Raw genomic sequence first — 72089 nt, 5'->3', positions numbered from 1 at the left:
ATTTCTCTCTCATGGATCTTCGGGTTTTTATCCCAAATCGTGAGTACCCCTCTCTAGTAGTGTTGTATAGCTTTAAATGTGTTCATAACATAGATTACATAGCTAAATCACTAGATTTAGGAGTTTACTCCCCAAGGTGTTCTTGGGCGGTAAACTCCTGAAACGAAGCCTAGACTGTCCCCCGTGATATACAATTGCCTTAGACTCATATGTATGTGTGTTAGGGACAAGAAAACAACCAAGAATCACCCAAGTTTGGGAGTTTACGGCCCAAGAATATCTTAGGCCGTGAACTCCAAATTCAAGCTTAAAATGGTGCTTTTAAGGCACCTAAAGCATTGGACATTTACTAGGAATTGTTCCCACTTAAATCAAGGACCAAAACACATCAAAACCACCCTCCAAAGTGAGTTTACGGCCAAGACATGGTTCTTTGGCCGTGAACATGAAAGAAGGGCACCAAAGTGTGCCTAATGCCTTCATATGCTTTAGGTAAAAGTATAGAACCTATCCTACATATGCAAGAGACTTGAAAGCAACAAAAACACCATTCCAAGGGAGTTTACGGCCGTAAACTCCAAAGGAAATGGCCTTGGGGCCGTAAACTGCTCTAGGGAGTGTTTATAGACCTTAAACCCTTCCAAGGACTTAACCACCAAGTTGGAATAATTCTAGGAATCATTTGGGACTTCAAAACACACAATACCCCCATGGTTGGGAGTTTATGGCCGTAAACTCAAGAGTTTACAACCGTAAACTCCATGTGTGATGCTATATGGAGAGTAAACTCATATATAGGGTCCTTTGGAACCCTAAACCCAGGTACCATGTCCCAAAATAGCTTAGATGCAACCCTTAGGGATTATAACACTTATATAAAGTGTTTAATATGTTCTAGGATGTCTTAGCTTTATCAATTAGTAACTTAAGACTAATTGAGTGCATATGTGTGTGATTATATGTACATTAGGATCGTAGTGTGTGTACAAGTCCTCACTTGACACCTAACAATCCTACACCGTCCGGTTCATCCAAATCACCATCTACAGGTGAGTTCATACCCCTTAATCAATGTTTTAAATGATTTTAAATGCTTTAATGGCGGGGAATACAAGTAGAAAACAATATGTTATTTAATCAATCATATGTATTTTATAACTATGTTTTCACTCAGTAGATTTCACATATTTCGAAAGGTGACACATGAAGTGGTTTTCTATCTTAAAATACCTTGATAATAAAAGTATTAGTTTTGAAATGTTTATTAAAATGACATCAAGTCATTCTTAATTATTGTTCAAAACTCCTAGATATCTTGCAAAAACATTATTTTACCTTCTTGAATCAAACTATACTTATGCGCATATGTTCATTTATATGATAGAGATAATATTTTTCATCCTTCGTTCAGTTTTCCCACACCCTGGTGTATCGAGGGTGCATAAATCTACTTGAACAACCACTTACTTTCCAGTTAATTATCATAGGGATAGTTAGAAGATATCAAACATTATTACTACTACAAGGAATCACACAAGAGTCAGTTCATTCATGAGTCTCTACCAATACCTTACATGATACATGAGTACACATACTTAGGATTACATGATACATGAATATGTTTACATATACTTACCTGTTACATGAACACACTTACATGAATACCATACAGGAACACTTCTACATAGTTGCATTATCCTGTATTTACTTACCTTGGATACTTGTACTTAGAACAACGAGGATGATTTACTAGTACTTACTGTGTAAATTATCTTTCCTATCCCGGTTCAATGGGATATTTCGGCGGGACTTACCATTCCGAACCCCACTGATTAGCACCAGTGGTCCATGAACGTCTACGGATGTCTAAGGTTGTCACTTATTTAGTAGTCAGTGACGGGACTAACCATCCCTCTGTCCACTGTTGCAACAGCGGATGAGATGTGAATCTTCGGAGGATCATTAGGTTAACGATCTGTATTGAGAGATCGACATCGGGACTAACCCTCCCTCCACCCTGCTGCCGCTACAGAGGATGAGGGGATACTCTTCGGATGTCCATAGGGTCTATCTTTTGCTTCGGCAATGTCGTGTCAATCCTGGTCACCCAGGGATAACACTTACATGATTATATTTTCCTACTTTACTTTTTTTTGTGATATATTCACATAAACGATGAGTTAGACTAAGCACTTTTAGTACTAGTCAATATAAAGGAAAAACTATCATTTCACTTACAAAACATTCGGGTCTTGGTAGAAGACTACATAGTCATAACAAAACATTTGGGTCTTGGTAGAAGACTACATAGTCATAACAAAACATTCGGGTCTTGGTAGAAGACTACATAGTCATAACAAAACATTCGGGTCTTGGTAGAAGACTACATAGTCATAACAAAACATTCGGGTCTTAGTAGAAGACTACATAGTCATAACAGAACATTAAGGTCTTGGTAGAAGACTATCTTATCATTTTCCTATTTTACTTTATTTCGTGATATATTCACATAAACGATGAGTTAGACTAAGTACTTTTAGTATTAGTCAATAGAAAGGAAAAACAATCTTTTTACTTACAGAACATTAGGGTCTCGGTAGAAGACTATCATATCATTTTCCGATTTTACTTTATTTTGTGATATATTCACATAAACGATGAGTTAGACTATGTACTCTCAGTACTAGTCAATAGAAAGGAAAACCTATCATTTTACTTTGTCATAACAAAACATTCGGGTGTTGGTAGAAGACCACATTTCATACTTACATCAACTGTTCTATTTAAGGATTTATACGACATTCTTAACAGCATTCCAAAACAGTACAATAACACCTAAATACTTATGAATTCACCAGCTTTATAGCTGATACTGGCTTTCAAAATAACTTGTATTCTCAGGTCATCAGTTAGACAGGTACGATGTCCAGGCCTTGAGAAGACGGAGCACAGTCAAGACTCGCCTTATTTTGATTATTCATTTTATTGTTGTACCTTATGAAAGAACACACATGTATTAAAACTCTACTTATAATGCAATGGATGATGTTGTTGCTTGTTTATTATATTACACTGTTGTGATACTTCACATGACGTCCTCCACCCCGGAACGTTTCCGCCGTTCTTGGTTTTGGGGTGTGACAGATTGGTATCAGAGCATTGTTTATAGTGAATTAAGTATATCAACCCATAAAAGATATACTAGCTATAAATACATTGGGATTAAAACACTCTGTTTAAGAGTTTATACCTTTAAATAATAAAATATTTAACAAATTATACATGCCTGCATTCATACTAAAATCAGTGTCACAATGACAAGAACAAAAGTATTACGATTGTTGAATACCACAGGTAAGCTCGGGGATGTATGGTTAGTCTTGGGAGTGGCATAGCCTGATCATCTATGCTGTTCCAAAGAGTGATTTGCACATGCCCAAGAATGGTTGTGATATGGCAACAAGTCTAAAAACTTACCAACATCACCATAATGAGAACATTATAACAGAACCTAAGTCTGAAATACCATATGGGTGTTTTGTGTTACTATAAGTACTTTATACTTGAGAACTAAAATGGAATCTTCATTCCTAAGTTGATAATTGCTAAGTGGATACACTAAAGTTATATGTAACTAGGATGTTATAGACTTAGAATCGGTGAAATTTTTGCTTTACCCCTATTCCTTGTGAATTTGGAGTTGAGGTCACTTATTCGAAGGCCTATCTTGTGTTGATTACATATAACTGGTAAGCTCTTTACAAATAGCGATGGAACTAATGAAGATTTCCTATTTAATTATCTAGATAGTTCGCCTAATAATTATTTTCTTACCCCAAATTCTAGCGTAGATAACATGGCTGGATTCCATCCCCACGACAACCTGTTCCTTCCGAACGCGGTAATTGCTGGATGGTTTGGAGAAGAACTAGTTAATGATCATCCAATCCCTATGAATGATCACCATGCTAAAGACCTTTCATACGATGCCATCTCTGAACCCGAGGTTGAGGACCTACCCTAGGCAGCTCCCTTTCCAATTCCTAACCCTCGTCTGGCTTTTCATGGCCCGACGCCTGAGTGGGTGGGATGTTTGGAAACATGGAGCCAAGGACAAGATCAGCCCATGCCATTTAATGGTGACCGAAGCTTCTATGACCTGAGCAATGGGAGCTCAGCAGACAGAAGCATGCCAATTCTGATCCGAAGAGTTGGCCGAAACGAAATTCAGGGCAGGACAGCTCTACAACGTATCGCAGAAGTTGATACAAATGGAGGAATGCATATGCTTCGCACCAGTCGCCTTGAACATGCTCGTGAGAGGTCTGAGAGAGACCATGAAACCCTGCTGCAAGCACTGGCTGAATCACAAGCCGAAGTCATGGAACTTCGGGTACGCCAGAGAGTGTACGAAAGACACCAACTTGATGTGGAACGCCAACTGGCTGAACTGAGAGTTCACCAGAGGGATGACCGTCGCCAGTACTAGATGCTTTACTTTGTATTCCATGTTAGAAAGGAATCGTGTTCCTGTCTATGCCCGATGTGGCATTTCCTATGAAACTATCTTGTACTGTAAGTACTTTAATTAGGCCCTTTACACTGTCAAGAACTATTTTCTCTGGATGATGTAAGACCTTTTACAAGGTCATTTTCCCGAACCTATACGTCATGAATATCAAAGATATTGACAGTCGGCTAACTTCTGAGTCATTCTTTATTCAAGTACTCTGATCATACTTTCATTAGAGTCTATTTGAAACATGCTCTAGTCAAGTCATTGGACTATAGCAATTTAACTCCGGAGACATCTCCAAGTCTCTTTCAATGGTTGGATCACATTATTCGCCAACCAACGATACCTCGGCTAGAACGAAAAACATTTTGAGACCATTGCATGAACTTACTCCTGATCTTTGCTAGGATTGCATCATAGGGATGTAGGTCAAACCTTCGTGAACATACTTCCATTCCATACTAGGACTGGATCATAGGGATGTAGGTCGAACCTTAGAGAACATACTTCTAGTCTTTACATGAGCGATCGAACTACGTTTAGATTCAACCATTTTCGCTCACAAATTCATTTTTCTTTCGGTGTAACAGAATCATGAATTCCAAGGAAAACGATCAGCCCATTAACCCAACACCAACTCTTCAGATTCATGCAGCTACCTTTCAAGCTGCAGTCTTGGCTGCCGTGTCAGCTATTCTGATCTATCTTAACGCTAACAACGCAATTGTTAACGGGATTGTTAACAACTATTCCCATCCAAGTAACAATTCAGTACCCCAGCAAGCAACAAAATACCACGATACCCCGAATCCTAAGACCAAGAGTAACAAACGAAAGTCTTGGACTAACTCTAAGGACAAGTCGCTGCTTCGAAGGGCGAATAGGAAGCAACCACCAGTAACAACCTTCACAGCCACGACATCATCACCTCCAACTACAATCCCTTCGGGCATCCCAATGGTCCCCAAACCAGCCAAACTTTATGCTGGAATTCTCCCAAAATGCATTAAATGCAGTTTTCACCACTATGGACCTTGTAAGGAGATGCAATGCTCACACTGCAACAGGAAGAGGCATACAACCCGTTTCTGCAGGACGCCAACAACTCAGGCCGCTCAAGTGCCAAACACCAGTGTGAACCAGGTTTGCTACGGTTGTGGCAAAATAGGTCGCTACAAAAGGAACTGCCCTGGGGCAGAAATTGTTGGCACAGACGAAAGTCTACTACCAACCACTGCCGCAGGAGAGTCTACTCCGGACCCACGTTAATATAATTTAGGTGTTTCATTGTAACAAACTTATGAACCATCCCAAAACTAGTGCAACCAGAGTCTTATCTTTTGCGAGATCCCATCCGTTTCAGGATGCTCGTGCTGCGTATACTTGTCTTTTGTAGTATACCTTGTTCGCAGCAATAGTCTTGTAGTAAATCCTAAGTTCAGTAACTCTGTTAATGGTTGCACTGTTGTGTTTTGTCTATAACGCCTTATGTTCAAATCTAATGTCTTTAGTGTTCATATGTTTCCGACTTTAACATACAACGTGAGTAAATTTGATCCTCGCAATACCAGCTCCATACGTGCGTCTCTTTCTCAGTAAACGTCTTTTAGCGAAGCCGTCATATCAGAACTCCGAAGTACTCATGCACGAAGTACCTATTAGTTCTTTTCCTTTCCGAAGGAATCCCCACAGTATTGCTCGTGCAGTACGTCAAGTTCAATTCCAGGCTTCATACGGTTGATCTATCACTGAAGAACGTATACCTGGGAGTGATATATGATCAATGTTCTACAGGTTTTGAGTTGATGATTCCACTTTAACTTCTTTTCCCTCGATGGGATGTGAGGTTAAGGAAGAATCAGTTATTCGACTAACTTTTCAGTCTTAATTATATAGGACTCGTATACACGAAATTGTGATCATTGAACCAGGTATGAATTCTAGTATGAACTTCAGGAGGAGAGTGCCCAAGACTACGAGTAATTGCATTTGGCATGTGAACAAACTTAGAAACCAGTACGACTCTTATAACCAGATCGCCTTACAGTCTAAACATCTACGGAAGATACAAGGACAACCCGGACAACACAGCGAACTACTCAAAAACAGAATTAGAAGACCATGCTTCTCACCCTTGAGAGTTCCAGTCTTATTATTACCAGAAGTCGATGAAGTATATCTTATGTACCTCGACGACCGGAGACTTCCTTAAGATTTCCTTTAGAAATCGTTGTCTCTACCTCTCATAAACGAACTGATTGAACAACCACAGGGAAAGTATTACCTTCAGAAATGGACCTGAGATCCGAATATCACCAGTTCGAGTGTTAGGGAAGGATGTCCTAAAGACTACCCTCCGAACTCGATACAGACACTTCAAGTCCGTAGTGATACCCCTCGGATAGGACCAATGCGTCCATAGTATTCATGAGCTAAATGAGTGGAGTACGCCTTTCTTACTGGGATCAGTTCGTCATTTCTCCAAGTAATGACTTACTTATCTACCCTCATAGTAAGAAAGAACCCATAGAAACATTACCCTCGAAGATACTTTTCGTAAAGTTCTCTAATCAAGAGTTTTGGAATTTAGAGCCAAATTTCCTGTGACACACTATTAGTGTTGTGGAAATTCTTGAGTACTCTAACAAATTATCCAAAACCGTTGGGAATTTGTCGGCACCGTAGTCACCGACGGAAAATTCGCCAAATCCTAGGTGTTACAGACCTACTATCATAGTCCATTCGGAACTCCCCACAAATTTCAGAAACCCTTTCGACTTTGACCCAGCAAGGGATGGCCCTTGACTGGGAAGTAAGTGAGAGAAAGAACCTTTAGAATTCCAAGTGAGAGACCAAATTCTTTAGGAAACCTCACTCTGGGAACGGCTTAATACGCTTCTTAAAGCGTGGAAAGCTAAAATACAATATAGTTAGGACCTCCAAGATTCTTACCAGAATCGGTCCTGCATTTCACAAACTACACCTACTCCACGAACTCAGTAACGTACATTTTCCCCTTCGCGTCTCGAACTTGAAACAGTATCCTTCCATTAGGACTTTCGTAATCCCTCTCGACGAGATCGAGATTTACGATATCCTTGCCTTCGTATTAGAACCGTAGTAACCCTCTACCGAGAGGTCAAGTGGACGAAGCAACACCGTCACCCGTTAGTGAAGGTTCGTTGGGATACCAACCGAGAACCCGATTTCACTTAGGAGTGCGAGAACTAATCGATTAGGAAGTTCACATAACGACTCGATCATTCGTACATACTTACTTGCTTAATTTCTAATTTCGGGACAAAATTCGTTCTAACGGGGGGATGATGTGACAACCCGAAATTTCCATTATGTACAAACTATATCACTTCAATAGAAGTTATAGCAGTCACAATTAATTTTCAGACTTTTCGTGTAAGTTTGAGTAACTCAGGCTTTACACTTTAGGAAATATCAGGAGAGTGGGTGCACTAGGGTTTTGTGCAACACTGTTATTCCAACACTCTGTTATATGAGAAATTATTTTAGGAATAAAAATATTTTCTGCTAAAAATATCTCAGGACTATAAATAGAATTTTGAACCAAATTCATTCATTATTCGCATTTCCAAAAAGAGAAAAGCCATTTTCTCTCTCACGGATCTTCGGATTTTTATCCCAAATCGTGAGTACCCCTCTCTAGTAGTGTTGTATAGCTTTAAATGTGTTCATAACATAGACTACATAGCTAAATCACTAGATTTAGGAGTTTACTCCCCAAGGTGTTCTTAGGTGGTAAACTCCCGAAACGAAGCCTAGACTGTCCGCCGTGATATACAACTGCCTTAGACTCATATGTATGTGTGTTAGGGACAAGAAAACTACCAAGAATCACCCAAGTTTGGGAGTTTACGACCCAAGAATATCATAGGCCGTAAACTCCAAATTCAAGCTTAAAATGGTGCTTTTAAGGCACCTAAAGCATTGGACATTTACTAGGAATTGTTACCACTTAAATCAAGGACAAAAACACATCAAAACTACCCTCCAAAGTGAGTTTACGGCCAAGACATGGTTCTTGGGCCGTAAACATGAAAGAAGGGCACCAAAGTGTGCCGAATGCCTTCATATGCTTTAGGTAAAAGTCTAGAACCTATCCTACATATGCAAGAGACTTGAAAGCAACAAAAACACCATTCCAAGGGAGTTTACGGCCATAAAATCCAAAGGAAATGGCCTTGGGGCCGTAAACTCGTCTAGGGAGTGTTTCTAGACCTTAAACCCTTCTAAGGACTTAACCACCAAGTTGGAATAATTCTAGGAATCATTTGGGACTTCAAAACACACAATACCCCCATGGTTGGGAGTTTATGGCAGTAAACTCAAGAGTTTACAACCGTAAACTCCATGTGTGATGCTATATGGAGAGTAAACTCATATATAGGGTCCTTTGGAACCCTAAACCCAGGTACCATGTCCCAAAATAGCTTAGATGCAACCCTTAGGGATTATAACACTTATATAAAGTGTTTAATATGTTCTAGGATGTCTTAGCTTTATCAATTAGTAACTTAAGACTAATTGAGTGCATATGTGTGTGATTATATGTACATTAGGATCGTAGTGTGTGTACAAGTCCTCACTTGACACCTAACAATCCTACACCGTCCGGTTCATCCAAATCACCATCTACAGGTGAGTTCATACCCCTTAATCAATGTTTTAAATGATTTTAAATGCTTTAATGGCGGGGAATACAAGTACAAAACAATATGTTATTTAATCAATCATATGTATTTTATAACTATGTTTTCACTCAGTAGATTTCACATATTTCAAAAGGTGACACATGAAGTGGTTTTCTATCTTAAAATACCTTGATAACAAAAGTATTAGTTTTGAAATGTTTATTAAAGTGACATCAAGTCATTCTTAATTATTGTTCAAAACTCCTAGATATCTTGCAAAACCATTATTTTACCTTCTTGAATCAAACTATAGTTATGCGCATATGTTCATTTATATGATAGAGATTATAGTTTTCATCCTTCGTTCAGTTTTCCCACACCCTGGTGTATCGAGGGTGCATAAATCTACTTGAACAACCACTTACTTTCCTGTTAATTATCATAGGGATAGTTAGAAGATATCAAACATTATTACTACTACAAGGAATCACACAAGAGTCAGTTCATTCATGAGTCTATACCAATACCTTACATGATACATGAGTACACGTACTTAGGATTACATGAGACATGAATATGTTTACATATACTTACCTGTTACATGAACACACTTACATGAATACCATACAGGAACACTTCTACATAGGCGCATTATCCTGTATTTACTTACCTTGGATACTTGTATTTAGAACTATGAGGATGATTTATTAGTACTTACTATGTAAATTATCTTTCCTATCCCGGTTCAATGGGATATTTCGGTGGGACTTACCATTCCGAACCCCACTGATTAGCACCAGTGGTAGATGAACGTCTACTGATGTCTAAGGTTGTCACTTATTTAGTAGTCAGTGATGGGACTAACCATCCATCTGTCCACTATTGCAATAGTGGATGAGATGTGAATCTTCGGAGGATCATTAGGTTAACGATCTGTATTAGGAGATCGATATCGGGACTAACCCTCCCTCCACCCTGTTGCCGCTACAGAGGATGAGGGGACACTCTTCAGATGTCCATAGGGTCTATCTTTCGCTTCGGCGATGTCGTGTCAATCCTGGTCACCCAGGGATAACACTTACATGATTATATTTTCCTACTTTATTTTATTTGTGATATATTCACATAAACGATGAGTTAGACTAAGCACTTTTAGTACTAGTCAATAGAAAGGAAAAACTATCATTTCACTTACAGAACATTCGGATCTTGGTAGAAGACTACATAGTCATAACAAAACATTCGGGTCTTGGTAGAAGACTACATAGTCATAACAGAACATTAGGGTCTTGGTAGAAGACTATCTTATCATTTTCCTATTTTACTTTATTTTGTGATATATTCACATAAACGATGAGTTAGACTAAGTACTTTTAGTACTAGTGAATAGAAAGGAAAAACTATCATTTTACTTACAGAACATTAGGGTCTCGGTAGAAGACTATCATATCATTTTCCTATTTTACTTTATTTTGTGATATATTCACATAAACGATGAGTTAGACTAAGTACTATCAGTACTAGTCAATAGAAAGGAAAACCTATCATTTTACTTTGTCATAACAAAACATTCGGGTGTTGGTAGAAGACCACATTTCATACTTATATCAACTATTCTATTTAAGGATTTATACGACATTCTTAACAGCATTCCAAAACAGGACAATAACACCTAAATACTTATGAATTCACCAGCTTTATAGCTGATACTGGCTTTCAAAATAACTTGTATTCTCTGGTCATCAGTTAGACAGGTACGATGTCCAGGCCTTGAGAAGATGGAGCATAGTCAAGACTCGCCTTATTTTGATTATTCATTTTATTGTTGTACCTTATGAAAGAACACACATGTATTAAAACTCTACTTATAATGCAATGGATGATGTTGTTGCTTGTTTATTATATTACACTGTTGTGATACTTCACATGACGTCCTCCACCCCGGAACGTTTCCGGCGTTCTTGGTTTTGGGGTGTGTCACTGATACCAACTGTGACATCCCCATTTTCATGGCCAGAAAAGACAAATTTTGTTTATACTTTATAAAAATCAGAGTACCTCTTTTAATAAAAATGTTGCGGAATTTGTTCCCAGTAAAACATGATAAATACGTTATCAATGCACTTCCGAAGAAAAGTATTTTTATTCATGTTAAAACATTTGGGATGTCATCGTCAATATAGAAACATAAGCATAAACAGAACTTACATTCATTATCACCAGTGATTTATATCTCCTTAATCTCTCAGTGTAATGTGACTTCATATCAACACCTGTGATATAAATAAACTGAGTGGGTCAGGTTGGGAAACCTGGTGAGTACATAGGGATTTCAATCCCACAATGTTATACCATAGATATAGTTTAAAACTCACAAAATATACAATTTCACCATATATATATATATATAAACAACTCTTATCCCACCCCGTCGATCCTCACAACGAGAATATCCATACTCTCGGACCTAAGACTAGCCGTTTTACCTAATCCATACTCCCAGATCAGAAATGAACGAATTTACCTAATCCATACTCTCGGACTAGGGACGAATGACTAATCCATACTCTCGGATTAATGATGAATGATTCTGCATAATCCATACTCTTGGACTAGGGACAATGACTATGTCTAGTCCATGCTCCCGGATTAATGACATATACTAAGGTTTTATTCTTTCAGTATAATTCACTCGTTCTCATAAGAAAACACTACCCAATATTCCTCATAATTAATTTAGGTTTACTCTTTATCCTAAATCAGCATATATAATCAGGTATGTTCTTTAACAAGCATCTCAGGCAACATCAAATAATTCGCACATAAACATATATTTAATACTTCAATCGATACTTGTATTAAAATCATGTTCATGAAAGGGACTATGCACTCACATATAAACTCTTCAACAAATATTTAACTCTTTAACGTATATTTAATACTTTAATTATTACTTGTATTAAAATCATGTTCATTAAAGGGACTATGCACTCACACATAAACTCTTCCACAAATATTTAAATCTTTAAGATATATTTAATACTTTAATTAATACTTGTATTAAAATCATGGTCATGAAAGGGACTATGCACTTACTTTAAAAGATGGTGATTCCGAACTCAGACAGCGCTTCGCTTCTTAAAAATAATTTCCTTCGACGAAACCTACTATTATTACCACTAGAGTTTAGTCTATTATTTGTCGAGACTAATTAATAGTCTAGCTATTATTACTATTATATACGCGTTAAACAATACTTATATAACCCATAATAATAGCCCAAGTACTTATCATAAGTTCCTAATTACGTTACTATAATTAAATAAAAACTGTATTAAAAATAGCATAGGTGTATTAAAAATAGCAATGGCCAAGATTGTGCCACGTCACCCATTTTCGCACAGCACACTTCTGAATTCTAAAATCCGTAACATTCACATACGACCTCCGTTTTTGAAGTTATTTATATCCACGCGTAGGTAAAAATAAGATATACAACTTTCATTTTAACTCCGTCGGCTAATTCTCAACCGATCTTAAATTTAACAATACGAGGAGATTATACTGTTAAATGTCCACGTAAAATTCATAACTTCTACATACAAACTCTGTTTTTGTCTGTCTTTTTACCGTTGAGTTCCTATTAGTGAGGTCTTTAATTCATATTTAGGTTGCGTAGGCCAAAAGCTGCTCGAACTAAAATTCGAGTTTCGGGTCGTGCACTGCTATGCCAAATCTTAGAAAATTCATAACCTCCTCATACGAAGTTAGATTTGGGCGTTCTTTTTTTTGTACGTTCTCGGTTTAACATATACTACAACTTTTATTTGGATCGATAAGGCTAAAAAGTCCTTTATCAAAAAATCACTATTTACGTCTCCCGATGTCATGCCGGTTTTGCCGTAAAACTTCGACGGGCCATAACTTGTTCGTTATAACTCGGATTTCGGCGTTCTTTATATGTACGGAACCCTTGAGACATATTATAAAACTTGGTTAAGATTATTTTTTTCTTAGTAATATTTTGTCAAAAAGTCGTTTTCGACCCCTATTATCTCTAAATTGACTAGGCTGGATCTACGGGCGTTACAATTATCTCCCCCTTAGGATGATTACGTCCCTGAATCATCAACGAAATAGGCTCACATGATGACTGCATACGTTTTCTCTTCATCCTCAGTAATAACCGTAACTTTGATGTTTCTTCGAACAAATATCTAACTCTAAGACTTCCTGATTGCAGGCGGTGCTCGATCTTGCACTTGCTCCCTATCTCACGTTAGACTCCAAATTATGACCTTCAAGTCACAATCTCGATCCTTACTAGAGACTACTTCTTCTTCTTAACAAACTTAAGATAAGTTATTTTATTACTAAAATAGACCGATGTGTCATATTCTAAACACTTATCTTAGTATGTTCCCACACTTAGACACAGATCTCTTAGAGTCTTCCAAAACAGACTATACTTTCGTTCATGTTCCAATCTCATCTTAAAAGGTAGCATTTCTAGCTACAAGCAACTATTGTGATACCTCTACTGATCACTTTGATTGTTTTTCTTTTCAAGCTATTAGCTTAAGTCAGTTGATACATCAGACTTGATTCTCTGAACTATTTATCATACTTATCGTAGTCGGACTCAATTTTATATGAGTGCTACGGTTGGTATAACAATCACCTTCTTAGTCATTACCGAAATGATGGTAATGATATTCTTGAATAAAACGGTACCAATTACTAGTTTCTTGGTAACCTTGTGCCTTCCCTGATCCAAGTGCGAGTCCTGTGCTTCCGGTAGTATAGGCCTCTACTACCATTCACACCTACTCATACTCGTCCCAAGTATTGTCTCGCAGTTTTCCCAAGTCACCATAAAATAAAATCACACGACAAGTTAACACATTGGATAGCAAAACGAAGGTTTTTATATTATTCCTTAAAACGATTACATAGGTGTTCAAGTTCACCCTAGACTATGCCTCTAATAGGCTACCTCATATGATATTATGGCTACTGCATAACTCGATCTTTGGATATGAAGTCCTCATCCTTGATTCCTCGCGTTGTCATCTGCATCGTCAAGGATCATCTTAAATGCTCTTGCCTTTGGTTTTGGCGGCATATTCGTCTTTGTAACTTCTTCTTTCCTTGAACAGTCTTGCTTGAAGTGTCCCTCTTCACCACACTTAAAGCAGACTTCTCTCTTGGTTGTGCATTCACTGGCGTAATGACCAGTCTTCCCGCATTTACAGCCTGTCATCTCTTTAGAGCATTTCCCAATGTACTTCTTTCTGCACTTCTCACACTATTGGGTAGCGTAGCATTTTTTATGTATTGCGTCTATTGGGCTCGCTTAATAGTCCAAGTTTTGTTACTCCGGTTTGGGCCTGTCCAACCGTGAGCTGATAGGGTTTAGTATATATTAATGTGCTTGCATGCATATTAGGTTAACGATCTAGAAAACAATAGAAAAGTTTATTACGATAGATCAGAGATTAATTTCTTCATCGTTCTTGTAAACCCTAAATCCTCTACAGTAGAAGTTCTTTATCGAGCTCTGCTGAGGATTGTTGATTAATCATTCGACACACTTTGATCCATTCTTGTGTTCTTGTCGTTTACTCGTTTATTATTTTACCTGTTTTAAAGATCTAATCGATCTTCAAGTTAGTTTTTAACTTATCAATTGGTATCAGAGCAGGAGGTTGTGTAACTCATACACTTCTTTTCTGTGAAAAAGGTTTCGATTAGGGTTATTCTGCATTTACTGATATTTATTGAGCCGTCATCTCATAATTGACGTAACTCGATATTTATTGTTTTGCCCTAATTTAATACATTACAAGTCTGATCTTTTAACAGGTTATTCAATCAAGTATGGACGAGTCACAATCCAATCCTATTAATATTTCGAACAGCATTGGATCAACAACGAAGATTCCCATCCTGTACACCCATGATTATGAAGTCTGGGCGCATCACTTTGAAGATTATGTTATAGGATCTGAGGACAATGGATACCTCATCTGGGAAGCAATCGTTTCTGGACCCTTTTCTCATTCAGCACTTTGAAAGACGGCCTCAGATCTGAGTGGAGAGCAGTTGTGTCCACAGTTAAAGCACATGAGCAATTCAAATCCTACTCTTTGGCGAAACTGGTGGGCATCCTAAAATCTCTAGAAAAGATCGTATTACAGGAGAAAAATGTGGTTTCAAGCCTGGGTTCGTTGGCCCTCCTGTCCAAAAGCAAAGCGGTGATGGAAGAAGAAGACCTCAACTTGGAGGACTATGACCTCACTTCTGAGGACTATGCTATGATGGTATCTAACCCTAAGAGGTTCATCAAGAAGAGATTTCCCACCAACAAGAACCGAAATTGGCAGGGGAGTTATAGTTCTGAAAAGGTCAAAGATGAACCGAAGGCAGAAGAATCAAAGAAGGAACCGAAAGCTGAAGGAGATTCGGGAGTGAGCTGCTATTACTGTGGAGGAAAGAACCACTATGCAAAAGATTACGTCCTCAAGAAAATGGCAGAAAAAGATGACGAAAACGATGAAGAAGCTTTATTGTAGAAAAAGCTGGATGAGATCAGAAAGAAGAAATCTACTGCTAACCCTTCTATGAATGCTTTAATTGTGCAGGGTTCGGTAGCAGATGATGAGTTCGGTGGCATGGAGGTCTAGTCAACCGACTCTGAAGATGATGAAGTGAGGAAGCCTTCTCATGGAAAGGCTTATGTGGCGAAAGATGAGAATAACGGGGGAAAATGCTTGATGGTATCTGATGTATCTCAGATGAGGGGATACAATACTGATGGTGGGAATGAAGACACGAAGGAGCAACAGAATTTGTGCTTTACAGCTAAACCGCTCAGCGTGCAGTTCAATGAGCTTGATGAACTGATCAAGAAGGTACAATCCGTTTTTGTTTCATTCAAAGTCCCACAATGCTCTTACGAAAAAGAATTAAAAAGTGTTAATTCAAGAATCTCTCATCTAGACAGTAGTTTAACTCAAACTCGAGTCACCAATTCTAACCTAACTGACCAATTAAGCAGGGTGTCTTCGAAGAGTGAGGAACGGAGGATGTGGATCGAACTGAAGGAGTCGGAGTTAATCAAAAGAAAAGATGAAAACATTTATTTGCAAAGAGACAATTTAAAGCTTTTAAAATAGCGAAATGTTTTATGTTTGATTGCTAAACGTCTTTACACTAATATTACTCAGCTTCATTTGGATTGTGAAATAGGACAAAAAATTCATCGCATGATTTTACCCTTCCTTGAGTTTAAGGAGGATGAGATTGATGCTGAAACGTATAATTGTGAAAGTGTTATTTCATCTGAGGATGTTAATCCGACGTATACGTATGGACTAGACAAAATCGAATCTTTCATAAAGTCCAAGGACCATAAGGACATGCTTAAAAACCTTTTGGATGAAAATGATAAACTGAAACTGAGGACCGAAACCATACAAAAATTTGACTCATTGAACGCCAACTTGAGCTCAGAAAATAAAATTGATGTTGAAAATGCATCTGAGCTTAATGAGGACGATAATATGAGTGAAATTTCTGTAGAGGACACAGTTGACTGTTCAGAATTTGTCAAGAGCGAACCTGAAAACCACAACAATCTCATTTCAGAAAATTCAGTGGAGTTTGCTCATATGTCCCAACAAAAGTCCCCGATTCTTGTAGAGAAGGGAGTAGTATATCAAAAGGTCAGAACCACTCCAAATCAGGTGTATAAGGTCACAGGGGTAACCGAACATCAGACCGCTGAACTCACTGCCATTGTAAACGAAGACAATGCTGATGGGTGTGACGAGTTCTTCTGGTCAGCTCCCATTGATAATGCTGATGAAACAATAGGTCTATCTGAAAGGACCTCATGGAAAAGCAAAGGCAGATATGTGCCAGAACCCTTAAATAAGCCTGATAGCTTCGATGTGCCAAGTACTAGTGGTACAAAAGATTTTCCTCAAGAAAAAGGAATTCCTACAAAAGAAGTCACTCCTCCAAGCGAAACATCATCAGTTCAGAGTGAACCAGCTAAAGGAAAACAGAAACCAAAAGCCAATATTCATCATCAACCGAAGCAGATGAGAAATCAAAAACAACAAAGGAGTCAGAGATACAAGAAGAATCTCTCTAAGAGAAAACAGTTTTGGCAATCTCAGAATGCCTATTTCTCACATCAAGACAGGAGCTTAAAGTCAGAGAAAAATCCTGTTGAATCACAAGAGAGCAATAACAACCGAAAGCAAAGGTTCGGTTCAGAGAATGACTTCAACCGAAAGCAGAGGTTCGGTTTAGAGAACAACATCAACCGAAAGCAGAGGTTCCGTTCAGAGAACAACATCAACCGAAAGCAAAGGTTCGGTTTGGAGAACAAAAGAGATCAAAATTATAGGGTCGGACCCACTAATGATCAAAAGCAAAAGGGTCACCTAGAATCTCTAGTCAAGAAGTCATCTCAATCTAAGTCCTCTAATTCTTGAAATGCTTCCAATTCCTCTCCACCTCGTTCTAAATTCCATTCTGTTCACTCTCAAAAACCTCAATCATCAACTGAACCGAAAGGAAAATCAAAGATTTCATCAATTAAACCAGAGTCCAAACCAAAAGCAACGAATCCCAATAAAATTAAAGTTTTCACCATCAAAAAGAAAGATGAAACAACACTAATAAAAAGAACATATCTTGTTGACATCTCTCTAACTATTCCTGTTCCTGTGAAAGGCTCACGAGGACCCAAGAAACTTTGGATTCCTAAATCTGCTTAATTTTTGCAGGTTATCAGTGACGAGCAGTTTGACGAAGAATGGTACATAGACAGTGGCTGCTCGCGTCACATGACAGGAAGGAAGGAAGAGCTAAGGGAATACAGGTCTCTTTCAAATGGTGGAAACGTCAAGTTCGGGAACAACTCCTTCGGCACCATAAAAGGCTATGGAATGATTACAAACGGTGATTTCACGATACGAAAGGTTGCGTACGTGGAAGGACTACAACATAACCTCATCAGTGTATCTTAGCTTGTTGGAGGTACCGGTCTCATAGTTTCGTTCGACGATGAGGGTTTTGAAATAATTGAGAAGAAGACGAAAAGAGTTATTCTCAAATCCGAGCGTAAAGGTGAAATGTTTCCCCTAAACCTCAAACCCATCAAAGGAAACCCAGCTATCTGCCTGTTATCCAAAGCACAATCTGACGAAAGTTGGTTGTGGCACCAAAGGCTCTCTCATCTCAACTTTAAAGATATCAACAACTTGTCACTGGAGGTCATGTTCGAGGTCTTCCATTGCTCAAGCACGATAGAGAACATTTGTGTGTTGCATGTGAAATGGGGAAGCAGAGTCGTCAAAGTCATCCATCTATAATAAACGCTAAAGTTGTTGAACCACTAGAATTACTTCATATTGATTTGTGTGGTCCATCATCTATCGAAAGTATCGGTGGTAGCAAGTATATTCTTGTTATTTTTGATGACTTTTCGCATTTTACATGGGTGTTCTTTCTGAAGCTTAAATCTGAAGCGACTCACAAGCTGAAGGTGTTCATCAAGCAGATTGAAGTACAGCTGAAGAAAGTCGTTCGCAACATCAGGAGTGACAATGGACTGGAATTCAAAAATAAAGAATTTGAAGAATTCTTGGCAGAAAAAAGAATTAGTCACAACTTCTCAGCTCCCTACACACCTCAACAGAACGGGATTGTCGAAAGACGAAACCGATCTTTGAGTGAAGCAGCCCGAACCATGCTAAGTTTCGCTTCCTTACCCTTATATTTTTGGGGTGATGCTATTTCTGCTGCTTGTTTTACACAGAACAGGTCATATCTCAACAAGCGCTTCACTCTCACTCCTTATGAGATCCTCAACAACAGGAAGCCAAATGTCAAGTTTTTCCATGTGTTCAGTTCACGGTGTTTCATTTTCAATTCCAAAGAACACCGTAACAAGTTTGATGTCAAAGCCGACGAAGGAATATTTCTGGGTTATTCTCTCACTTCTAAAGCGTACAGGGTACTAAACAAGCGCTCGAGGAAAATAGAAGAAACTTATTACGTGACTTTTGATGATAGCTATGTCAAAAAGCTAAAGGCCAACGAAGACACAGAAGGAGAAATCTTTCCTCAAACTGGCCAAGTCACAGCCTCGATCGCTAATCTATTTGAGAAGTTTGTCGAGCTATTTGATGAACCAGAGAAGGCCACTCTCTCAGAAGCCAGCGCAGCTGACAACAGGGTAGATCACTTAAAGCAACTGGTCGAAGATGCTGCAAAGAGAATGAATGAAGGAGGATCATGTTCTGACGACCATCCACAACACAATGCTTCAGTCGAGGGGGAGGATCCACCATCATCATCACAGCCGAGCTCACATATTGAGGGGGAGAACAGTTCTCAAACTGCTCCCGAATGCACTTCACCAACCGAAAATACTACACCAACCGAAAGTGCCACACCACCCGAAGGTGCATCAACGCCCGAAAGCTCAGCACCACAAGAAACCTCTGTAGCTCAAAACACTCAAGACATTCCTGAAAGCTTATCTGTTGAGGGGGAGCATGCCGATATGTCCTATGACTATGAAAGTCAATCCGAACCAGAAGAGATGATAAACGCTGAATTGGATCCAACCTTTGATCCTAACTACCCTCCTCTCGTCAAATGGACCAAAGATCATCCTATCTCTCAAGTTGTTGGTGATGTATCTGCAAAGGTTCTGACTCGATCACAACTCAAAGCAAAACAGACTTCCTTGTTTTCAAAAGTAGAATTTTGCATGTATAATTACTTCGTATCAAAAGTTGAACCAAAGACAGTTAACATTGCTCTTGATCACTCCGATTGGGTTCAAGCTATGCAAGATGAACTGAATGAATTCGAAAGGAACAAAGTTTGGCGACTTATTCCAACTCCTCCAGATGCCTCGGTTGTTGGTCTCAAATGGGTCTTCAGGAACAAAATGGACAAGGAAGGGAACGTGATTCGAAACAAAGCACGTCTGGTAGTGAAAGGATACTGTCTGGAGGAAGGAATTCACTATGAAGAGACTTTCGCTCCTGTTGCTAGGCTGAAATCCATTAGAATCTTTCTCGCCTATGCTGCACACAAAAACTTTGAAGTTTACCAAATGGACGTCAAGTGTGCATTTCTTAATGGTGAACTTGAAGAAACAGTGTACGTGGAGCAACCTCCTGGATTCGTAAATGAAAGGTATCCTAATCATTGTTATATTTTGGACAAAGCCGTGTATGGACTGAAACAAGCTCCGAGAGCCTGATATGAAACGCTGACAAAATTTTTAAAGATGTCTAAATTCAAACAAGGTTCGGTTGACCCAACCTTCTTTCGCAAGAAGGAAGGTAACCACCTTATGATTGTTCAAATTTATGTCGATGATATCATCTTTGGCTCTACGAATCCCAGCTTAACGGCAGATTTCAGAAAGCTGATGGAGACTAAATTTGAAATGAGCTCAATGGGTCCAATTAATTTTTTTCTTGGTTTAAATATTAGAGAGGGACCCGAAGGCATCTTTATTAATCAGGAAGCTTACACGAAGACTCTTCTTGCAAAATTTGGCATGATGGGAGATTCCAAGGTCAAAGTTCCAATGGCGTTTGGAACCAAGCTCACTGCATCCTTGGATAAACCGGCAGTTGATATTACGCTTTATCGCCAGATGATCGGTTCTCTGATGTATCTTACTGCTAGCAGGCCTAACATAATGTTCTCTGTGTGTTACTGTGCTCGATTTCAGGCGAACCCACGCGAACCTCACATGCTTGCAGTGAAGAACATTCTACGATATCTCAAGCGAACTACCTCTTTAGGTCTGTGGTATCCTTCCAACTCAGGCTTCTTTGTTCAAGCCTACTCAGATGCAGACCTTGGAGGTTGTGGACTCGACAGGAAAAGCACCACTGGTGGCTGCCAATTCCTTGACGGGAAGTTGGTTAGCTAGCAATCAAACAAAACAAACCTGTGTGTCCTTATCTACAGCTGAAGCAGAATACATTGCAGCTGCATCCTGCACCTCTGAAGTGATTTGGATCCAGAGTCAACTCCGAGACTATGGACTCAATATGAAAAAGATCCCACTATATTATGACTCTGAAAATGCAATTAGGATCTGTCATAACCTAGTGCAACACTCTAAAACTAAGCACATAGCACTGAGGTATCACTTGATCAAAGATCATGTGGAAGATGGAAACGTTGAAATTCACTTTGTTAGAACCACTGATCAACTGGCTGGTGTCTTCACCAAAGCCCTTCCTGAAGCGTCGTTCAACAAAATTCTACAAGGGCTAGGTATGATGGAATCAGAGTCAGTACCACAAACTACCGCTCAAACTCAAACGTAAGAAGCGAAATAGACCGAACGTTCGGGTTCGGTTTTTGTACTCATGTACTGAAATGAACCGAACGCTCGGGTTCGGTTGGATAATCTGCACTTCGCTCATCTATCAAAGGTAGTTTTCTTGGTTGTAAATTTCATGTATAATTGTTCTTATTACATTTCTTTCATTATCAAAAGTATTTCCTTTTTGAAAATCTAATTTCTTCGGTAACCGAAATAGACCGAAGGTTCGGGTTCGGTTTTCCAAAATTTTTCAAAACCGAATTCAACCGAACGCTCGGGTTCCGTTTCCCAAAATTTTTCAAAACCGAAACCAACCGAAGGTTCGGGTTCGATTTTCCAAAATTTTTCAAAACCGAAATCAACCGAAGGTTCGGGTTTGGTTTTCCAAAATTTTTCAAAACCGAAACCAACCGAACGCTCGGGTTCGGTTTTTTCAAAATTTTCCAAAACCAAAATCAACCGAACGCTCGGGTTTGGTTTTTCAATATTTTCCAAAACCGAAACCAACCGAACGCTCGGGTTTAGTTTTTCAAAATTTTTCACAACCGAATTCAACCGAACGCTCGGGTTCGGTTCCAAAGTTTTTTTTATTTATATTTTTAATATATATCAAAATTCCAAAAGTACTTCTTCTCTTCTAATATCAAAAACTTCAAAAATATTTTGTTCTTTATTTGCTTTTTGTCTTTAATTTTATTTGTGTGTTCGTTCATCTATGGGGAAATTGTTGACATAGTTAAGTGTCCCTAGAAGCATGCTGCTGTATGTGCCCAAAGCCTCATCGGATTCTGAATAATAGCCTTAATGACTTGGTATACACAAACATTGTCTTCCCAATTAGGCTATCATATTTATTCTAATCGTGAGCTACCTAACTCTCTTCTCACATGAGATAAGAGTTTTCTGCTTGGTCCTACTTTTCACAGCAGAGGTACTTTGATTTCTTAAACCATCTCTATTGCATTTCTCCATTAAATTCGTTTCACAAACGTAACCCTTGAGACTCTCAGAAATTACCATTGAGGTTTATGGTTACTCAAAAACTGTGTTTATGATCTTAGTTTCGTGCCACTACAAGCTGAGTGAAACCCAAAATTCAATACCCAATCTGAATTGACGGTGAACAATTAATTTGCTCAAGTTTTCACTAATGAATTGACGGATGTATCTTCATGAAATCTCAATTTTTATTTTGTGTGATTCCTATGAAATTGTTAAAAACCATAACATTTCTTCCCTTGGGATCCAGTTTTTAATTTTTTGTTGAGATTTTATATTTCCCAGCCACTTTAAAATTATTTCAAACCTACTTGTTCAACAGACTACACCGGTCTCACAAGTATTTTGTTCACTTTCTATCTTATTTCAAGATTATGACTGTTGAATCAAAGCAAAAGCCACCCTAAGAAGCCTAATTAAAAGAAGCCTTTCATCACTTCTTAATAAGTGTTTGATCGTTATTCAACGGGAAACCACACTAACACTTTAAGGTCTCTCTTGACTTTGAAGGAAGAGATTCGTGCCCGGGATCCTTTGTTTCGTGTCTTTATTGACATCACAATTTTTCCTAAAAAGAATTGCTTTGTTTCTTATCTTTTACACCCTTAGCACGAAAATCTTTGATTTTCCAAAATTCTGGTTATAATAATTACAGGCTTTTTCATTGGATTGGTGGTCGATTAAAAGCTAAGGTCAATTTTAATCCACGTGGGCGTATTATTCAAAAGATGCCGTTACACTTTAAAGGGATAAGATGAAGAGTTGCTGACTCAGGCGGGAGTTTAATTGATTTGATTTCAACCGGCGGAAAAGGGAACGCGTGCGAATTTGAAACATCTAATCTCTAACTGACGTCGCAGACGCGTGTGCGAATTTGAAACGGTTCTTCTCTGGCACAGAAAGGGCGCGTGTGAATTTGAAATGGTTTATCAGAAACGGCGCTTGATGGGAGGCGTGTTCTTCGGAATCTGACACTCTCTCTCATGTGTGATCATCGGTTCCCTAACTGTCACGCATCAGTCACACTCCGAAAAACTCTTGGTATTTTGATAGAAGATTTGGGAAGATCTTTATCTCTCCTTAAACCCCAGTATAAAAAGGCGACATCATCTACCATTTACCTCTTTACTGCAATCAAATTTCCCAGAGCGCAAGAATTCCCTAAACCCTAACTGTTCATCATCTTCTTCCCTCTCTTCAACAATGGCAGATTCATCCTCTGTTCACGCCACTTCTCACATCCTGCCCATTCGCCCTCAATAATGCCTCATTATAGATTTAACCCCTCACGCTTATGACTCCTACATGTTCCCAATCATCGAGTGTTTGAAGTATTCGCCAATTGCACCTGCACTTTCAAGGGCGGAATCGGTACCAATGGAGTTCCTGTCGCCGATCTATGCGACTGCTCATTACGATAAAGTGGTCGATAGGATCTTCTTCGAAGTTTCTCATCACAAAGCGTCTATCTCCAAGCAACGACTTTGCTCTCTGCTAGGGTTTGAAGCTGATCCTACAAAGGTTAATCCAGAGACAATTCTGATGGGGCACCTTTTCAACATGTTCTACAATATGGGGTATACGGAGGCGCTTACATCCGTCGCTAAGTTCAAGAAGTCGTGCTTGCCGCCACAGTGGAACGGAATGTTCACTGTGTTATTCAAAGGTCTCTCTGAAAGGAGCTCTGGTTCAGATGGCTCCAGTCGACTGTTCCTGTCCATCTTGTACGGTGTCTACAATGGCATTAATGTCGATTATGGGTTTGTTCTCTGGCAACAACTCATCCAAAGTTTATCTTCTTCTTCACGGCATTCAGAGGTGTCGTATGCCAGGTTTTGGACCTTGATCACGAAGTGGGTGATGGACAAGTACAATGTCCCCACTGTCGCCGGCGCACCGATGTCTTCGATTGGTACATTCCACACCACGAAGATCATCGTCTCTGATGCATTCAAATTCCCATTCAATGGTTCCATTCTGGAAACCATGTATGCTGACGTTCCAGCTGACAGCAGGATCATCCGGACCTACAAAGAGTTCAAGTGGTCTGGTCCGAGGGATCTCACGCTGGAGATGCTAAAATTGATTCACGATGCCGATAAGGCTGCTCCAAGAGGCAAGAAGGCAGACAAGGGAAAACAGGTGGCGAAAGGGGCTAAAAGGCCCTTCTCCTAAAAAGAGGAAAGCTACCAAAGCTGCTCAGTCACCGCAGCAGAAGAGGCGGAAAACACCACCAAATAGAAAGCTGATTATTGCATCCTCTTCCAGTGAGTCAGAGGGTGAGAGTTCGGATTCTGACGACTCTCCAAGAGGCAACACACCTCCAAGAGGCACAACACCACCCAGATCACCTACCCTGAAATGCAAATCCATACTTCTCTCATTCCCTCTCCTACTCAAACCATTCCTACTTCCATTCCCACCATAAACCCCTTTACCCATATTCCCAAAACTTCATTCCCAATTCCACCACCTATCTTCACCGATGCTACAACAACATCCACTGCAAAGGTTACAACCAACGTATCTGATACGGGGGTTCATACCGATGCAACCGAACCACCACCAGCAACCGAACCCATACTCACAACCGAAACCCAAAAATCACCCGAACCTACCCCTACCCAAACTCAACCTGAACCTACACCTACACCCGACACAACCCAACCTGAACCTACTCATACAACTGCACCCCCAGCTTCACCACCACCACCATCTCCCGGTCATGCCTCTGACGGAGATAACCCTTTTCTTGGCGGGGAAAACATGACATTTGATTCGGTCTATTACAGTCCGTTTCAAGTGCAGAGTGACGATGACGATGACGCTCCGGTCACAAAGAAGCATCTTAAGGAGCTACATGAAAAGGTCGACTTGCTCATTGCTTCTTCTTCCACCTCTTAATCAACCCTCTCTAAAGCCGCTATTTAGAAGATTGTTGATGTCTTCTCAAGGGCTCAGCAAGATTCTGTCGCTTCTGCAACCGCCGCCATCGATGCCTCAACGAAAGCCTGTGAGGCTGCGACCGAAAAAGTCGATAAACTATTTTCTGATGCCTCTACCCTGTTAAAATCTTTACAGGAGAGTGCAGATGCCACCAAGACTACGTTGGAACCAATTGTTCAGCAGTTGGCCACGTTTGTCTCTACAGAGTTGAAGTCCTTTGCCACACTTCGTCAATCTCTGACAGACGACAACTCTGCCTTTCGTGCTTCTATTGACGAGCGCCTCTCTAAACTTCAAGAAGATTTGGCTGCTGAGAACTCGTTGATGGATGTTCTGGCAAGGAAGACCACTTCCCTAAAGGTCAAGAGTGCTCAACTCTCCAATTCTCAACAACAACTTGACACTCTTCGATCCGAACGGGAGGTCATCAAGACGTGTGATTCGGATGTCCACTCAGCCATCTCCAACATCCTCGAAGCATATGATCCCATACTCAATCATTCTGTGAGGCGTACCCTTGCAGAGAACCTCGCTCCTGCCCTAGACATGTTGAGCAAAATTGAAGGGCTACCCGATTTCGTGTCCATTCCGAAACAAGGGGGAGAAAAGGAGTCTGCATCTCAACCACCTCCTTCCTCAAAGGCAACTCACACAACCGAACCTCCTCCTGTAGGCCAAGCCTCTGGTTCGGGTGTGAAGGATAAACGCAAGAAAATTGTTGAGGAAGAAGAGGAAGAAGACAATGAAACCATTGCCGACTTGCTGAAACACAAAAGTCGACGCAATGATGAAGATGATAATGTTCGTGTGGCAAGAGAAGCTGAAGAAGCTGAACGCAAAAAGAAAGAAGCCCACGACCTTCTCGAGAGTAGGAAAACTCTTTTTCCTGCTTGGACACTCGAGAGGATGATAAAGGAGGCAATCGACACTCCGAGCATCTTATGGCTTGAACCAGTTATCTCGTTTGACTGTTTCAACTCTGTCGACTCTCAGTTCGACATGCCATTGACCCGAAAGGCGTTCATTTTTCACGCCTTCGCCAACGTTGCCGAGTTTCCTCATCCTCATCCGGAGGTTGATCGGGAATTGATTGAATTCTATCTGAAGGCTGCTCAACCTCAATATCAAACCTGGAGCGCTCAGAAGATCATCAACGTTCGGGTCTTGAAACCGTACACTGAAGGAAGGTTTATCAACGTTCGGTTCAAGGTGCTCAGAGGATCTGCAAAAACCAAACATGCCATCTCTTTAGCAGATCTACCGAACCTCAATCCCCATGATTGGATCGTCTTGCACAACATCCTTCTGACCAACGAAGCTGAATATGGTCCGATCATTGACCATCTCAAAAAGATGCTGGTGTGCTATATCATGGAGGTCGCACTGATGGATCAGGAGATTGCAAATGTCTTCAAGAAGAAACCGAAGATATCTCCTGTTGGCTCGGCCAGTGGTCTGAACCAGATGAAGATGGGAAAAATTGACCCGAGGCGAAACTCAGTCATGTTCACTAGGAGTGAAGGACAAAAATGTCTCTTTGCCTTAGCTGATAAACATCTTTATACCACTGCTTGTCTAGAGCATGTGTTGGGGATCATCCATAGATGCAAGGAAAATACAGCGGATGATATCAAGTATTTTGACAACATGATACAATGGTACATTCGGTTCAAACAGACATCCTCGTGCTTATCTCTCGTCTGTTTGATACTGTCAAGAAGAAGGTTACTGCTGCTGGCCCAAGCAAGAAGACGAAGTGATCTCGCTCCAATTTGACGCAAAGGGGGAGATTGTTGGGTAGCGTAGCATTTTTGATGTATTGCGTCTATTGGGCTTGGTTAATAGTCCAAGTTTTGTTACTCTGGTTTGGGCCTGTCCAACCGTGAGCTGATAGGGTTTAGTATATATTAATGTGCTTGCATGCATATTAGGTTAACGATCTAGAAAACGATAGAAAAGTTTATTACGATAGATTAGAGATTAATTTCTTCATCGTTCTTATCCTCTATAGTAGAAGTTCTTTATCGAGCTCTGCTGAGGATTGTTGATTAATCATTCGACACACTTTGATCCATTCTTGTGTTCTTTCCGTTTACTCGTTTATTATTTTACCTGTTTTAAAGATCTAATCGATCTTCAAGTTAGTTTTTAACTTATCACACACCATTGCGTTCCTTCTTCGAACTTCTTTCAACCAGTATTCGAGAATTTTCTCTTCTCGTCGGACCTTGAGGATCCTTCAAAATTTCTCTTCTCGCCAACCTCCATCTTGATGGTGGCTCATCCCTTGATCTATCTTCAACAGACTTGGCAGCCCAGATAGCTACCTTAAGAGTAGGTGCCTGACGTACTGGCACCGCATACTCCCATGGAAGTCCCTTTGCGTACTTATCAATTTTTGTCAGCTCGTCCGGGACAAGGCGCAAAGCAAACTCCATCATGTCCGTAAAGTTGTTGGTGTATTCGTCGATGGTCGTGCTTCCTTTCTTCAAGGTTAGGAATTGGTTCTCCAGCTCGAGCAGGTTTTGGGCTGAACAGTACTTACGTTTGAATTGCACCAAAAACTTTGCCCAAGTCAATTGTAGGGGCTCATCGGGGCTTAGGGTCTTCCCTAGGGTATTCCACTAGCGCACAGTGCCTCCTCGGAACTGACGCACTGCAAAGGTGGTTTGCAGCTTGCCTCTGCAACCACATGTCATAAAAGCTAACCTCCATTTTTGAGATCCAATCCATGACTCCGATCGGGTCTTCCTTTCCAGTGAAAGTCGATGGCTTGCAAGTCAGAAAATCCTTGTACTTGCATCCGTTTCTCTCGACTACATCATCTTGGCCGTTTCTCCTATTAACTGGCGGATCAGCTTGGCCCACTGACCTACTGTAGTCTCCTTCCTCCGATTGTTCGGGAATCGGCTCATGTTGCACAATGGTCACGGTGGCTTCGTCCCTATTCTCTTGCATCATCCGCCTCATTTCTTCCCTTTGTTCCGCTAACATAGCCCGCATCATGGCTTGTACTCCCGCCATGGTGATTGGCTCAGGTGCGACTTCTACTACGAATGGTATTTGCTGTATCACTGAGGGTTGATCTCGGTTCCCATTTGCATTCACGTTTCCGCAACGGGTCCTTGCCATCTTGATCTATACACCGAGTAAGGTGAATATAGATCTTTATTTAGGACTGATGTTTAAATCATCCTTATCTCTCCGAAACGTTTATATGCTAGTTCTAATATTGTAGTCGTACGTTTAGAATCCTAAACACATAAGGTTTCCAGATCCGGTCAGCAACAAACCATAGATCCAAACAAATAACAGCATACCAAGCACAAAGCATTTAGCACATAAAAGCATTTTAGGCTTAATTCCTAAAATAAGCTAGTGTTCACATCTCACAATCATCGTTTAGCATTCTAAGTTTAAGTCTAGAAATCCTACAAATTCCTAGTGTTGGGTCAATATTTTGGTTTATACTTTGTTTTTCTAGGAAATTGATTTGTTATGTAATATCTTATGTGTTTACGGTCAAGTTTATGGCCAAGGGAGTGTTTACGGCCGTAAACAGGTTTACGGCCCATGTTTCTCGTGTGTATATATAACGGTGTGAGGGAGTGAGGAAAGGGTGATGAGCACCAAGGAACTTAAGTGTGTGCATTTGAAGGTGTTCTAAAGAGAGAAAGAACAAGTGTGTGTTAGTGTGTGTGAGTCTTTGTATCCAGATCTTCATTCGTATCAGTACTTACAAGATTCATCATCATCTTCTTCTCCTTCTCTTCTATTTTGATCTGACATCATCTGTTTGATTGGGATTCCGCACCATCAAACGGATCTGATTGATACACAGGCAAATTAGGGACAAACAATTGGTATCAGAGCTTGGTTGTATCAATCATTTTTTTCAGATCTGGAGCTTATTTGCTCTTATTATGATGATGTTTTTGCGTTTTTGGACGGATCTCGGAAAAATAAGGGGGGTTTGTTCTTCGCGTTTTTCGTAAAAACGAGTTTTTGATCGAGTTTTGGAGCAAAAAGGGTGAAAAAACACTGTTTTCGTCAAGAACAACGATTTCTAAAGAGTTTACGGTCATTGAAGGGTTTACGGTCCGAAGTTTACGGCCGTAAACCTGTTCACGGTCGCCGTAGTTTGCGGCCTCGTCCTCGCATCAGCTCTTTAGTATAAAAAGATAGGGGATTTAGAGGTGCCGAGGTTCGAACTTGAGACCTCCAACTGTTCAAACCAAGCACCTTATCCAGTTGAGCTACAAGGGATTTTGTTAAACCATTTGATTGTTTAAGCTTTATACACTTCTCCGCAGCAGCAAGCCTCGCATCGCATCAGTAGCTTCGCACGCCTTCTCGATCAGCAGCCTCGCACGCCCTCGCACCTCGCATCGCATCGCAGCAACCTCGCCTCGCATCACTGAAGCCTCACCTCGTATCAAAAAAAATAAGACGCGCTATGAGGGAGCCGAGGATCAAACCAGAAACCTCCGGATTAGCAACCCAAGCGCCTAACCATCTCGGTTGGCCAACCCCTTGTGCATTCACTTTGAAATTTTAAACTTAACCATTCCCTACTGCTTCCAACTTTCGCATTTTTGTCATTTTCAGCCCAAAATTAATTTCCTTTAATTTTAAATTCTTTTGTCAACCAAAAATTTTAGTTTTTAAATTTTTTATTTTTATTTTTCACTTTTTACTTAAAATTTTGATTTTAACTTTTAAAGTTTGACCTTTGACTTTAAACTTTGACTTTTTCGTTTAACTTTTAAATTTTCAAATTTAGCTTTTCGGTTTGACTTTTCAAGTTTGACATTTGAGTTTGATTTTTTAAATTTGACTTTTAAGGTTGACTTTTGAGGTTTATAGTCAAAGGGCATTTTTAAATTTGAGTTTGACTTCTAGTTGTGCTTTTAATAGTTTTTTGAAGTTTTACGAGGGAATTGAAAAGCATGAAAGAGAGTCGTCAGGAGATGTTAAGACAAAATTTCAGCATGTTCGATTATATCCCTTGAGAAACCCTGGAAACTCAGTTGCAGCGATTTACTACTCTCACTACTGAGATGAATATAGTTGGGATCATCTTGTCCAAATCTGAGATAAACAAAAAACTGCTGAATGCACTTCTGAAATCGTGGGATATGGACGTGGCTGGCATCAAGAAGACAAAAGATCTCAATCGTCTTAGTCTGGCTGATATAAAACAAGAACTTGATGCTTTGAATTGTCGAAAAAAAATGAGTTCCGTAAACCTTCCGATCAATGAAGTTTCATGTTCTCAATCATGTGAAGATTCATGTACGCTATCTAGTGAAGATACGATTAAATTTCTTCGGGAACAAATTGATTTATTAAAAAGGGAAGTTGAGGACCTGAGATATTAAGGATATCAACTCAGGAAAGGACAGAAACACCTGAAGGCTGAATTAGAAGCAAAAACCAAGGACTTTAGGAAGCTTCTGGAAGAGTATAGCTACAGTGTGAAAATTATAACTATATTAAGAGACAACTTGCTGCTGTAACTGAAGATCTTGACGCTTTCAAAATTAAGCGTGGAAAAACAGACGTTAGTTTTAAAAATTATACTGCGTCAAGTCAGGCAGTCGAGTCCTTATATGAAACCCAATTAAAATTCAAACAAAATCAAAACAAGGATCTAGGGTATGATAGTGTACCTCCTCCTTATAATCATAACTACACAGCCATCCTTATGACACAGGATGCAACTGACAGGGAGCCACATCTTCGATATGGCAAACGAGCTGAATTTGTGTCAGGAGGAGTTATTAATGTTGAAAATACTAATGTTTCTGCTTCATGTGCAGGTAAAGTAGCAGAAGATGAGAACAAGGAGAAAACCATTGAACAAACCAACATCTCCTTGAACTCTGAATCTGTTGCTTCGAACTCAGCTGTTTCTGATCAACCTACCGTTGAGAAATACAGGCCACCAATTCCAACGCAACAGAGTTCATGTGGCAAGTGTGCATGTGGGAACAACAAAAGACAAGGCAAGGATATGCCACCAGGGGTAGGAAGAAACAACTTCACAGTGAAGAAAAAGACATGTTTTCACTGTGGAACACCTGGACACATTGCCAGAAATTGTCCAAATCGCGCATACGTTCCCTAGTATGCACAAGGGTGGCAGAACACGCCAAGAGGGAGATACTTCAAAAGAAACCCCTCGAGATCACGATCAGACATTGACGACTGGAATGCCAAGAAGGCCAAGAATCAAACTCCAAAGGCCAAGAATCCGAATCCCAAGGGCAAGAAGGGAATGTCGGCCAAGAAGTCCAATCCAAGAGATGCTCCCGTGAAGCCAAAATCATAGTTATCTCAACGGCCGACAGCAAGTTCAAAAGCAAGTACTGAGCCACTCATCAGATCAAAAAAGAAATGGGTTAAACCCAACTACAAATGGGTTCTGAAGGCTCAATCTCCCAAATCAACTAACGATTCTAATATTTCTATGTCTTCTGTTTGTGATAGACAGGACATGTCATGAGAGAGAGTGACGTGCAAGGATGACAAAGGTCGACCCAATTTTAAAATGGACTGGGTTCCAAAGACCAACTGATCCCGCTCTGTGTCAGAGCAGTTATGGAGGCATATCATCAGACTTCGGTTTGTTGGTAGTAGATATTCCTGGCACATGATAGAAGACATCTCTCAACTGTACAACACTCAAAACATTGTTTAAGAGAATGTGTCCTTTGCGGGAAGGGAAGAAAAGAAGTGATCACTCACGGGGTTTGTGCTTAATGACATGAAGAATTTTCGGATTTGTTATGAGATTATGTGTGTTGTTCTCAGACCTTCTGGATGCAAATTCAATCGGTGACTTACGATTTGCGTTTTCTTCTCTATACTCCTGAGTTTTTCTTAAGCTGTTTCACTTTAAACACTAATTTTTGTATTAGGATAGTTTAAATTTGCACATTTACTTTCGTTTCTCTCCTATGCACAAATTTTGGGGGAGAAATAAAAACAAAACGAAAAATTAGAAAATTTTAAAAAAATCAAAAACATTAGAAAATAAAAAAAATAAAAAAAAATATGCTGGTTATAAAATGTGCTTGAGGGAGATGTTCTGGGAAGTGATATTAAAAAGTGATAACAGGCAATCTGAGTCTGTGTAACGTACCCAAAGTTGAAGGCTCTTTGCTCTGGTTTGATGCGTCGATAGGCACGAAAAATTTTAAATGGACATGACTAGGCAGAATTGAACTTAGGAAATTTATAGACTTGACAAATCTTGACCTAGTTAGATCCGTTCAGCCTGACAATACGACGCTCGGATAGGTTGAGCAGGGAGATAGATATGGGAATCTACTCGTCACATTAAATGAACCCGTACTTGGAACCATGGTTTAACTTTTCCTCGATGTGCGGATTCTGTCCTTAATTCCGGTTGGATGGGGCGACTGGTAAATTCCGATAAATTAGGTCTGTAGAATATCATTTTCTTTCTTTCCGTCTATTAGTCATATGTTGTCTCCTTTGCGTGACTTCCAATCCGACCTGGTACACAACATATGCAACTCTATTGCTCTGCATGTTATATATATGAAATTACTCTTATATGTTAGCCATATGATGTCTCCTTTGCGTGACTTCTAATCCGACCTGGTACACAACATATGCAACCTTCTACTTCCCAACCCCTCTGAAGAAATAAGTAATAGAATTGTGAATCTATCCTCTCTCTGAATGGTTGTCTGCTCACCCGGTGTAAGGAGTACTCTGGAAGTTCTTGATGGCTGGGGCATATTAGGAAGCAGGAAACACGTTCTAATACACTTAAAATTGAACACAAACAGATTGTCTATAGATCTCGCTGCTCAATTTAGGTGGACAACAATATCCCTGGTTGTCGTCAGCTGAATGGTCCTTAAGATATAGTATCGAGGAAATTAGGATTAGATATAATTTCTAGGAACTTAGGATCATTATGTCTTGTAACAAATAGTATGTACTAAATTTGTCACAATTTTTCGTGATTAAGTGGACAACAATACCGACGATCGACCAGACAAAGATGTGAATATGAAAGGTACCGATAAGTGGATAAAGATTGTCTAAAAACTTTGATCCCAAATCACTCTTAAAGTTAGATATCATTTTTATTTTTGTTAAATTTGTCATAGTTTCTTCTAATTTAAAAATTAGGGGAGAATTAAAAATTAAAAATAATGAAAATAAAAAAATATCAAAGAAAAATAAGAAAAATTAAAAATCCAAAAATAGTGTTATTTCTGTTTTATTTCTTGTTCAAAAAAATCAAAAAAATCCAAAAATATTTTTGTTTCTGTTTTAATTTGTATACTAAGTTTTCTTTTAGTTTTGTTTTGTCTTGAAAAGTGATTTCAGGTATAGATAAGACTCATGGAGTTTGTGTTGAAGATTTCTGAGCCAAAGCCTCGTCCGTGAGCATCGAAGAATTCACATTCGAAGGAGTAAGAAATGAAGATTATTCTTTCGACATTCAATCTTTTAACCCCAGAAGCAAGGTGAAGCTGAAATTGAAGACTATGTGACAGATTGCATTGAAGCCTCCTCAATCAGTCTGCTCTATCTTTGTACCTGCTGAAGTGATCTAGAAGTTCAGTTCTCTCTGATGTTCTCTCTAAAGATTCTCAAGCTGAAAGCGTTATCTTTCAAGAATCAGTACGTCAAGTCTCCTCACCCGACATGCGTTCAAAGCCAAACTCTGAAGAAATTCCCAACTACTCAAGATGAAGTCATTCATAGAAGATTCATATATTCATCCTGATGCTGTGAAGAATTTGAAGATAATAGCTGAAGCCAAGCTCCTAATGAAGATTAACAAGAAAAGCCAACTACTTTTTAAGGGGAGCTTGTTGGGTCATTTAAGAAAAGAAAAAAAAGCTATAAACCAAGGGGGAGATTGTTGGTTCAATATTTTGGTTTATACTTTGCTTTCCTAGGAAATTGATTTGTTATGTAATATCTTATGTGTTTACGGTCAAGTTTATGGCCAAGGGGGTTGTTTACGGCCGTAAACCCTGTTTACGGCCCAAGTTTCCCGTGTGTATATATATATAGGGGTGAGGGAGTGAGGAAAGGGTGGTGAACACCAAGGAACTTAAGTGTGTGCATTTGAAGGTGTTCTAGAGAGAGAACGAGTGTGTGTTAGTGTGTGTGTGTGAGTCTTTGTATCCGGATCTTCATTCGTATCAATACATACAAGATTCATCGTCATCTTCTTCTCCTTCTCTTCTATTTTGATCTGACATCATCTGTTTGATTGGGATTCCGCACCATCAAACGGATCTGATTGATACACAGGCAAATTAGGGACAAACACCTAGTTCGCTTAAACTAATGCTCTGATACCAACAGTGACATCCCCATTTTCATGGCCAGAAAAACAATTTTTGTTGATGCTTTATAAAAATCAGAGTACCTCTTTTAATAAAAATGTTGCAGAATTTGTTCCCAGTAAAACATGATAAATACGTTATCAATGCACTTCCGAAGAAAAGTATTTTTATTCATTTTAAAACATTTGGGATGTCATCGTCAATATAGAAACATAAGCATAAACAGAACTTACATTCATTATCACCAGTGATTTATATCTCATTAATCTCTCAGTGTAATGTGACTTCATATCAACAACTGTGATATAAATAAACTGAGTGGGTCAGGTTGGGAAACCTGGTGAGTACATAGGGATTTCAATCCCACAATGTTATACCATATATATAGTTTAAAACTCACAAAATATACAATTTCACCATATATATAAAAAACTCTTATCCCACCCCGTCGATCCTCACAACGAGACTATCCATACTCTCGGACCTAAGATTAGCCGTTTTACCTAATCCATACTCCCGGATCAGAAATGAACGACTTTACCTAATCCATACTCTCGGACTAGGGACGAATGACTAATCCATACTCTTGGATTAATGATGAATGATTCTGTCTAATCCATACTCTCGGACTAGGGACAATGACTATGTCTAGTTTATGCTCCCGGATTAATGACATATACTAAGGTTTTATTCTTTCAGTATAATTCACTCGTTCTCGTAAGAAAACACTACCCAATATTCCTCATAATTAATTTAGGTTTACTCTTTATCCTAAATCAGCATATATAATCAGGTATGTTCTTTAACAAGTATCTCAGGCAACATCAAATAATTCGCACATAAACATATATTTAATACTTCAATCGATACTTGTATTAAAATCATGTTTATGAAAGGGACTATGCACTCACATATAAACTCTTCAACAAATATTTAACTCTTTAACGTATATTTAATACTTTAATTAATACTTGTATTAAAATAATGTTCATTAAAGGGACTATGCACTCACACATAAACTCTTCAACAAATATTTAAATCTTTAACATATATTTAATACTTTAATTAATACTTGTATTAAAATCATGTTCATGAAAGGGACTATGCACTTACTTGAAAAGACGGTGATTCCGAACTCAGACAGCGCTTCACTTCTTAAAAATAATTTCCTTCGACGAAACCTAGTATTATTACCACTAGAGTTTAGTCTATTATTTGTCGAGACTAATTAATAGTCTAGCTATTATTACTATTATATAGGCGTTAAACAATACTTATATAACCCATAATAATAGCCAAAGTACTTATTATAAGTTCCTAATAAGCTTACTATAATTAAATAAAAACTATATTAAAAATAACGTAGGCGTAGCTCACTTACAATAGATTTTATAGAAACCGGGCTTTGCTTGGATCAGCGTTCCCGAGCCGAATATCACTTCTTCTCGGAGCCGTCGAGCACTCCGCGGCTTCCGCCTCGTGCTAGGGAGGTTCCCTAGGCTTTTCGGGAGGTTTCGGGGCTAGAGAGAGGTTTTAGAGAGAGAGTAAAGAGAAGAAAGAATGGGAAAAGTGTGAAGAAAATGAGGGTGGGAGAGGTTCTATTTATAGGGTGAAAATGGCTGAACTTGGTGGCACATGTCACCATCTAGTGGAAAGACTTTGGGAGAAAGCAATGGCCAAGATTGTGCCACGTCACCCATTTTCGCACAGCACACTTCTGAATTCTAAAATCCGTAACTTTCACATACGACCTCCGTTTTTGAAGTTATTTATATCCACGCGTAGGTAAAAATAAGATCTACAACTTTCATTTTGACTCTGTCAGCTAATTCTTGACCGATCTTAAATTTAACAGTACGAGGAGATTATACATTTAAATGTCCACGTAAAATTCATAACTTCTACATACAGACTATGTTTTCTTCTGTCTTTTTACCATTGAGTTCCTATTAATGAGATCTTTTATTATTATTTAGGTCGCGTAGGCCAAAAACTGTTCGAACTAAAATTCGAGTTTCGGGCCGTGCACTGCTATGCCAAATCTTAGAAAATTCATAACTTCCTCGTACAAAGTCAGATTTGGGCGTTCTTTTTTGTATGTTCTCAGTTTAACATATACTAAAAAATTTATTTGGATCGATGAGGCTAAAAAGTCCTTTATCAAAAATTCACAATTTACGTCTCCCGGTGCCGTGCCGGTTTTGCCGTAAAACTTCGACGGGCTATAACTTCTTCGTTATAACTCGGATTTCGGCGTTCTTTATATGTACAGAACCCTTGAGACATATTATAAAACTTGGTTAAGATTGTTTATTCTAAGTATTATTTTTTCAAAAAGTCGTATTCGACCCCTATTATTTGTAAATTGACTAGCCTGGATCTACGGGTGTTACAAAATGCCACATCAGGGAGAGTACAAGTCATAGCATACATGATCGAACCAACTGTGGAATCATATGGTATATGACTCATTTTTGCTATCTCAGAGTCTATACTCGGACTCTGAGTCTTACTCAGGTATTGCCTTGGATAGGTAAGTCACCTTTCTTGGAGTTCTCCAAGCTGAAACGTTTCAACACCTTGCCCAAGTAGGTACTTTGACTAAGTCCAATTACTCTTTTACTTCTATTTCTCAATATCCTTATCCCTAGGATGTAGGCAGCTTCTTCGAGGTCCTTCATAGTGAAACACTTCCCAAGACAGGAAATGACCTCCTGCAAGGTTGGGATGTCATTTCCTATGAGTAGTATGTCATCCACATACAACACCAGAAAGCTAACTATAGTCCCACTAGCTTTGACATACACGCCAGATAAATCCTCGCTTCTCAAAAATCCGAAAGCTTTGACTTTCTCATCAAAACAAAGATTCCATCTATGAGATGCTTGTTTTAATCCATATATGGATTTCTCAAGCTTACACACTCTATTAGGGTACTCTGCAATGACAAACCCCTTTGGCTGACTCATGTAAACATCCTCATTCAACATTCCATTAAGGAAAGCGGTTTTGACATCTATTTGCCATATTTCATAGTCAAGAAATGCATCTATGGCTATCATAACCCTTATAGATTTAATCTCTGCTACTAGTGAGAAGGTCTCATCATAGCCAACTCCTGGAGTTTGAGTAAAGCCCTTTGCAACCAGTCGCGCCGTATACATGTGTACATTCCCATCCATGTCGGTCTTCTTCTTGATGATCCATTTGCATCTGACTGTCTTACGACCCGGTATATTATTAACCAAATTCCAAACTTGATTGTCATACATGGACTGAATCTCGATATCCATAGCCTATTTCCACTTAGCAGACCTGGGGCCTGCCAATGCTTCCTTTTAGTTGTTAGGTTCATCCAAATTTATCAGTGTGATATCACTGATAAATGTATCACCTTCAGCTGTTATATGAAAAACATATAACACAGGTGGAACACTAACTCTACTGGAACGCCTCGGAGCTACAAACTTGTCAATTGGTTCAACCGGAGTTTCCTCCTTGGGTCGAGTGCTAGTTTTTGAGGTTCCTTCAATGCTTAACTCTTGAAGCTCTTCAAGGTCAATTTGCCTCCCACTGTCCTCTTGGTATATGATTTCTCTCGCTCTCGAAAGACTCCTCTCCTCGCAACAAAGAAAACATTGTCACTGGGTCTATAGAAGAGATATCCAAAGGAATTTTACGGGTAGTCGATGAAAATACATTGCTCACTCCGAGGTTCGAGCTTGTTGTGAGTTTCTCTTCTCACAAAAGCTTCGCAACCCCAAACTTTGATGTGGTCTAATGTGGGAACCTTCCCAGTCCACATCTCGTCAGGTGTTTTGGAAACCTTTTTTGTAAGGACTAGATTAAGGATATGGGCGCAGTCTCTAACGCATACCCCACTTTATTCTTAAACTCTTTGAACCTTTCAAAAGTTTCTACCTTATGCTTGATTAAGTAGACATAGCCATACCTACTGCTATCATAAGTAAAAGTCACATAGAAGTAGTTAGCATCCCTTGTAGCAGTTCTGAATGGTCCACACACATCGGTATGTATCAGATCTAACAAACCTTCACCCCTTTCACAAGTACGAGTGAAGGGTGACTTGGTCATCTTTCCAAGTAAACAAGATTCGCAAGTGTCATCTGACTTTAGGTCGAATGACTCCAAAACTCCATCATTTTGGAGTTGGGCTATGCACTTCTTGTTTACATGTCCAAGACGACAACGCCACAAGCATGTCTTGTCCAAAGCATTGGACGAATTCCACATAGTATTTCCTAAGTTATCTACAACATTCACAGTTTCATATACACCATTGCAAGGTAATGCTTCAAAATAAAATACCCCATTATAATAATCATAAATAACACCAACTTCATTATTAAACGAAAAGGTAAAACCTTGTTTGTACAAAATATGAAAGTAAATAATATTTCTTGCCATACGGCCGAGTAACAACAATTATTCAACTCTAAATTTGAAGCGTTTCTAAGCAATAAAAAATAAACTCCAATCTTGGTCACATACGACAATTTCTTATTTCCCATGATTAAGTTTATCTTCCTATGCTCCACATCCTTACTTCTTTTTAGTCCCTGCAAATCAAAACAAACGTGAAATCCACGTCAAGGACCCAAGAATTAGCATGTGATGAGTTATTAGATTGAATACTATAAATACCTGCAAAGGAAGGTTTGATATTCCCATCCTTTATGTCTTGCAAGTACTTGGAGCAGCTTCATTTCCAGTGCCATTTTTCATGACAATGGAAGCAGTCAGCATCCTTTGGATTGGAAGAGAGATTAAAAGAACCAACTTTGGTCCCACTAGAAGAGGATCCATCATGAGACTTTCCCTTGCGGCTCTTGGAGGGAACCTTCCTCTTCTTACCCTTTCCATGTCCTATTGCCAGAACAGGGGCAAAAGTAGTAGTAGGAGTAGACACAACCGACTTGCCTTTAAGGATGCTTTCTGCAGTCCTTAAAAGCCCTTGAAGCTTGCTAAGAGTGACCTTCTCCTTGTTCATATGATATGTCATACGAAACTGATCATAACAAGAAGGTAAAGAGTGTAGAATTATAGATATGGCCAACTCTTCATCAAAATAGACATGTAATTTTAGCAAGCAGTCCACATATCTCTGCATCTCCTGCAAGTGGGTCGTGATGGGTTCACCATCCTTAATTTTGGTTGTTATCATGGAGGCAATGATCTCATACCTTTCCTGCCGAACACTTTGATGGTATCTTTCCATCAAATCATGATACATTTTTTTTAAAATAGTAGTCCTCATAGGACTTCTGTAGCTCTATAGTCATAGTTGCAATCATAAGACACGACACCTTTGTCGCATCTCTCTCATGAGTAGTGTGTTCAACGATTTGTTCAGGAGTAGTAGTGGTGACATCAATCTCCTTTAGCTCTTTATCAAGGACATATTCTTTGTCCTCATAATGAATAGCCATTCTGATGTTTCAAATCCAGTCATTGAAATTTGCGCCATCAAAAATGACCCTCCCACATAGGTTCATTAGGGAGAAAGAGCCTGAAGGAATTGGTGTGGAAGCATTGTTTGGAATAGACATCAAAAAAAGAAGAAGAAGAAGAAAGTTTAGATTAGATGAGAATCCTTAATATTACACCCAATATGAAATATTAAGCCTAGGATCCAACACAATAATCTATAAATGCAAAAAGGGATGCCGTAATCCAATTGCAGAATATTTGAAGGTAGGTAAATAACGATTTACCAATTTCCACCATGAAAAAATGAAATAGATTATTAGGTTTTAATTGGTTTGAAATTCCTAGATCTTTGAGATTCATTGAACTTTTCAAACGCATGTTTAAATCTCGATTGTGCCCTTCAAGTTTATGATTGGAATGTTGAGGATCACAAACAAGGTGTGAATAACCATGGAAATTAACATGGTACACCTAATGTTACATATCACCTAATCAATATGCCGGTTAACCACACGTGCTCCATTGATTTATGATTAACATCAATCTACCCTTTGCCACACATTGTCAGTCCCAAATTAGTGTGTCGGTTAACCACACACACTCCACTAATGACTTAACAAGGTGCAAAGTGTAATTTCATGGATTAGCACCATTTTCACATTTTTTCTAAAGTAACTAAGATTGGGAATTTAATGGAAGTTTATTTACTTTATATTTATCATTATACTTTTAATGAGGGAGAATTAGTGTCCTATCCTACCTATTCGGCTAACGATCCTCCACCAATCATGGAAGCGGTGGCTGAGAGTGGACACCCATTAAACCACCATTTTTAGGCAATAACCTTATAACCTCTTATAGACCTGATTCGTGAATGAGGCCTACTAACGGTAAGAGCGACTTGTCTTATACAAACATATATATATATATATATATATATATATATATATATATATATATATATATATATATATATATATATATATATATTATAAAGTATAAGGTTTGAATTTTAAGTTTTAAAATTGTAGGTTTGGTATTAAAGTTTCATTTATTGAGACTTTGCAAATTTCAAAACTTGAGGGCAAATTTTGAAACTTGTCAAAACTCCTCACTTTCATAATCTATGAGTTTAATTTGATTTTAATGATGAGACCTTTCATTTTTTATAACTTGAGGACAAGTTAAGGAGGTCATTAAACATCAATTAGATCCTTTTACTAACTACTAAATTATCACATAATTCATGATCTAAATAAACTCATAAACAAGACAATTCCATATCAACAATTTTAAAACAATTTGGTTTATCATATAAAACAAAACCTAATTTAAAATTTTGATAATTATCTTTCAATTGGATGAGTATGATCACTACCATATCTTAAAAAACATAATTATATGATTCAAAACAGTTTGGGGTAATGATCATATCCAATTTTGGCCAAAAACACGAATTTCTACACTCAGTCAGCCAACTCGGCGAGTCCATGAACTGAACTCGTCAAGTAGCTTCATTTCTATGTGGACTCGTCGAGTTCCCTAGTGGACTCGGTAAGTTCATCAATCTGAATTCAGAAAACTCAATTTTTTCAACTTTGAAAACAAGCAAGCATCAAATATAATAGAAAACAATCCTAGGTTCTGATACCAGTGTAGGGTTTTGAGCACTATAACACTTCCTAAGTGCACACGTAATCCAAAATGCTTTGGATCTATGCTTTCTCTAATTATACATGCGTTTTCTATTTCCAAAGCATTCACCCTAACTAGCATACAACTGAAGCTATATAACAAAACTTTGGTTAGGGTGCTTACCTCTTGAGTAGGATAGACTTCTTGATCTTTGAAAGCTTGAGCACCTCAAGTGTGATACCTCATTTAGTTCTTAAACACCAATATGCAAAAGGAGGTTCTAAGAGAATAAGTACTTGTCTCTATTGAAGGTGCAACCAATTTTGGTGCATGGAGGGGGCTATTTGTAGTTGTAGCAAGTGCTAGGGTTACACTTTGAAAACCTTAATGATCCATGACTTTCAACATTCCTATAATCCATGGGTTTAACCTCCATGGACTATCCATGGGTTATACGATTGGTTTATCCCACTTACATAATCATCGATCACTTAGCCCAAACTATAAGTATCATTGATTTACATAATCAATCCCTCTATATTTAATTAGTCTCATTTGACCACAAAATTAATTCAAAATTAATTTTTGGACAATACTATCTAAAATACCCATATTAATATATTATACTTATAATATATTAAAATGTCATAAATAAACTTATTCTGATAAAACCACCATATCAAATTGCACTGGTGAAGGCAACCCAAAGGGACTATACTACTATTGGGTCAAGTACATATCAATTATAGTTATGGGCTTAGACACCAAATCCAACATATTCTACTTTGGAGAATAAAGTAGTTTGTTTCACCTTTTGTTGTGCTCTTGTAAGAACTCATGAACACGGTTCGCCTATAACCTGTGTTTGTGGATGATCTCTAGTCCATTTAGTCAGAGGACGATAATTAGGATCATAAGAGGGATACAATTCAAAATTTGTTTCCTCATATTCTGACTATATATCAGAACCATCAATCTGTACATCTGAATCATCATTCGTATTATCTTTATCCCCTTTGAATGATGTGAATGTTTCTTCTTCAGTTCTCAGATTCTCCCCATGGAGTGAACTTTCGTAGGTATCTTGTGGAGTTGAGTGTTCCCCTTGAAAAGTTAAATTGGAAGTTGATTTAGATCTCTCCCCCTAGAATGTAGTGTTCGTGTCATTTGGGTCATTCTCACTTGGTTGCTCTTTGTGCATATCATCTGCAGCGTCGTCAATTATCTTCTTCAGTTCATCGACCTTGTTGTCGACTGCTTTGGATTCGGAAGAGATAGCCTTCTATGGCTCATCAAATAGTAGCATGAACTCTTCGTAGAAATTGGATAGAGGAATCATAGTCGGGCTTGGTTTAGGAAAGATCCCTTTTGATTGATTGTCATTTACTTGAGTCCTCTTTAAGTAGTTGTCGTCGAACGTGACGTAATAGGTTTCTTCTATTCGTTTTGATCGTCTGTTAAGAACCCTATATGCCTTAGAGGTTAGCGAATACTCAAAGAAGATACCTTTGTCAGCTTTCACATCAAATTTATTTCTTTCTTCTTTAGAATTGAAAATGAAGCACCTCCAACCAAAAACATGGAAAAGCTTTATATTAGGTTTTCGTTTGTTTATGATTTCATAGGGTGTGACATAAAATCGTTTATTAAGAGTTGAATGGTTTCGGGTGAAACAAGTTGTCCCAATAGCATCAGCCTAGAAATATAGTGGCAGATTCGCAAATTAGGGCATGGTTCTTGCAGCATCACACAATGATCGGTTTCACCGTTCAACGACTCCGTTCTGTTGCGGGGTGTTTGGAGCTGAAAATTGATGTGAAACTCCTTTCACAGTCAGAAATTCTTCAAACTCCTAGTTTTTGAATTCCAACCCATTGCCACTGCGAATATTGCGAACCAGCGTTTGCAATTGTAATTCAATCTGCTTTATGGAGTCTTTGAGCTTGGGAGTGGCTTCAAATTTCTGCTTAAGAAAGTAAACCCAAGTGAAACGAGAAAATTCATCTACAATAACGAGAGTATACTGATTACCACCAATACTTTCAATCACAGATGGACCACAAAGATCAATGTGCAAAAGTTTGAGTAGCTCAATGACTTTTGTATTCACTATCGTTGGATGACTTTTCCTGCTTTGCTTTCCCATTTTGCATGCAGCACAAAGATGATCCTTGTCCTACTTTAGGAGTGGAAGCCCTCGCACATGATCATGAAGAACAACCTTGTTGATATCTTTGAAGTTAAGGTGAAAAAGTCTTCTATGCCATAGCCAACTATCGTCTGGAGGAGCTTTCTTTAGAAGGCAAATTGTTGGCTTCCCTCATATTGGATTTAAGTTCAATGGATACATATCGCCTTCGCGTTTATACTTTAGAAGGACTACTTTGGTTTTCTTTTCTAAGATCTTAGAACCCTCGTCGTCAAATGAGATCTTTAATCCTATACCAACGACTAAGTACGAAACACTTATAAGATTGTGTTGCAGACCCTTGACATAACCAACTTTACGAATTAAGAATTCTCCATTTGTTATCATCCCATAACCTTCAATCTCTCCAAGTGAGTTATTCCTAAACTTCATCCTTCCACCATTTTTTAGTTCTCTATACTCTCGTAGTTCCTCCTTTCTTCCTGTCATATGACGCGAACAACCATTGCCGATATACCATTCAGTTTCAAACTATTCGTCACAAATTACCTGCAAAAGTTAAGCAGATTTAGGAACCCAAAGTTTTTTGGGTCCTTGTGAGCCTTTTACAGAATTAGCGAAAGTAATTGCAAGATCAACCATGTAGGTTCGTTTTATTAGAGTGGTGTTGTCTTTCTTTGTAATTTTAAAAACCTTGATCCAGTTATCTTTTAGGTTAGTCTCTTTTGTATTAGTTTCGGGCTTCTTGATTGGAGCATGATGATCCGAAACATGCTTTCCTTTTCCGTAAACATCTTTCGATGTCTTGTTAGGATGTGAAACGTATTCGGTTTGTGAGTTGTGAGGTTGTGGATTCTCCATAGGGCTTTTTGGCTTTGAAAGAATAGTGTTTTGAAAAACTTTTTGTTTACTATCCTGTGGACTGCGAAACTGACTTTGCAAAGCAGCACTTTAGGTTCGCATTTGATGCTAGTTTTGCATTTTGATTAAGAGGTTTTTCAATGCGAACGAAGTTGGGATTTTTGGATTTCAGAATTGTTTTTTTCCTTGAGATTTTTGTTGTATGTCGCGTTCCTTTGACGTTTCTGTGCTGTGAATTTTTTTGAGGATTTGTGAATCTTAGCTTTCGCTCTTGGCTTTCTTGCTAGATATTCGTTTTGTAGTGAAGATGTGTCGCTAGGAACATTATTAGTTCCATTAGGACTTCGTTTCTCGTAGCTAGAATTGACCTTGTTTAAAGGTTCTGCTACTTATCTTCCTTTTACTCTCAGTGTGGTCCTTTCTAAGAGACCAACTGTATTGTCAGCATTATCAATAGGAGGTTACAATAGTACTCATCACATCCATCTATGTTGTCTTCATCGACTAAGGATGTTAATTTTACTATTTTATTCTTACATACCCCATTGATTTTGAAAACTTGATTAGTGACAGTTTGGACTTTTGGAAAAACAGTCATAATTTATTTTAAGACATTTGGATTGTTTTCAGAAAGACGTGAGAATTCAACAAAATTCTCAAAAATTGGGACATTCGCAACATCAGGTTTGTTTTTAACAAACACTAAGAAATCAACCTCATCCTCTTTAGATATTTCACACTAATCATTGTCATCGTCAAATTCAGATGTGTTATCAACATTAAGTTTGTTATCTGAACTCAACTTTATACTCAATGAGTCAAACTTCTGGATAGTGTCAAATATAATTTACTTTTTTTCATTTTCGTCCAAGCTATTTTAGCATGTTCTTGTGGTCTTTGGACTTAATAAATGATTCAATTTTGTCCAGACCAATCCTGTAAGCTTTCGAAGTTTCTTCAGATGAGACGATGGATTCGCACTTGTAACAGTCAGCATCGATTTCATCCTCCTTTAATTCAATGAATGGCGATATCATCTTATGGAGTTTTTGACCAATCTCACAATCAAGATGCAATTGAGTAATATTAAAGTAAAGCCTTTGCGCAATAAAAAAAATATTACCTTGTTTCAAAAGCATTAAATTGTCTCGTTGTAGGTAAATTAACATATCCCTAGACTTCGCTAAATAAAACTCAATCTTCTCTATCAATATGCGTCTCTCCTCACTCTTTGAAAAAACCATGCTGAATTGATTGGTTAAGTTTGAATTTGTCAAGCGAGTTTGTTTCAAACTATTACTGATACTAAAAAATGTGAATTTTAAGTCATTTAGTTCAGTTTCATATTTTGACACAGGTATATTGATAGATTCAAGAGTAGAGTTTACCTTGTTAATCATCTGATCACATTCCCTGATTTGCTCAAAGATTGATTTTGCAGCGAAACAGCTATCACTTCCACGTCCACTATCATTGGTGTATCCTCGCATCTATGACACATCACTTGTCAACATGAAACATCTTCCTCCAGAATGTGAATCCTCTTCTTTCTTAACAAAACTTCTCCCATGTGTAGGGATGCGAACTTCCTCATCTTCAAAATCCGTTGACCAGACTTCAACCCTGCCAAGTTCATCATTAGCTTCTTTTTCCCGCACAATTAATGTAGACATTGAATTATCAGATTTCTTTTTCTTCTTTATCTCCTCAATCTTTCGGAATGATAAGTCTCATCATCTTCTCCTTCATTCTTTTAATTCAACCTTCACAGCATGCATTCTTTAGCCAAGTGATTTTTATAATGATAGTAGTTACAATCATAGCCAGAGTCACCAGTTAGCTTCTTTTCCTTCTTTTCCTCTTCCTTTTGTGAGCTATTCGCACTCTTCTCTTTTACCTTCTCAGAGATTTAGCCTCCCTACCAGTTACGGTTCTTCTTAGAAGGAAACTTCTTCTTTTCGAATTGCTTCGGATTGGATACCATCAATGCAAACTCTTCATTTGTAAACTCACAATCAGAAAGATCAGATTATGAACCATCCTCTACTATTTTCTTGCCATTCGCAACGAGAGACAAAGATCCCATCCTAGATACAACTTTCTCTTCTTTTGCCACCTCATTTTCATGTGACTTCAGGATTCCAACAGGCTTTGCAAAAATATAATTCTTGAACTGGTCATGTACCTTGACTGTTGACCCACCGCCATCCACTCAGATCTAACCTCATTCATGAACGTGATCTTTTGTTCAATAACCTCACGTCCAATGCCATGTTTCATCATCCTACTTAAAAGATGATTGAAATGATTGAAAGTTTGACTCAAACTCTCTTCAGACTTCTATGTAAAGGCACTCAACTCTGAAAGCAAGAGTGTTTGTGTATAGTGCTCAAGATCTACATCTGTAGAGTAGAGTTCCTTAAGACTATCCTAAATGGATTTGGCTGTGTCACACGAACTAACTAGATGAAAAGTGTCAGCCCGCAAAGAAAATAGAATGATTCTCATTCCCTTACCATTGCAAATCAGTTTGTCTTTCTCATCTTGAGGGACATATTTAACTTAGAGAAGAAGTCTGTTGTAGTCAGATTGAGTTTTAATGAGTCTTATGGTTCCAGTGTGAACAAATGCTCCAATAGTGATGGCCTTTCATATCAGATACTCGTTGTCTTCTAGACAAATAACGTAATCTTCGAAGTGAAGCAGCCATACTTCATATTTATTATGGAAAAGGAATTGGGGTCCCAATGGTCAATCCAATGCTGATAGCAAGGTTGATGGAGTTGATGTTGGATTAATGTCTAAGTCCATAACTATAATTGGTGAGACGTGACCCGACCCGGCATGGTCCATTTGGGTTGCATGGCATCATGCATTTTGGTAGACTATAATAAAAGAAATAACACTTAAGGTTTGTAAATATATTAATAAGGTTATTTAATTAGTATTGATCAAGAATTAATTTGGAATTAAATAAGTGATCAAAAGGAGACTAATTAAATATATGGGTTGATTGTGTAAATCATTCATTCTTATATATGTGGGCTTGTGATCCAATATTGCTTATGTTGGACTAAGTCCATGGGGTCACCCATGGATACTCCATGGAGGTTGAAATCCATGGAGCATAAGGAATGGGTAAAGTTATGAGTTACATGGTGTAACCCTAATAGCCACCATATAAAAGAATCCCATGGCTCAAGAAATCAGTTACTATGTGTGAGAATGAAGGGCTAGCCGATTTTCATGAAGTATTTCATTTTTCTCTCAAGTCATTCCATGTTTATTTGGTGTTGTGTGAACCATTTCAGGTGTCACACTTGGGGCACTAAGCACTCAAGCTTCATGAAGACAATCTACATCAAAGAGGTATGTAATTCTAACTTGATATATTCATTTGAATCAATGTTATTATGGTAGTTAGGATGACTACCTTGGAAAGTTCATATTTTCATGTATTATAGAGAAAACATAGATCCAATGTATTTAGGGTTGCATGTACACATAGGAGTGTTAGAATGCTCAAAATCTAACAGTGGTATCAGAGCCTAGGGTTGTTTTCTTTTTATACTTTCAAAATTGGCTGAAAAATCGAAGTTTGGAGCTGTCTGCATAACAGACTCGCCGAGTCCATGAAGGGACTCGACGGGTCCAAGGCAAAAAGCATCCAACTCGCCGATTTGGTTCATGCACTCGACGAGTTGGACCCCCTGACAACATATATTCAATTATTTTGGCAAGAAATGGACTAGGAACATTACCATAAGATCTTTTTGGACTTATAAACTCGTTTTTGATGTGGTAATGTTCATGCTAATCCAGTTTCAAAGATAATTGTCAATAGATTCATGTTTTGTATTATTTTAAAAGTTATACTAATTTCATGAAAAAGTTTGATGTGAATTATCTTTGTTCTTATGAGTTGCTTATATTAATAGAAAAGTTAATTGATTATGTGTTTTCAATCCATTTTAATCTAAGAGTTGATTCTAGAAAGTGTTTTTTGTAACTTGTCCTCAAGTTATATGAAAAGTCACATTTAAGTTTCATAAAACTCATAAAACTTGGCAATGGTTACAAAAAAGTGAAGAGTCTTGTCCTCAAGTTATGGAGGTTCAAGAGTCACTTCATTAAGTAATAAAATATGTAACCTTAATTAATTCCATAAGTTACAAAATAAAGAAAAAGTTACATTCTTTTATTAGTTTAAAGTCTTCCATAACTTGTCCACAAGTTATGGAACTTGAAGAGCCTTTTAATTAAAACTACTTTAAACACATAAGTTATGGAATTAATTAGTTTTGAATAGTTTGAAAACTTGCCCTCAAGTTTTGGAATTTGAAAAGTTTTCACTTATGAATACTTTAATTCCAAGTTAGCCCTTAGATTTTTAAAAGTTAAAATTCAACCCTTATACTTTATAATATTATAAGTTAATAATATTTATATATATATATATATATATATATATATATATATATATATATATATATATATATATGTATAAGAGCAAGTCAGTCTTACCGTTAGTAGGTCTCATTCACGAAGCCAATCTATAAGGGGTTATAAGGTTACTGCCTATAAAATGGCAGTTTAATGGGTGTCCACTCATACCCAATGCTTCCTTGACTGGTGGAGGGTCGTTAGCCGAACGGGTAAGACAAGGACTAGAATTCTCCCTTCATTAAAAGTATTAATGATAAATACTAAGTAACTAAACTCTTACTAATACCCAATCTTAGTTACTTAGGAAAAAGTGAATAAGGTGCTAATCCATGAAATTAGACTTTGCACTTTGTTTAAGTCAATTAGTGGAGTGTGTGTGGTTAACTGGCACACTAACTCGTATTTAACAAGGTAGGAAAAGGGTAACATAATATTTATCATAGTATCGATGGAGCGTGTGTGGTTAACCGGCACATCGATTGAGGGGTAAACACTTAAGGGTACCAAGTAATTTGCATGGTTACTTCACACCTTGTTTTGTGATCCTCGACATCCCAGTCACAAAACCTGAAGGGCAAACTCGAGATTGAAACATGCCATTGAAAAGTTAAATGAATCTCAAAAAATCTAGGAGTTTCAAATCCAATTAAAACCTAATAATACATTTCGTTTATCTTGGTGGAAATTGGTCAATCGTCATTCACCTACCTTCAAATATTTTATAGCTTGGATTACGACATCCCTCTTCCAAGTTATAAAAGTATTGTGTTGGGTCCTAGCCTTAATATTTCATATTGGGTGTTATATTAAGGACTTTAAATCAACTATCTTGAATATCTCCCAAAAGCAGTCTGATGTAGACATTTATGATCTTCCCAAATCTCTTGAAAGAAGCTTTCCTAAATGAAGATGACATCCCATGGAAATCATACTTCTTTCACCTCCTCCAACTATTCTCCCTAATCCACAAGTTCAAGGTCACTCGTGCCCTATTAGCAAGGCAAGGTCTAGGTGTGATCACATCTTGGAGAAGAAGTGTGACAACCCTAAATTTCCATTTTAAACAAAACATATCAAGCCAATAGAAGTAGAACAGTTACAGTGAAAACTCGGATTTCGAGTGTAAGTTTGGCAGTTTTCAAGATTTCACACTTCAGAAGATATTAGGAGAGTGGTTGCACTAGGGTTTTGTGCAACACTGTTATTCCATTACTCTAAGACATTAGAGTTCATTCCAGGAATAAAAATATTTTCTGCCAAAAATATTTCAGGACTATAAATAGAATTCTGAACCAAATTGATCCATTAGTTGAATTCCAATTAGAGAAAAGCCAAATTCCCTCTCTCGGATCTTCGGGTTTTCATCCCAGATTGTGAGTAAACTTCTCTAGTTGTTTTATACTACTTGTTATAAGCTTAATAACATAGATTTCTTGCCAAATAAGTGAGATCTGGATGTTTACCGCCCAAGAACGTTCTTGGGGAGTAAACTCCATTTTAAGGTCCTTAAGGGTTCCAATGACCCTCAAAGCTTAAGAAATCGAACTAGAAGCCTTAAATTCATGCTTTATACCAACAAAACCATTAGGAATCATGGCTAGAAGGGAGTTTACGGCCAAGAAACTTCTTAGGCCGTAAACTCCATGTTTTAGGTGCCAAAATGCCTTAAAACTTTCCCTAAGGCTTAGACTTTATTTTTGGCATGTACTCCTAAGTGTTTAGGACCTAGATAACATAAGGAAAATACAAGTGTTGAAGAGTTTATGGCCAAGATTAATTCTTGGGCCGTAAACTCCTATTAAGGGGTCAAAGGACACCCTAAATCCTTCCTTAGGCCATGAGACAATTTGGGCATGTACCTAGATGAGTTTTGGGTCTAGTTAAAATACTTAGAACACTAATAGTGAGGGAGTTTACGGCCCAAAAGGTTCTATGGCCGTAAACTCCAGGTGCCATAAACCCTCCTAAAGCCATGTACTAAAGTCTAGATTTGTTCCTAGAAATGTTTGAGACTTGAAAGCACCATAAGAACCCTCCCAAGGGAGTTTACGTCCATAAACTCCAAGGGAATAGGGTCTTTGGTCCGTAAACACCCCAAAGGAGTCAATATGGTGCCCAAAAACTTGTTTAAGCCTTGAAACAATTCCCCACTAGAGTTGTGATAATTCTAAGCTCCATTTAGGCCTTGGTTGAGAGTTTACGGCTAGGAGCTTACTCCCCTGGGCCGTAAACTCCAATGATTATGGTCATTAGACCTTAAACTCACATTTGGGGCATTGCACTCCTTTGTTGCAACCCTATAGCCTCCTAGCACTTGACCAAAAGTGTTTTCCTCGCGCTTAAATGTTATTACTTGTATAATTAGTGTTTTAATCACTAATTATTTATATACATATGTTTTCATATGTAATTAGGATCATTGTGTGTGTCTAAGTCTTCACTTGACACCAAGCACTTGTCCGATCCTTCCGTACGATAAACAGTCTGTTCAATTCCAGTCACTTACTGCAGGTGAGTTCATACCCCTTAACTAATGCTTTAAACTATTTTAAATGTTTTTAGGGGGGGGGGGGGATACAAGTAGACTCATGCTACTTATTATTTCAATCACATGTGATTAGTAAGTAGGATTATATTACTTATTACATCAATCACATGTGATTAATATATAGCATTCAAATGATTTGGCTACTCATTAGCCGTTTTACCAAACAGTTTCCTTCAAATGATTTTTATAAACATTTTATATGTTTTAAACTCCTTATTACATTGTGCATCTTACTCTGTACATTTCCTTTCAAACTTATTTACAAGCTGTGTTTCAAACAAATGTTTCCTTATACTTAAACTGCTTTATCAAACTTATGCCTTCAAATTGTTTTATAGATTGACATCAAGTCGATCTTTTCTTGAAATAATATTTATGTTTCAAATGTCTTACAAAACTTATTTATGCTTTTATATTATAAATTGCATGCCTCTATATGTATAGTTATATGAGAAATGTTTAAAAGACTTAGGACGGCTATCCACCCTATTTCCTTTTCGCGCCTTGAGATGTGGTCTGGTGGGATATCGGGTATTCGTCCGAAAGTCGTTTAAATATTAGTTATATATCATGTGTACATATATAGTCATAAAAGGTCCTTCCAGTTCAACATATGCCCTTGGGTAGCAAGGGTATACATCCATGTTCATACGTACCAGATAGATTACTAGTAAACTACCATAGGGGTAGTTTAGGAAGATACTAGAACAATTACTAGAACGCGATATCATACAATGAGTCAGTTCATTCATGAGTCAATACTTTCTAGAACATTACAGTACATTACATATACAACTATACTAGGAAGAGAACCTATACAACTATACAAGAACGATTACATTACTATACTTGCTAGGTAGAGAGCACGTACAATACATCTAGAACAGTTCAATACATTACATCTAGAACAATTCATTACATTACAGCTAGAACAATTCATTATAGTACATATACAAGAATACGTTAATTATTGTGATTTAAATCGGAGTATGACTTAAATGTCATGGCTCGAGTTGTAGCCAGAATTCTCTTGGAGGGAGAGCGTGAGTTTGCGTATAGATCTATACTGGATTGACAATCCTACACCTTGCTGCTAGCTACAGCCGGACCTGCAGGTCTGCGGGTGCCAGACGTCATTCCGTTATTACGACCATTCATTATGTCGTTGTTACTAGTCGATAGTATGGTGCAATTTATCACATAATGCCTTAATATAAATCCAGTTTAAGGTAATTACTACGGCAGTAGTTCTTATAGCACTATACCATAGTACTATTTCATTTTCCCATTACATTCACTTCGTGAACATTCACACGACGCACAATAATGTAGAAACTATATTTTTGGATAATGATAGTTATACTTGGGAAAATACATACTCTTACAAGAGACACACATTCAGAACAGTTAGGTCTTGGTAGAAGACTACATTCAGAACAGTTAGGTCTTCGTAGAAGACTACATTCAGAACAGTTAGGTCTTGGTAGAAGACTACATTCAGAACAATTAGGTCTTGGTAGAAGACACCTTCATATTCTAGTAGGAATCATAGGGATTTCTAGGGTTTTTCAAACACTTACAGTTCATATACACTTCCGATAATTACAATACATATACTTACAAATTCTTACATACAAATTAAGACACTAAATACTTATGATCTCACCAGCTTCAAAGCTGATACTCGCTTTCAAAATTACTTGTATCCTCAGGTCATCATAGACAGGTACCGATGCAAGGAGAAAGGAAGATGGAGCTTGTTCAAGACTTATCTTTCATTTTGATTTATGCTTTAGTGTTTATCAAAATTTGACAGAACACATTTGTATAATATTTATATTATTAATGCAATGGATGATGTTGTTGCTTATTTACTACTTTACATTGTTGTTGATATTATACATGACGTCCTCCACCCCAGAACGTTTCCGCCGTTCCTGGTTTTGGGGTGTGACAGATTGGTATCAGAGCATTGTTTATAGTGAATTAAGTATATCAACCCATAAAAGATATACTAACTATAAATACATAAGGGATTAAAAATACTCTGACCAAGAGTTTATACTTTAGATAGTAAAATATTTAAGTAAGTATACGTGTTGCATTCATACTAAAATCAGTGTCACTAAGACAATACAAAAGAATTACGATTGTTGGGCAACACAAGTGGGCTTAGAGACATATGGTCAAAACTGGGAAGATATAGCCTGATCACCTATATTATCCGAGGGTTGACTAGCATGTTCCTAAGTTTAATTGTGTGGTTGCAACAATGCTAAAATCTTACCAACCCTACCACAATGAGATTGTAACGCCCCGGGTTTTCTCGGTACGTTTGGTTATTTTAATTTAATTATCCTTGTAACCTTGGGTTAATTTATTTAACCAATGTCTAATTTCTTATGTTATTGGACTCTTTTGATCATCTTGTAAACTCCTTTTATTGAAGTCCATGGGCTATGGGCCTATTTGCAAAGTCCATCTAGTTAATAGTACTTAATGTGTAAATTGAATCATTTGGAACACACACAAGGAAAACACTCTAAACCCTCCCTCTCTCTCAAAAATCGTCCCTCTCTCTCTCTTTGGGATCAAGAGCAGCCAAGGGGCTGTTTGGAGCTTAATTCTTGTTCATTTCCAGCCTTGATTCGTATTGGTATGAACCTCCTTATCCTTTCTTACAACTTGATTCATAACCTTGTTCTAGTTTTATGATTTCATCTTCACCTCTTCTCCTTCTTATTTTATTTGTAATTGTATGTTATACATCATCTCAAGATCCTATCTTCACCACATATATGGTGGATGATGGATCTAGGGGATTACATGTGGCAAAAGATCATGGAAACCCTAAAAGGGAGAATGATGATTTTATGTGATTATGTTTATTTTCATGTTGATTATTATTACATCCTTGAGGCTAAATGAAATCCTAATGATCCCTAACCCTTTTTAGTACCACCATTATCATGGGGACTGAATTGGGATGATGAACACATCTTAAAATGTGTTTCAAAAGGAGAAGGATGGATAAGCCAAAAAGGAATCACGGGTGGCTACGATTCTGTTTTCCATCAGATCTGTAGTCATTTTGTAAAAATCATATCTGGAGTTCTAGAAATCAAACGGACCGCAAACCAGTTCCAAAAGTTCACAAATTGAGTTGGCTAACTTTCTTAAGAAGGCCAACATCACTGATAAGGGCTTTATGTATGTGAAAGAATGGCATCTTTGCTGTTAGGTCTGATCCGGGTCTATTCTGATATGTCATTTTGTTTTCATCATTTCTAAGGCTTGAAAAAGGATCCAGAGTGATTCCAAGTTTCTATATGTTCCTTAGATTATGAATTTAAGATCTGGAGAATATGGGGTGTTATTTCCAATTATAAATTGGTTAGAATGGATCCACACTCCAGGTCAGTGGGCAGTCACCAGCTTTTGCAAGTGCTGTGATTGTCCAGAATGTGAATTTTATATCTGGAGTTTGAGAGATGCTTTTCATTCAATTCCAACTCTGAGACTTTCACTTGTATGTCCTTTACTTCTCTTAATTTTCGTTTGGACGAATTCTACTCACAAGTTGGGTAGAATTGGCCAACATCACTTGACTGTATTGTTGGAGACAGAAGTGATACACCATTTTGTAAAATTCATATTTAATTCATCTTTTGGAGTTAGAATGAGTTCTTTATAGTTATGGAATCCTGAGCAATCATAGTTTCCTATAAAATTTAGTTAAAGCTATGTTTCTGTTTTAGATTTTGGAGTAAATCCGTTTTGAACAGCAGGTCTGTTTTAGAGACCTTGCTGTGATTACTCTTTTCTCAACTCATAGCTTCATTACTTCTCGTTTCTAACCTTTAGTCCTTCTTAGGCGAGGTTTTGAAGTTTGCTCAAGCTTGGTAGCATTATTTGATTTTTAGCCATCCTTAATACTCACTCAAGGTGAGTTCTCTCACACCGTTGTATTGATGATTGTGTTTGCTAGTTAGCTCGTGTGTGATTATTTGAATTTATTATAAAAGCATGCTATATAAGTATTGTTTTAATTCGTACATGTGCACTGTATGTAACTAATTATGGATATGGGGACACCACCAAAGGATACGGATTTACCGGTGCGGTGGGTAGGTAAGATCACCAACGTAATACTCTTCGTGAGGTGCGGTGATTAGGGCCAAATGATACGGGATCTTCCCGGTGCGGTTCAAACCTACAAGTCCTTCTTGTAATATAGACATTGATTCGTTCTTTGCCTTTATCATTATAATTGGAAAATGGATTAGGGCTAGTAAATATGAATGTTAGTACAATGTCTGTGTTTGAATTCACTAAGCTTCGTGCTTACGTTTTTCCCTTATAACTTTTCAGGTGCTAAGATTAAAGAGGCTAAGGCTTGACATGGAGCATTGGGATATCGCTACTAGTTATTTTGTTGGGACCTTATTATTATTATTACTTCCGCACTTATTTTATATGATTATTAAGTTGATGGATTATGTTATGACTATTTCAGTTGTTTTAATTTAACTTAAGATGGGTTTTAAAAGTTTAAAATTTTTGCAAAAAAAATTGGGTGTCACAAGTTGGTATCAGAGCCACAGTTTGAGGGAACTAGGCATTCTTGTGGATGTTCTAGACTCAAATTTGAGGCTCTATAAGAGTTTATTTTCTTTTTAAAATATTTTTCAAACTTTCTGAAGACTAGTAGTGAAAGATGTCGCGGTGTACCAGTCAGCCAGCCAAGTAAGCCTTATTTCTTATGTTAAATGTTTATGTTAAATTGTTGACGATGAATTGGATTCTACTAGCCTTAAAATATTAGATTACACACTTAGTTAGTGTTAACATGTGAGAGAGTTGTAAAATTAACGGCTAGAGCGAACTGGAAATTTTGAAACTAGACGCGAATGCGAAATTGGAACTTGTGTGGAAGGTAGTAGAAGGGCCCCTACTATTTGAAACATCGGTGCCGGTTTCGAGTCGGGGCAAGGTTGAAAAATTTTCGGCAAGCTGAGTGTTTTGTCTTCCTAGAAATATCTAGACTGAATTGTTTCTAAGATTTTCCTTCTTCTGTGGATACCAATGGCTCCGCCTGCTCGACTTAATCAGCTCCAAATGGAGCAAGTTAGGGATATTGTCGTTGAGGAATTCAATAACGGTTTCAACGAACTAATCCCGGGTGTGACCAACGACATAATCAACCAATTCGGTGCTCTTCTGGATGAGCGGCGTTACTGTCTCTGCCTGTTCAGGATTCGGCATACTACTTCGAGAAGTTCAACAAGTGTAGCTCTCCTCTTTGGAATGGTGAATCCGACCCAGTTGCTACTAAGCCCTGGGTGTCAGATGTTGAGGGCGCCTTCATAAGTGTTGGGTGTCCGAACTAGTACAAAGCAGTGATCGCCATGAATCAGCTGTGAAAAAGGGGAAAGACATAGTGGAACACCATCACCGCCCTATTGAACGAAGACTAAGTGAGGGCCATGTCTTGGGCCCAATTTGTGGAGAGGTTCGAGGCACAATATGTGCCTAAGGTGGAGCAGCAGCGGATGCAGCAAGAGTTCATGGCCTTACAGCAGACTACTGAATCCGTTAGTGACCTGTACGCCAAGTTCTTGGAGATGCTATCTTTTTGCCCCTCGTTTGCTGGGAACGCGGCCTGGTTAGTCAGCCGGTACACGGCCATCCTACGTATCGAGATTCGGGAATTCGTTAGCATGCAGGAGTTCCCGACTCTATCCGCGATCATGGATGCAGCGAGGAGGAGGGAAATCGAGTTGCAGACCCAGACCAAGAGGAAGGCCAATGACACCTCCTCCAAGACATCCAGAGATGCCCAGAAAAAGAAAAAGCAGGGTGGTAAGTCAAGGTATGAGTACAGGCCGTCTTCAAGTCAGGGCGAGAAAAATCCGTTGATATGCTACAATTGTAAAAAGCCAGGGCGTCATTGGAAGAATTGTAGGGCTCCCCCTGCGAGTGCAGTTCCTCATATTACTTCTGCAGTTCCCGTCTGCTATCACTGCAACGAGACGGGACACAAGAAGCCTGAATGCCCGAAGTTGAAGACTGGTAAAGTAGACAGGGGTACAAATCCTGCAATTGCATCATCCTCTAAGGGAACCACTATGGTGACACGAGGTCGTGCTCACCAGATGACTGTGGAGGAGCCGGTGATTACAACGACACTGGCAGACACTTATTTGCTAGATTCCAAGCCCGATGTTGTTATGTTTGATAGCGGTGCTACCCATTCTTTTGTATCTCACACGTTTATTAATCGTTTGGGGCGTAGTATCGGAAAATTGGCTCACCCAATGGTTGTCGATGTTGTCGACAACCGCACTATTTCTGTCACCGATGTCTATCGGGGTTGCACTCTCGAGTTTTCTGGAGTTGAATTCCCTATTGATCTTATCCCTATTGCGATGCGAGAGCTCTGCGTTATCGTAGGCATGGATTGGCTTGATGCGTTTGATGCGGAAATCCACTGTCGTAAGAAGCAAGTTCGTGTTCGAAACCCTAGAGGTGGAGAACTTATTATTCAGGGGGACATTCCCCGCCTGGCTATGGCTTCTTGCTCTTCTGCTATAGCACTAGACGACGTTCCTATCGTTTCCGACTTCAGCGATGTCTTTCCGGAGGAACTCCCTGGCTTGCCACCTGTTCGGCAAGTGGAGTTTCGCATTGATTTGGTGCCAGGTGCGACTCCGGTAGCGAAATCTCCTTACCGCTTGGCACCACCTGAAATGAAAGAGCTCCAAGATCAACTTCAAGATCTAAGTGATAAAGGGTTTATACGGCCAAGCTGCTCGCCTTGGGGTGCTCCTATTCTCTTTGTGAAGAAGAAAGATGGATCCCAGCGAATGTGTATTGATTATAGGGAGCTAAACAAGCGCACGATAAAGAATAGGTACCCGTTGGCACGTATTGACGATCTTTTCGATCAGCTTCAGGGAGCATCTTGGTTTTCCAAGATTGATTTACGTTACGGTTACCATTAGATGCGGGTTCGTGAAGAAGACATTGAGAAAACAGCATTCCGTACTCACCCTCTAACATTGAGAAAACGGTATTAAGGTCGATCAAGCCAAGGTTAATGCGGTTAAACAATGGAAGATTCCAAAAACACCTTCTGAAATTCGCAGTTTCTTGGGTTTAGCCGGTTATTACCGGAGGTTCATTGAAAATTTCTCTAAAATCGCCTTACCACTCACCCGATTGACCAAGAAATCAATGAATTTCGTTTGGGGCCCGGAGCAGCAGCTGGCGTTTGATGAGCTAAGGAAACGATTGTGTGATGCTCCGATTTTGGCCTTACCTGATGGGGTTGAGGATATGGTGGTTTACTGTGATGCATCGCTTCAAAGTCTTGGTGCCGTGTTAATGCAACGAGATAGGGTGATAGCCTATGCCTCCCGACAGCTGAAACCCCACGAACGAAACTACCCCACTCATTATTTGGAGCTTGGGGCTGTTGTTTTCGCTCTTAAGATTTGGAGATACTATCTCTATGGAGTGAAGTTTATCATATACACTGACCATAAGAGTCTAAAATATTTGTTCGAGCAGCGGGATTTGAATATGAGGCAGATCCGAGGGTTGGATATGGTAAAAGATTATGATTGTGAAATTCACTACCACCCCGGTAAAGCTAATGTGGTAGCTGATGCTCTCAGTCGTAAACAATATGCCGAACCGATTCGAGCTAAGTGTCTCCGGATCATGATGGTGTCGTCTTTGTTAGATCTAATCCGGGACGCCCAAAAGACGGCAATACTGGAGGAAAACATCAGGCGTGAGAAGATTGGGAAAGAGTTGCCTAAGATGGAACGAGACGGGCGGGGTTTGCTGACTCGCTACGGTAGGGTTTGGGTCCCATATACCGGGGGAAATCAGAAAACCCTAATGGATGAGTCTCATAAGTCAAAATTTTCTATCCATCCTGGTGCTACTAAAATGTATCGGGACCTTCATGAGGCTTACTGGTGGCATGGAATGAAGAATGATGTGGCTCGATTTGTGGAAGAATGTATGACCTGTCGGAAGGTCAAGGCGGAACACCAGAAACCGCATGGGAAGTTGCAACCATTGGAGATTCCTGAATGGAAATGGGAGCATCTAACCATGGACTTCATTACAAAACTTCCTAGAACTGCCCGAGGATCAGATACGATATGGGTGATTGTTGATCGTTTGACTAAGAGTGCTCACTTTCTGGCTATAAAGGAGAGCTCATCGGCGGAGAAATTAGCCGAGATCTTTGTTCGGGAGATTGTCTCATTACATGGGGTGCCCGTTTCTATCGTCTCCGATCGAGACACCCGATTTACCTCTCGGTTCTGGAGGAAGTTTCAAGAGGAATTGGGCACACGATTACATTTTAGTACCGCCTTCCATCCGCAGACAGACGGGCAGAGTGAGCGGACGATTCAGACCTTGGAGGACATGCATAGGGCATGTGCGATTGATTTTGGGGGTAGTTGGGATGACCATCTACATCTAGCTGAGTTTTCTTATAACAACAACTATCACTCGAGCATTAAAATGCCTCCGTATGAAGCCTTGTACGGGAGGAAGTGCAGGACGCCCGTTTGTTGGGGCGAGGTTGGGCAGAGGGTACTTGGGAGTACCGATATCGTGCTACAGACCACGGAGAAAATCCAAGTGATTCGGGATCATTTGGTCACAGCGAGCAGTCGTCAGAAAAGTTATGCCGACAAAAGACGCTCCAATCTTGAGTTCCAGGTGGGAGATTATGTGTTGCTTAAAGTTTCCCCCTGGAAAGGTGTGATTCGATTTCGGAAGCGGGGAAAGCTCGGACCCCGATTCATTGGACCCTACAAGGTCATAGCTCGTGTGGGGAAGGTGGCTTACCGTTTAGAGCTTCCTGACGAGCTTAGTCTAATTCATAATACGTTCCACGTGTCTCAGTTACGAAAATGTGTTGTTGATGAGACCGCTGTGATTACCACTGGAGGACATACAAATTGACGAGTGTCTCAATTATGTTGAGAAACCAATCGCTATTTTAGAACGAAAGACGAAAGCTCTTCGCAACAAGACTATAAACCTGGTTAAAGTGCAGTGGCAACATAGGAAGGGCTCGGAATGGACTTGGGAACCGGAATGCGAGATGCGGGCTCATTATCCGGATCTGTTTCTAGGTGTTGACTTCGAGGACGAAGTCCGTTCTTAGTGGGGGAGAGTTGTAACGCCCCGGGTTTTCTCGGTACGTTTGGTTATTTTAATTTAATTATCCTTGTAACCTTGGGTTAATTTATTTAACCAATGTCTAATTTCTTATGTTATTGGACTCTTTTGATCATCTTGTAAACTCCTTTTATTGAAGTCCATGGGCTATGGGCCTATTTGCAAAGTCCATCTAGTTAATAGTACTTAATGTGTAAATTGAATCATTTGGAACACACACAAGGAAAACACTCTAAACCCTCCCTCTCTCTCAAAAATCGTCCCTCTCTCTCTCTTTGGGATCAAGAGCAGCCAAGGGGCTGTTTGGAGCTTAATTCTTGTTCATTTCCAGCCTTGATTCGTATTGGTATGAACCTCCTTATCCTTTCTTACAACTTGATTCATAACCTTGTTCTAGTTTTATGATTTCATCTTCACCTCTTCTCCTTCTTATTTTATTTGTAATTGTATGTTATACATCATATCAAGATCCTATCTTCACCCCATATATGGTGGATGATGGATCTAGGGGATTACATGTGGCAAAAGATCATGGAAACCCTAAAAGGGAGAATGATGATTTTATGTGATTATGTTTATTTTCATGTTGATTATTATTACATCCTTGAGGCTAAATGAAATCCTAATGATCCCTAACCCTTTTTAGTACCACCATTATCATGGGGACTGAATTGGGATGATGAACACATCTTAAAATGTGTTTCAAAAGGAGAAGGATGGATAAGCCAAAAAGGAATCACGGGTGGCTACGATTCTGTTTTCGATCAGATCTGTAGTCATTTTGTAAAAATCATATCTGGAGCTCTAGAAATCAAACGGACCCCAAACCAGTTCCAAAAGTTCACAAATTGAGTTGGCTAACTTTCTTAAGAAGGCCAACATCACTGATAAGGGCTTTATGTATGTGAAAGAATGGCATCTTTGCTGTTAGGTCTGATCCGGGTCTATTCTGATATGTCATTTTGTTTTCATCATTTCTAAGGCTTGAAAAAGGATCCAGAGTGATTCCAAGTTTCTATATGTTCCTTAGATTATGAATTTAAGATCTGGAGAATATGGGGTGTTATTTCCAATTATAAATTGGTTAGAATGGATCCACACTCCAGGTCAGTGGGCAGTCACCAGCTTTTGCTAGTGCTGTGATTGTCCACAATGTGAATTTTATATCTGGAGTTTGAGAGATGCTTTTCATTCAATTCCAACTCTGAGACTTTCACTTGTATGTCCTTTACTTCTCTTAATTTTCGTTTGGACGAATTCTACTCACAAGTTGGGTAGAATTGGCCAACATCACTTGACTGTATTGTTGGAGACAGAAGTAATACACCATTTTGTAAAATTCATATTTAATTCATCTTTTGGAGTTAGAATGAGTTCTTTATAGTTATGGAATCCTGAGCAATCATAGTTTCCTATAAAATTTAGTTAAAGCTATATTTCTGTTTTAGATTTTGGAGTAAATCCGTTTTGAACAGCAGGTCTGTTTTAGAGACCTTGCTGTGATTACTCTTTTCTCAACTCATAGCTTCATTACTTCTCGTTTCTAACCTTTAGTCCTTCTTAGGCGAGGTTTTGAAGTTTGCTCAAGCTTGGTAGCATTATTTGATTGTTAGCCATCCTTAATACTCACTCAAGGTGAGTTCTCTCACACCATTGTATTGATGATTGTGTTTGCTAGTTAGCTCGTGTGTGATTATTTGAATTTATTATAAAAACATGCTATATAAGTATTGTTTTAATTCGTACATGTGCACTGTATGTAACTAATTATGGATATGGGGACACCACCAAAGGATACGGATTTACCGGTGCGGTGGGTAGGTAAGATCACCAACGTAATACTCTTCGTGAGGTGCGGTGATTAGGGCCAAATGATACGGGATCTTCCCGGTGCGGTTCAAACCTACAAGTCCTTCTTGTAATATAGACATTGATTCGTTCTTTGCCTTTATCATTATAATTGAAAAATGGATTAGGGCTAGTAAATATGAATGTTAGTACAATGTCTGTGTTTGAATTCACTAAGCTTCGTGCTTACGTTTTTCCCTTATAACTTTTCAGGTGCTAAGATTAAAGAGGCTAAGGCTTGACATGGAGCATTGGGACATCGCTACTAGTTATTTTGTTGGGACCTTATTATTATTATTACTTCCGCACTTATTTTATATGATTATTAAGTTGATGGATTATGTTATGACTATTTCAGTTTTTTTAATTTAACTTAAGATGGGTTTTAAAAGTTTAAAATTTTTGCAAAAAAAATTGGGTGTCACAGAGATCAATAGAACATAACATTAAAAATTAAAATACTATAGGAGTATTTGGTGTTACTATAAGTACTTTACACTTGAGAATTAAAACGGGATCTTCATTACTAAGTTGATAGTTGCTAAGTGGATACACTAAGGCTATATGTAATTAGGATGTTATAGACTTAGAATCTGTGATACTTTTGCCTAACCCTTATTCTGTGTGAATTTGGAATTAAGGTCACTTATTCGAAAGTCTATCCTGTTTAGATTACACATAGCTAGTATGCACTTCACAAATAGCGATGTAACTAATGAAGGTTTTCTAAATAATTATCTAGATAGTTCGTCTAATAATTATTCTCTTACCCTAAATTCTCGCATAGAAAACATAACTGGACTCCATCCCCTCGACAAACCAGTATCTTCCGAATGAAGTCATAACTGGTTGGGTTGGAGAAGAACCAGATAATGATCATCCTATCCCCTTGAATGATCACCATGATGAAGACCTTTCGTATGATGCTAACTCCGAACCAGAGGGTGAAAACCTACCCCGAGCAGCTCCCTTTCCAAATTCCAAACCCTCGTCCGGCTTTTTCGTGGCCCGACCCTGAGTGAGTGGAATGCTTGGAAACATAGAGCCAAGGACAAGATCAGTCTATGCCATTTGATGGCGACCGAAGCTTTTACGACTTGAGCAATAGGGGCTCAGCAGATAGAGTCTTGCCGATCTTGGTCCGCAGAGTAGCCCGAAATGAGATTCAAGGCAGGCAACCCTACTTCAGATTACAGAAGTAGTCGCCTATGCTAGAATGCATACCCTCCACACCATTCATCTAGAAGATGCACACGATAGATCAGAGAGAAACCATGAAACCCTGCTGCAAGCACTGGCCGAATCACGAGCCGAGTCATGAAGCTCCGAGTACGCCAAATGGTGTGTGAAAGACACCTACTTGACATGGAACGTCAATTGGTTGAACTAAGAGTTCACCAGAGGGATGACCGTCGCCAGTAGTTGAAGCTTTACCGTATTTCTTTATTAAAAGGAATCGTGTTTTCTGTCTATGCCCGATGTGGCATTTTCTATGAAATTATCCTGTACCGTAAGTACTTTAGTTAGGTCTTTTTGCTGTTAGGAACTATCTTCTATGGATATGATGTAAGACCTTTACAAGGTCATTTTCCAGAATATTTACGTAGTGAATATCAAAGATATTGACAGCCGGCTAACTTTTGTGTCATTCTTCATTCAAGTACTCTTATCATTCTTTCAATAGAGTCTATCTGAATCATGCTTTAGTCAAGTCATTGCACTATAGCAAGTTAGATCCGGAGACATTTCCAACTCTCTTTCAGTGGTTGGATCTTGTTATTCACCAACTTACGATACCTCGGCTTGCACAACAAACGTCTTGAGACCATTCTACGAACTCACTTCTACTCATTTCTAGGACTGCATCATAGGGATGTAGGTCAAACCTTTGCGAACATACTTTCAATCTGTACTAGGACTGCATCATAGGGATGTAGGACAAACTTTCGAGAATGTACTTTTACTCTTTTCATGAACAATCTAAGTACATCAGGGTTAACCAGAATCGCTCACAAAATCTTTATTCTTTCGTGTTAACATAATCATGTCATCATCTGGAAGCAATCAGTCGAACCGCAAAACCTCCGCTTTTCCTATGGACGCCGCTATCTTTCAAACGGCAATTACAGCTGCCGTAGTGGCTGTCATAACCGCGGTCCTTGCGCACCGTAGCGCTATCAGCACAGTCAATGCTGCTGATGGGAATGAACTTTCCAATCGTGGTATCCATCCAGGAGGTTGCCAAACAGTAACAGTCACAGGCTCGCAAAGCCGAAAAGCAGAGAACAAGAAACGAAAGCGTCAAGCCCGGAAAGAACGCAAGAGATCCTAAAAGCTGGATATACAACAGCAACAAGTGGAAACCCCTGCCATTCCCGTACCGCGCAGGCCATACGAGGAAAAACTCCCGAAGTGTGATAGGTGTAGTTTCCATCATCATAGGGCTTGCCATGAGATGCAGTATTGCAATTGCCTAAACATAGGGCATCATGCTCGTGACTGTGGAGCACCAAAACGACCCATCACTCAAGTCCCTTTCATCAGGACTAACCCAGCGCACAAGATTAGTTATAACGCCGAGCGATTTAAGAAGCAATTCTCAAACTGGAGTAACGAGGAAGGCACTCGCTTCCACATAACATTGGCTAAACACCGAAATCCCGTCACCAGAACTAGTACTAGCCAGTCATGCCACCAATGTGGTGAGACAGGGCACTTCAAGAAAGATTGCCTGATAGCAAAGAACTCTGGCGTAGATGGGAGGATTCTCAGGATCAAAGCTGCAGGAGAGCCTGCTCAGGAACCACGTTAAATATAATTTAGGCGTTTCGTTGTAACAGACTTATAAACCATCTAGAACTAGTGCAACTAGAGTCTTACCTTTTGGTAGATCCTGTCTGTATAGGGCTTCTCGTGCTGCGTATACTTGTCTTTTGTAGTATACCTTATTTCGCAGCGATGGTCTTGTTGTAAGTCTAAAGTATTGAAACTCTATTGATAGTTGCGCGGTTGTGTTTTGTCTGTAAATGTCTTATGTTCAATTCTAATGTCTTTAAGTTTCAGTATGAATTTCGACATTATCATACGACTCGATTCAATTTGATCCTCACAAAAACAGCTTCATGCGTACATCTCGTTCTTCTAGATCATTTTCCCAGCGAATCCGTCATATCAGAACGCCGAAGTACTCATGCCAGGAGTACCTCTTAGTTATTTTTCTTTCCGAAGAAATCCCCGAAGTACCACTCGAGCAGTACGTTAAGTTCAATCCAGGAATTCATGTGGATGATCTATCACTGAGGAATGTATACATAAGAGTGTTCTATAATCAAGGTTCTACAGGTTTAGAATTGATGATTTCACCTTAACTCTTTTTCCTCATTGGGATGTGAGGGTAAGGAAGAATCAGTTATTCGACTACCTTTTCAATCTTAATTATATACGACTCGTATACACGAGATTGTGATCGTGAAGCCCTGTATGAGTTCTAAAATGGACTTCAGGACGGAGAACTGCCTAAGTATACGAGTAATCGCATCATCATGCGAACAAACTTAGAACCCAGTACGATTACCGAAAACAAATCGCCCTATAGTTTGAACACCCACGGAGATACCAGAACATTGCAAACAACTAAGCGAACTACACAGAAATAGAATTAGAAGACTAGGTTTCTCACCCTAGAGAACCTCAGTCATATTCTTCCATAGATCGACGGATCGCATTGTATGTACCTCGGTTATTGAGGACTCCGTCAAGATTTTCATAGAAATAGTTATCTCTGCCTCGCATAGATGAAATGGTTGAGCAAACACAAGGAAAGGAACTACTTCCAGGATTGGATCTGAGATCCGAATATTACCAGTTCGAGTGGTAGGGAAAGATGTCCGGAAGACTATCTCCTGAACTCGATGCGGACACTTCGAGTCCGTAGTAATACCCTTCGGATAGGACCAATAAGCCCATAGCTTTCATGAGCTAAACGAGAAGGGTATGTCTTCTTACTTGGATCAGTTCGTCATTTCTCCATGTAATGACTTACTTATCTATCCTGGTAGTAAGAAGGAAACCCATGGAAGCATTTCCTTCAGAGGAACTTTTAGCGATGTTCTCAAAGCACGAGTTTTGAAATTGAAGAGTCAAATTTCTAAGACACACTGTTAGTAATATGGGGAAATTTTGAGTACACTTTCAACTTGTCAAAGCCGTTGAGCATTTATCGATACCAGAGACGCCGACAGTCTTTCGCCAAATTCTAGGTCTTACCGACCTACCGCCTTAGTTCATTCAGAACTCCTCGCAAGCTACAGAAACTCGTACGACTTTGACCCATCAAGGGGTGGCCATTGACTGGGAAGTTACGCAAGAAAAGGAACCTTTGAGATTCCAAGTGAGTGACCAAGTTCTTTGGGATAACTCACTCTGGGAATGGCTTAATATGCTTCGTAAAGCGTGGAAAGCTAAATCCAAGATAGACAGGACCTCCGAGATTCTTATCAGAATCGGTCCTGTGCCTCGCACAAAGTAGACCTACTCCGCGAACTCAGTAATGTACTTTCTCGATCGGGAAACCATACCTTTCTGTTAGGACTCTTGCAAGTCCACTCGTCGAGATCCTCGCCTTCGTATTAGAACCATAGTGACCCTCGACCGAGAGGTCAAGCGGACGAAGCAACGTCGTCGCCAGTTAGTGAAGGTTCATTGGAAGGCCAACCGAGAGCCCGATTTCACTTAAGTGCACTAGAACCAAACGATTAGGAAGTTTCCTCCTCAAGACTCGATCATTCGTGCATACTTCCTTGCCTAAATTCTAATTTCGGGACGAAATTCCCTTTAACAGGGGGATGATGTGACAACCCGAAATTTCCATTTTGAACAAACCATATCAAGCCAATAGAAGTAGAACAGTTACAGTGAAACTCGAATTTCGAGTGTAAGTTTGGCAGTTTTCAAGATTTCACACTTAAGAAGATTTGGCTACTCATTAGCCGTTTTACCAAACAGTTTTCAAGATTTCACACTTACTGCAGGTGAGTTCATACCCCTTAACTAATGCTTTAAACTATTTTAAATGTTTTTAGGGGGGGGGGGGGGAATACAAGTAGAATCATGCTACTTATTATGTCAATCACATGTGATTAGTAAGTAGGATTATATTACTTATTACATCAATCACATGTGATTAATATATAGCATTCAAATGATTTGGCTACTCATTAGCCGTTTTACCAAACAGTTTCCTTCATATGATTTTTATAAACAATTTATATGTTTTAAACTCCTTATTACACTGTGCATCTTACTCTGTACATTTCCTTTCAAACTTATTTACAAGCTGTGTTTCAAACAAATGTTTCCTTATACTTAAACTGCTTTATCAAACTTATGCCTTCAAATTGTTTTATAGATTGACATCAAGTCGATCTTTTCTTGAAATAATATTTATGTTTCAAATGTCTTACAAAACTTATTTATGCTTTTATATTATAAATTTCATGCCTCTATATGTATAGTTATATGAGAAATGTTTAAAAGACTTAGGACGGCTATCCACCCTATTTCCTTTTCGCGCCTTGAGATGTGGTCTGGTGGGATATCGGGTATTCGTCCGAAAGTCGTTTAAATATTAGTTATATATCATGTGTACATATATAGTCATAAAAGGTCCTTCCAGTTCAACATATGCCCTTGGGTAGCAAGGGTATACATCCATGTTCATACGTACCAGATAGATTACTAGTAAACTACCATAGGGGTAGTTTAGGAAGATACTAGAACAATTACTAGAACGCGATATCATACAATGAGTCAGTTCATTCATGAGTCAATACTTTCTAGAACATTACAGTACATTATATATACAACTATACTAGGAAGAGAACCTATACAACTATACAAGAACGATTACATTACTATACTTGCTAGGTAGAGAGCACGTACAATACACCTAGAACAGTTCAGTACATTACATCTAGAACAATTCATTACATTACAGCTAGAACAATTCATTATAGTACATATACAAGAATACGTTAATTATTGTGATTTAAATCGGAGTATGACTTAAATGTCATGGCTCGAGTTGTAGCCAGAATTCTCTTGGAGAGAGAGCGTGAGTTTGCGTATAGATCTATACTGGATTGACAATCCTACACCTTGCTGCTAGCTACAGCCAGACCTGCAGGTCTGCGGGTGCCAGACGTCATTCCGTTATTACGACCATTCATTATGTCATTGTTACTAGTCGATAGTATGGTGCAATTTATCACATAATGCCTTAATATAAATCCGGTTGAAGGTAATTAGTACGGCAGTAGTTCTTATAGCACTACACCATAATACTATTTCATTTTCCCATTACATTCACTTTGTGAACATTCACACAACGCACAATAATGTAGAAACTATATTTTTGGATAATGATAGTTATACTTGGGAAAATAGGTACTCTTAGAAGAGACAGACATTCAGAACAGTTAGGTCTTGGTACAAGACTACATTCAGAACAGTTAGGTCTTGGTAGAAGACTACATTCAGAACAGTTAGGTCTTGGTAGAAGACTACATTCAGAATAGTTAGGTCTTGGTAGAAGACACCTTCATATTCTAGTAGGAATCATAGGGAGTTCTAGGGTTTTTCTAACACTTACAGTTCATATACACTTCCGAAACTTACAATACATATACTTACAAATTCTTACATACAAATTAAGACACTAAATACTTATGATCTCACCAGCTTCAAAGCTGATACTCGCTTTCAAAATTACTTGTATCCTCAGGTCATCATAGACAGGTACCGATGCAAGGAGAAAGGAAGATGGAGCTTGTTCAAGACTTATCCTTCATTTTGATTTATGCTTTAGTGTTTATCAAAATTTGACAGAACACATTTGATAATATTTATATTATTAACGCAATGGATGATGTTGTTGCTTATTTACTACTTTACATTGTTGTTGATATTATACATGACGTCCTCCGCCCCAGAACGTTTCCGCCGTTCCTGGTTTTGGGGTGTGACAAGAAGTCACATATTGACAAGCCGGGGAAGTTGGGTGTCAAAGTCTTGAGAAAGTTGGTGGCTCAACTACTTTCTAAGTCACATAGTATGTTCCTTTAGGACTCCTATGAAACAGACTATGATATGACCCTTAATGATATTATCTATTTGCTAAGTTCAACTTCCAAAAACATTATGGACGTTGACAATGAAGACACTAGAAATACAGAAAAAGCATTCTCTTCCCAATGGAACGGGATCGACCATAGTCAACTCGGTTGACCAAATGGTAAAGAGAAAAGCTAAGTCTGTGATAGTCCTGCATACCATTACCAAAGGGTCCCTATGTTTATATTTCCAAAGGAAGGGGCATTAGTTGCGAAGCTGCCAATTTTACCTAAGGATGTTAAAGTCAATAAGTTTTACTCCACTTTAGGTAAAGTCTACTATCTAACTCTGATAACTTTCTATTCTGAAATTCTTGATACATGATGCAACTGGGTCACATGTTGATGTTTTAAGAATCAAAGAAAAGTGAAGGAACTTCGAGAAAGAATATGTTGAATCTCCTCGCGTAAATGGATTTCTATCGCATTGTTTGAAGATCAGATTCTTGACCTACTTCTTAGGAGTTATGATACATTACTTAGGAATAGATAACAACAAAGTTTTCATGCTCTTTCGCATTGTAAGGATAGTTTTTCCGCAAAGTTTTAAAATAAAAGGAAAAATGATGATTTTATTTATTTTAAAATATCCTTACAATGGCATTTGAGGAAAAAAAATTGTTTCCTATATGATTCCATTAATAGCAAGAGTGGAAATATGAAATTGATTTTTTCATTTGTGGTAATTTCTATATTTACCAAATAAGGAAAGATCCTCATCACCCAAGTTTCAATTGGACCAGAACTTGGAATCATGGAAGTTGTATAGTATGATGAATGAGAACTTTCAAGCATTGGAAAATTAAGACTAATTACTTGTTCACATGGATGTGAGAGTCAAGTAAAGGACTAAGGGATCGAGTACACATTCGTGTGCACTGGTTGAGTCCACCACAAAAGATCGATAAGACTATTCGTCATAATTTACTAAAGCTTGGTAAATATGGTTGTACTTACAAGCTTAAGTGTAGTTCTGAGACATTGGAAAAGGTTCCAGTGTATGGCAGAGCGAATACGAAGAATCAACTTAGGCAGAAAGATAAAAGTTTCTCAAATCTGAAAACATGGGAGAGTACTTTAGTATCATGATTATGATCATCTTAATGATTAAGATACCATATCACAATTGATCCTCTAAGGTCATCTTAGTGCATTCTTATGACTAAGAAGAGGAATCTTGAATTGTTGGAATGGTTAAATCAAGAAGATGAGTCATACTTCATTCCAATACAAGTCTTAGAGTCATACTCCAAGATTGTAAATTGAGTGATATGTCTTAGAGAAGGTTTAAAACAATTGTCAAATGTAAGAGTAAAAGTTTTCTACTCATGTACATTTGACATTGGTAAGTTGTGATGTTTTGGATAAAACAAAGACCAACTAAGGCCAATTGTGTGAAGTGTTTGTCTTCATTAGAATCCACACTATCTCTTTAATATTTGACAAGAGAGTCTTATTTGTCAAGAGGACGATGGGAGTCTTTAAGGTCTTGAATGTCTCAAGAACTAATCAAGAATAAAATCTGAAGTTCTTCATTAGCGCACGACTTGAGGTTTATAACCCATCGTGTTGACATATTCTGTGCCCATTCCAATTAAAGTTGGCTTTGCATATGAGTTCTTAGAGTTATTAATTGGTTGCACAACAACATAGAATTAATGGCAGGCCCTTGAGCTACCAGATGGCAAGAAATTAAGATTGAGTTTAGTCCATATGAGTTTGGATTTGTCATTGTCCTTGTCTTGTGACTATGGTTTTGACAATTCACATGGATAAGAACACATACGCAATTAAATCTGTGCCATAAGGTTTCTCTCCAATTCATGAAAATGATGGTGAGGAAACACTTTCACTAAGTAGATTTTAGCTAGATAGCAATTGTGATATTTGCATTCTCAAACTCGTTAGTGGA

The sequence above is a fragment of the Lactuca sativa genome, chromosome 2, assembly GCF_002870075.4.
Source record: "Lactuca sativa cultivar Salinas chromosome 2, Lsat_Salinas_v11, whole genome shotgun sequence".
Lineage (NCBI taxonomy): Eukaryota > Viridiplantae > Streptophyta > Magnoliopsida > Asterales > Asteraceae > Lactuca > Lactuca sativa.
This window is presented reverse-complemented; position numbering follows the sequence as displayed.